General features: G+C 46.6%; 3 protein-coding genes across 3 annotated transcripts; all 3 read left to right on the top strand.

Moving 5' to 3' along the window:
* Nucleotides 1–16,962: 16,962 nt before the first annotated feature.
* On the top strand, nt 16,963–17,373 carry H3-4 (H3.4 histone, cluster member). The gene is given in 1 exon segment (XM_060006740.1): nt 16,963–17,373. A coding segment is annotated over 1 exon segment (411 nt).
* Nucleotides 17,374–34,154: 16,781 nt separating this feature from the next.
* Nucleotides 34,155–39,277, top strand: TRIM17 (tripartite motif containing 17). The gene is given in 8 exon segments (XM_069540561.1): nt 34,155–34,583; nt 35,453–35,458; nt 35,768–35,857; nt 36,368–36,595; nt 38,191–38,213; nt 38,305–38,375; nt 38,378–38,404; nt 38,733–39,277. Coding segments are annotated over 8 exon segments (1,419 nt in total).
* Nucleotides 39,278–40,336: 1,059 nt separating this feature from the next.
* TRIM11 (tripartite motif containing 11) lies at nt 40,337–47,762 on the top strand. The gene is made up of 6 exons (XM_060008185.2): nt 40,337–41,059; nt 43,562–43,657; nt 44,000–44,230; nt 45,153–45,175; nt 45,262–45,362; nt 45,933–47,762. The coding sequence occupies exons 1-6, from the start codon at nt 40,652–40,654 to the stop codon at nt 46,478–46,480; spliced, it is 1,407 nt and encodes a 468-aa protein (XP_059864168.1). The 5' UTR covers nt 40,337–40,651; the 3' UTR covers nt 46,481–47,762.
* Nucleotides 47,763–67,482: the final 19,720 nt, after the last annotated feature.

Here is a 67,482-nt window from a genome sequence, read left to right as displayed (position 1 = left end):
TGCTGGTCTGGTAGCCTCTCTCGCATATCTGAACACTTTGGTTCTTCTCACCATCTCTCCCCATGGCTAATTCAAGCTTCCTTACACAGTCCCAAGAAGACAAAAAGTGCTCAGGACCCCTGAGGCTTGGCCTGCACGCTGCGCTCAGGCCCCCAACTGGGATTCGGCGAATCACAAGGCCCACTGGACCCCATGTGTGGACCAGTAGCCCCCACTCTCAATGCTAGGAGTGGCAATTGGCCATGTTGCCATCCACCACGGGTTCTGTGGTTTGACCAGAGCCTTCCTCTTCCTCACAGTCTCATCCAGGTCATGGATGAGATGGGCTTCAGTGACGCCCAAACATCATCGATGGCAGATGTCTTCCCAGAGTGCCAGGCTTAATGCTCCTGCTGGGGATTTCCACCCACTCGTTACGGCTGGACTGCACGCTGAGCCTGACACCCGCCCCACACTACCACCTCCCCATCATTCCCCAGTTAGGTAGATGGTCCTGCCATTCTCCAGCGACTCAGGTAAACTAAATACACTAACAGATCTGCCCTTCATTTGTTCTTTTCCATGGTTGCTCACATGGAGACCAATAGCAAGTTGGTAAACATCAGGAAGACAGATCTGTTTATGTCAGCTGCTACCACCCTAGTCCTGGATCCCACCTGTAGTGGGCTGAAGGTTGTTTCCCCCCCTCCCCCCAAAAAAATAGATATGTCCACATCCTAAGGCCTGGAGCTGGCAACTGTGACCTTATTTGGAAAAAGTCTTTGCAGGTGTAATTAAATCAAGGCTCTTGAGATGAGAAGGTCATCCTGGATTAGGATGGGCCCTAAATTCAATGACAACTATTCTTACAAGAGACAGAAGAGGAAAAGACACAGAGATACAAGGAGATGGCCATATGACTACAGAGGAAGAGATTGGGGTGAAGTGGCCACAAGCCAAGGGGCACCTGGAGTGCCAGGAGCTGGAAGAAGCAGGAAGGATCCTCCCCTTTCTGCCTCTTCCAGAGGGAGCACAGCCCTGCCCACACCTTGACCTCTGGCCTGCAGAACTGGGAGGAAAAATATTTCTGTTGTTTTAGCACCCCTTCCCCACCTCAGCTTGTGGTAGTTTGTTACAGCAGCCACAGGAAACTTGTACACCATCATTTCTTACCTGAACTACTTCAGTTGCCTCTGTACTAATCTCCTGCTACCAACACTACAGCATAAGTGAGATTCTCAAAAATTCAGTTTCCCTCCTTGGGAATAACATCTACCAAAAGTCACTCAAGGGAATCCGCCACATCAACAGGTAGGGAAAAAAGAAGAAGGAGGAGAAAAATCATGTAATCATCTCCATCGATGCAGAAAAAGCATAGAAAAAGTATTGACAGATAACAATATAGTTAATGGTGAAAGACTAGATGCTTTCCCTCTAAGATCAGGAACAAGGAAAGGATGTCCGCCTAACCACTCATTCAGTGTAGTGTTGGAAGTTCTAGCTGGTGCAATAAGCCAGAAAGAAAAGAAAGAGAAAAAGAGAGAGAGGAGGGAGGAAGGAAGGAAGAAAGAGAAAGAGAAAGGAGAGAAAAGACCAGAAGAGAAAAGAAAAGGAAAGAAAAAGAAGAAATAGAGAAGGGGGGAGGGAGGGAGGAATGGAAGGAAGATGAGGCATACAGATTGGAACAGAAAAAATGAAACTATTTGCAGATGACATGATTGTCTACACAGAAAATCCCAAGAAATCTATGAAACAACCCCCAAAACTGATAGGGGAATTCAGTAAAGTCTCAGGATGCAAGATCAACACAAAGATCAATTTCATTTCTGTATATAAACACTGAGCATGTGCAAACCAAAATTAAAAAAACATTGCCAGGGGCTTCCCTGGTGGCGCAGTGGTTGAGAGTCCGCCTGCCGATGCGGGGGACGCTGGTTCGTGCCCCGGTCTGGGAAGATCCCACATGCCACGGAGCGGCTGGGCCCGTGAGCCATGGCTGCTGAGCCTGCGCGTCCGGAGCCTGTGCTCCGCAACGGGAGAGGCCACAACAGTGAGAGGCCCGCGTACCGCAAAAAAAAAAAACAAAACACATTGCCATGTAAAATCACTCCAAAAAAAAATGAAACACAGGTATAAATCTAACAAAACATGTACAGGACTTGCTGCTGAAAATTACAAAATGATGATGAAAGAAATGAAAGATGATCTAAATAAATGACATACAGTGTTCGTGAATTGGAAGACTCAACATAGCAAAGACGCCAATAATCCACAAATTGTTGGATGGGATGGAAACACCGAGACAAAGGTAAGTAAAGGTGAGGCATCTGGTCACTAAATATTTGTGATCATTAAGTATACAAGAGGCATTAAAGATTCACGATCACTAAGTATACAATAGCTACTAAGCATTCAGAACCCCTGAGGCACTCAGTTTTCACAGATCTTAAGCAGCCGCTGCTGGGACTCTCCACAGGAGAGCCTGTCCCTGTGTGGCTGCACCTGTATGCATTGGCCCAGGACCCCTGGTGTCTCCTGGACCCTGTTCCTCATAACCTCACCATCAGCAGGGAGGCTAGGTGGCAGGGAGAACAGGACACACACATGTCCACGTATGCCCAGGATCAGGTGGTGCGGCTCTCCTCCTCACTGACACCTATGTGTGTCAGCTCACCCCATGTCTTCCCCCTTACTTCTTGTTGCCTGTTTTAAATTAATTTAATAAACCACGTAGTTTGAGCTTTCTAATGTGGCCTGTAAGCCCTTCTGCACCATAACCTGTAGTGACCTTGGAGGGTACGTCCTCTAGTACCTCCACCTGAGAGTTGTAGGAGGCTACCCCCGGGCAGGTGAGACAGACAGGTTACCTTCCACGAAACAGCTCGGTTGCTTCCTCTCACTGCTGGGTATTGGGGGGTGACATTCAAGCTGAGCTCCTGGAGGGCAGGAAAACCGTGGCTGGCCTGATTCCCAAGGACACCTGCACACTTGGAATGGAGCAGCCTAGCCAGCGCCCATACAGGTGTGCTGGACACCAACTCTGGTGACGAATGAACGCTGTGTGTGATAACACTCACCACCCTCCTATTTGTAGAAATTACACTTTAAAACGTCACAGGTATGGCCTGAGAGGCCTTAATTAGAGGGGCGCAAAGCCCTTGAAGGCAGTCACTTCTAGCAGGCCCTGCAGCGGCTGCGCGGTGCCCTCCAAGTAACAGTCCCAATCTTTCAGGGCACAGCAGGAGCCGCTCTTCCATTTACCTCTGACCACGCCTCCTTCCCCGTGCCAGCTCCTCCTTCCCTCAGCTAGTCTCTGTCCCTCCAAACCCAGGCGTCCCACCATCCCCAGAGCAGCGGGTTCCCACTCTGAAGGCTTCCAAGTTTCCTCTCAAAGTCTTCACGGTCCTGGGCAACACGCCCCAAGCCAATGGTGCTCTATTTCTGCTCAGCGTGTAAACCTCTACGACACTATCTCCCCTCTACTGGGCATCACCTCCCCAACTAGATATAACTCCAGGAAGGCACTTTACTCCCAAGTTCTCAGAGCTATGCCAGGCACATAATAGGTGCTAAATGAATATATGATGAATGAAAGGAAAAAAGAAAGCCAAAGGAGTGCTTCTCCCTCTATCAGAGAAAGAATGAAATTGAGCTCCAAAAGCCACACAGCCAAAGAGCAGGGAGAAAGTGTGCCATCCCACCTCTGGGCGCCACCCGCTGCCGGGTGTCCTTTTCCACAACAGTCATTGAGCCGACTTCGGGTTTGGCTGGGAGGAAGTTACCAAGAAAAGAAAATTAGGAACCCAAGGATGAGGGTCACACTCCCGCAGGGACTTTGAAGCCGCGGCTTCTTCAGAGACCATCCCGGGAGAGAGCTGTTTTTGTTGAAACGTAAAAAGGGACGTGGACTTGATGTCTTTGGGGAGCTCGGGTCGCCATTCCCGGCCAGTTCCCGGAGGATGCGGCGCGTGAGCTGTGAGTCCTTGGGCGCAAAGTGGACGCGCCGGGCAGGGCGGCGTACAAGCCAGGTTTCTGCAGAGCCTCTCCAGCGGCGCCATTGCAACGGGGCTTGGTCTTTGGGTCCTAGGTGATGGGATGCTGGTGGCCCTGGGAGAGTAGAGCGCGAGAGGGAGATTCGGCCGACTCCGGGTGTGTGTGCGCGAGATGGGGGGCGGGGCCGGGGAGAGGATCGGTGGAGATAAAAAGGTGCGTGTGCGCACGAGTTCAGAGGTAAGGGTGCAGGGGTACAGGGATGCAAGAGTGCCGGGGATACTGGCGCGCAGAAGTGCAGAGGTACAGAGATACAGGAGTGCGGGATACTGGAGCATGGGGGTGCAGGGATGCGGCGGTACGGGGCGGAGGGCGGGGATTACCTGGGCGCGGGGATGCAGGAGTGCAGGTTACGGGGGGCGGGGATACAGGGGTGCAAGAGTATGAGGGAGGAGGGGTGGAGATACCGCGGTGCGTGAAGTGGAGGGTGCTGGGAACAGTCGCTGGCGGCTTCTGGTGCCCGCTGTGAGGAGGATGGTGGGTTTGGAGGCTATGGCTCCTGCGTGCTGTGGTCAGGACTCGCTACATAAAACAGCAAAGCCTTTGCTGCCCTTGTTTGCACTTGGGAACGTTTTCCGGTTGGTCAGTTCAAAGACCGCCTGCCTGACGGCATTGGTCACGCATCCAACCTCTTGTCCTCCGGCTGCGGCCACTGACCTGCGCCCCGAGACCCTCGCCTCTCCAATCCTTCCCCGGGCTCAGAATCTCGGACACTCTACGGATTTTGCACACTTTATGTCACCGATTTCTCGCAGGGTCTCTCATTCCCGAGACAGAAAGGCTACGGCCTATTCTCCCTTGTCTGGTGACGGTTTACTTGACGCCGCTGTTCCTGTGCGCGCTGGAGTGGAGCACCCCAAGTACCCCCTCAGCACCATCAGCAAAGCCTGCTCTCCTCTCGCGCTACCCCAAGGGCATTTGTCTCCGCCTCCCCGCTGTTCGGCCCCCAATCGGTCTCTGTTCTAGACCGTGTCTTAGATTTCTGTTCGCTCTTTCCTGCTTAAAGGGATACACACACGTCCACATCTAGACGTTACTAACAGACATATGCCTAAGACCAAATACCCGTATATGTCAACGGCTTTCTTCTTTAACCAAAATCCATAAAAACTCAACACATTATTGTTTACGTCTTTTAATTTTCGTATGCTTGTAACTGCATATATTAACTTTTCTTCTTTTATAAAGTAAACATAATCTAATTAACCACTATTATCGTTGTGTGATCCTCAAATTCTCAACTGTGGCCCAGGGGAGACTCTTTCAAATAAAACGGCTATTTTGTCTTTAAGGGTAGCCCCTGATATTGTTGAAAGCATCTTTGCTTTCTGACAGCAGCGAGTTATTTCAGATCCATCAAGGAATTCTGATTTGTTTTGTTTTGTGTGATATGGTGACATAAGAAATTACATATTTGGTCTTTGTCCCCTGTTCCTGGCACAGAGCTCCTAAAATACTTAGAATTTCCTGTGATGAAAACCATACAGGTGTCTTTGGTTACATTAATGTGGTGAATTTTGGAAACTCGTTGAAGATGGGGGCTGGTTGCCAGTAGAACAAAGCAAGTGATTAGAGGGTTGGAATTTTCAGTCCCCCCACCACACCCCCACCTCCAGGAGGGGAGAGGGCCTGGAGGTTGACTCAATTTCCAGTGGCCAAGGAGTTACTCAATCATGACTAGTACTGGAGCCTCCATAAAAACACAAGAGGATGAGTTCAGAGAGCTTCCAGGTTGGTAAATAGACGGAGGCTTGGGGACAGTGGTGTGCCCAGAGAAGGCATGGAAGCTCAGGGCTTCTTTCCACATGCCTTGCCCTGTGCATCTCTTCCATCTGGCTGTTCTCAGTTATATCCTTTACTAATAAACCAGTAATCTAGTAAGTAAGGTGTTTCTCTGAGTTCTGTGAGCTGCTCTTGCAAATTAATCGAACCCTCGAAGAGGGATCTTGGAACCTCTGATCTATAACCAGTCAGTCAGAAGCACAGGTGACATCCTGGACTTGCGACTGGCTTCTGAAGGGAGGGCAGTGATGAAACAAAATTATTTTGAGAGAGGACAAGAAAAATTTAACATAAAAATTTCTCTGCCCTTTGAGCCACTGTTCTCTCCCCTTTAGTGTGCGCTATGCATCTGCATTATACATTAACTAGATCCCCTTAACACAGGAATGCTTACTCGCCAAAACAAACAAACAAACAACAGCAACAAAAACAATTTCCTCCTGGTGCCAGCAAGGTAACTCTTTAGGAGGTAACCTTCCTTCCTTAATCCTGTAAGGGGTCACAATGACCCACCACTTGCCTTGTTGAACTGTGTAAACTGTCAGTGTATTACTTTGATGCATAACTCTTTAATGTATAACACTTTGTCTCAAAAACTTATATAATTGTGCTTTGACCTCTAATGGGTGGCACAGTCCTCAGAGCTTTCTGAGAGACTGTCTTCTGGGTTATAATCCTCAGGTTGGTTCAAATAAAATTCTCTATTTCTTTCTTACATTGACTGTTGTTTAATTAATTTTTTTTATCTGAGTCCTTAATCTGTGAGGTCTGACACTATCTCCAGGTAGATGATGTTAGAATTGAGTTAAATTTGTGGGACACTCAGTGTCCGCTGAGAACTGGAGAACTGCTTGGTGACCTTAGCAAACACAAATTGGATTTTGTTTTTTTTTTGACTTAAGACATGAATTCAACTATTTTGTTTTTGTTCTTTGCACTCAAGCCATAGATAATTTGTTTTGCTTTTCATGAAAATTAGTATTACGGTCGGAATTGAAGAGCTGGGCACACACGTGGTGTTGGCTGTAGGGGAAGGGGAGTAAATGCTGCTTCTATTTTGTCTGTGATATCTGTCTGTGTGTGGAGAGCTGGGACTCAGCCATCTTGTTTCTCTTGTTCACTGTTCTCTCTTTTAGTGGTTATGTAGGTGTCCATCCTGTGGAGATAGATTGATCTTCAGAGTCGTTGCGATCACTGGCAGTCCTCCATAATTTCCAGGCCTTTGATTGTCTCAGTGAGGACATTGTAGAAACAAAGGAGAAATATTTCTAAAAGCATGAGCTTGACGCTGCCTAGTGGTTCTGGCGACTGTTCCACACGTGAATAATAAACGATTCAAGGGAGAGAATATATTAGCATTATTTCATGGAAACCACTGCAACTTTGGCAGTTTTTCTGCCATCCATGCGGTTTTACCCAACATGAACTGACAGTGGGTTTTGGTGTCACCATTGATGATAAGAACATTCCTTTCTTCCACATAGCTCTTATTTATTTATGGCTGCATTGGGTCCTGGTTGCTGCAAGCAGGTTTTCTCAAGTTGCAGCGAGCGGGGGCTACTCTTTGTCGTGGTGCGCGGGTTTCTTATTGCGGTGGCTTCTCTTGTTGCGGAGCACCAGCTCTAGGTGTGCGGGCTTCAGTAGTTGTGGCTCGCGGGCTCTAGAGCGCAGGCTCAGTAGTTGTGGCACACGGGCTCAGTTGCTCCGCGGCATGTGGGATCTTCCCGGACCAGGGCTCGAACCCATGTGCCCTGCATTGGCAGGCGAATTCTTAACCACTGCGCCACCAGAGAAGTTCCTTCCACATAACTCTTATATGGTCTTTCTCTTTGGCATAGCCAGCTGGGTTACATGCATTTTTTTTTTTTTCCATCCAAATTACTCCATTTAGCAACACAAATTTAAGAAGGGACACCAATGTCCTTTTTCCTTCTTTTAGTTTCTGGTCATGATAGTAGGTGGGTTTGCCTTGCACTAAATCTGCTTGTGCTAGTTTGAGTTCAGCAAATGTTCCCCAATCATGTGCCCCACTCGTCACTCCCAGGGGTGAACTGCCCTGTCCCATGACCTTGGGTGCAGCCACATGTGGCTCAGAAACTGGCCACTCAATGAAATATTCTCTTTCTCATCCTAGAACCTGTAAATATTACCTTGTGTGGAAAAGATATGAGTAAATCAAGGATCTTGAGAGGAGGAGCTTATCCTGGATTATCCAAGTGGGCCCTAAATGTCTCTATAGGAGAGAAGCAGAGGGAGCACTGACACACACAAGGAGAAGATGACGATGGTGGCAGAAACTCGAGTGATTCAGCCACAAGCCAAGGGATTCCTAGAGCCACCAGGAGCTGAGAGAGGCAGGAAGACCCACACTTAGAGTTTCTGGAGGGAGCGAGGCCCTGCCGAAACCTTGATCTCAGACTTCTGGCCTCCAGAACTGGGAGAGTCAATTCCTGTGGTAAGCTCCCCATTTGTGGTAGTTTGTCAGGGTAGCCTCAGGAAGTTAGCACATCATGGGCCCTCATTGGGCAATGGCAGGTTAGAAGGGATGGTGCCCACTTCCAGAGCAAGGGCCTCTGGTGCAATGAGTTGCACTTCTATCCTACGCCCCGAGACCTGCACATCCCAGAGAGGAGCTGCTTCCTGAGCCCAGAAAGAGAACAAGTGAGTGGAAACTGCAAGCTGGAGCCAGCAGCCACGGTGCCCAGCAGCCCTGGAGCTTGCTGTTGAAAGTCACCGAGGCTGTCTTTATGCAGCACTATCACAGAAGAAATGGGGAGCAGGGAAAGTGGTCCCCGCCTCATATGGCAGGAAACTTCACAGAGGCTGGAAACCAGCGCTTCTCCTTGTGTAGTGATACCGTTGCCTGTTTTGGTATAGAGTGTTAATAGCACAAGTGGAGGTTGTTAGCTGCATTCAATAAGGTTTTACCAAAAATAAATACATAAAAAGATAAACTTAGAAAAGAGCTTGGCTCGTTTACAACTAGGGGTGAAAGAGAAAAGAGAGAATGCTGATTCCAGGTTTTATCAATCAGGATTCTCCAGAGAAACAGAACCAACGGCATGTATAAAGAGAGAGGTTCATTGTAAGGAATTGGCTCACATGATTGTGGGGCTGGCAAATCTGAAATCTGCAGGGTGGGCTGGAGACCAGGGAAGAGTTGGCGTGGCAGGTCCAGTCTCAAGGAAGTCTGAGGTCATTGGGGTGGGCTAATCCTGTATGATTGGTGTCCTTATAAAAAAGGGGAAATTAGGACACAGACCCCCACGAAGGGACAACCATGTGAGGACACAGGGAGAAGAAGGAGTCTACACGCCAAGAAGAGAGGCCTCGGGGCAAACCAGCCCTGCCCACACCTTGATCTCAGGCTTCTGGCCTCCAGAACTGTGGGAATATGAATTTCTATTGTTTAAACCATCCAGTCTGTGGTACTTTGTTTTGTTAGTACTAGTAAATTAATATACCAGGACTCTGGGTAGCCGTTGGGCTGCTGGTAACAGTTTCATAAAGTTGCTTTGGTATTGCCATTTTGAAAGCACTCGTGCTTGTAAGTTCTGTGCAGTATACGCTTGAGAAGTTTTGTGGGTGATAAACACCTAGAAGACAGGATCTGTCTTTCGTTGATGAGTGTGATTAATTATGTCCCTGAAATATTAAACCAAATTCTTTCAGCTGACTGGGACGGTCTAAGAACTCAGGGAAATATTTATGCATGAAATGATACAACATCTTGGATTTTTTTTCAAAATAATCTAAGCGAAAGGAGGGCAGATGTATAAATGAGTCAAGATTAGTCTTAGGCTGATAAATGCTGAAGTCCAGTTCATTTTACTATTTTTTCTACCTTGGCACATATTTGAAATTTCTCATTTTATTTTTTTAAAGAAAAGAACTCAGCTATTTAACACATTATTTTGGTTCTTCTTGAGTCTCAACCACAAAGACTTTGAGGTCACCCTACTTGGCCTGACCCTGATCATATGGTCATAACCAAAGTCATGGCTATCTCTGTGTTTAGCATTCGTCCTAGGAGGGTGTAATTTTATTATTGTCCTCATCTCTTTCCACTGAGAGTAGATGAGTTCTGCCTTGAACACATTTTGTATCCCTGTATAACCATAATGTTCACTCACTCCAACCTCCCACAGGTTTCCGGTGATGGCCATATTCATTCATACAAACAGGCAAAAATCCCCTGCCCTCAAAAAACTCAGAGAAATAGTAATACCTTCTGCTTCTTCATTAGTGTTCTCTGGCACACCCCAGTTTCAATGTGTGATGTTTTTCAAAAAGAAACATCCAGCTTTGTTATATCCCTTTTTGTCGAGCCATCTGTGAATGTCCCTGATGAGAATGTGAACCCTACCACCTGTGGAAGAATGAGCTTCATTTTTACTGCATATCCTCGGTGATTTGAATAATGGACAACTAAATAGGTCCTAAGGGAAAATTTGGCTAAAGAAGTCTGTGGTAGGCAGACTGCAACCTCCCGCTTCCCAAGATCTCCACGTCCTAGTCCCAAGGACCTGTCAGTAAGTTCTGTCACACAGCCAACAGGGCTTTGTAGCTGTCATTAAAGTTGCAAACCTTAAGATAAAAAGATTATCCTGGATTTTCCAGTTCAATTGCAGGAGCCCTTAAAAGCAGAGAACTATCTCTGGCTGGAGGAAAGAAAGATACAGCACAGAAGTCAGAAAGACTGGAAGCTGGAGGAGGACCTGCCCTGCTCTCGGTGGAAAGGATTACCTGGAGAGCATGAGAAGGAATGTGGGCAGGTTCTAGGGGAAAAGACAGTCCAGCACTCACAGTCAGCTGGGAAATGAACCTCATCCAGACAATCCTAGTGAGCCTGGGGGCACAATTATCCCCCAGAAAGGAACATGCAGACATCCTGAATTGAGGTAATGAGACTCAACAGAGGAGTGAGGTGTGCCTGGACTTCCAAACTGCAGAACCTCAGGATAATAAATGGGTTTTGTTTGAAGTCACTACATTGGAGGTAATTTGTTATGACAGCAACAGAAAACTAATACGAAGTCTGTTTTAAAGATAACTAGGAGAGTTTGGGTTAATAGAGAGGCTCTTGAAATCTACTTTGCTTTAGAAATAAGAGCCCACTTGCGGCTGGTGAACCTGGAGGATATCTGAGTACTTTGGGATACAGAGTCACTGGGCCTTGCTCTTTCCTTCTTCAGAACAGCAGTCACATCTCACTGGTAAGCCTTCCTAGGAGCAGAAATGTACTTCCAGTGGAGACAGCACAGGTCCTTGAAAAAGTGGATGGCATGGAAGGTCCTATTTATATGGTTTACATTCAGATGAGGACTTGGATAAATTGAACATCTGATTGGATTTGAGAGAACATTTAAATGAGCATGAACAGTTCCACTCTCTAATTGGATAAAACAGCTAGGCATGTCAGCCAATCAGAACACAGATACTTCAGCGGCCCTTCAAATAGCGCCCCTAGCGCCCCTGTCTGGAACTCTTGCCATCAGAATGAAGCTGGGTTACTCACAGGAAGGCAGGGACTTTTCAACATGGGGAAATCTATAAATATGACTCAGTGTTGATAGGTGAAAAAAGTTCATAATCATTACTGGTAAAAAAAAGAAATAACAGGGCTTCCCTGGTGGTACAAGTGGTTGAGAGTCCACCTGCCGATTCAGGGGACACGGGTTCGTGCCCCAGTCCGGGAAGATCCCACATGCCGCAGAGCGGCTAGGCCCGTGGGCCATGGCCGCTGAGCCTGCGCGTCTGGAGCCTGTGCTCCGCAACGGTAGAGGCCACAACAGTGAGAGGCCCCGCGTACCAAAAAAAAAAAAAAGTATAAGAATAGTCTATATATAAGATCATGTGATTTGCAAATAGAGGTGGTTTTATTTCTTCCTTTTCAATCTGGATGTTTTCTTATACTTAAAATCCTAGGGACTGTATTAAACTGTTCATTTCTAATCTAGGCTAATGCTGTATTCTATCATTTTTTTCTAAGTATCTCTCTTAAAAGAAAATTCTTTAATTGGATTGAGATACAGATTATAATAAAACTTTTATATGACATATATATATGTAATAAAACTTTTCATAACTAAATTGTTATTTTAAATGAGTTAGAGATTTTTAAGGCCTGAAGTATTGAAGAAATGCCAGGCCTCCAGGAAAATTACTGCTAAACTATTAAGAAATATAAAATTCTACTGATAAACAAATTCTCCCAAAATAAAGGATGAAATAAAACCTTTTTTTTTGCCTTCTGAAGAAAATATAATGTTGCTATTAAAATGAATAAAGATGACTTACCAAAGGGGAAAAAAAATTACAGACTGTAGTCACTTATAAATAAGGAAACAGAAATTATACTTTAAATATTAGCAAACTGATTCCAATGCATTAAAAAATGACAAATTGCAATTGGAAACTGCATAAATGGTGTTGGCTAGTGTGTTGGATGAGGTCATTTTACATCCCTTTGGAGATAAAGGGTGAATCCACCAGGATGGCCATAGGCGATATATAAGAAAGGAGACACATTAGAGTAGAAATCTATCAAGGAGTGTATTAGTTTTCTAGGGTTGTATAATGAATCCCACATACTGGGTGCTTAAGCAATAGAAACTTATTGTCCCACAGTTCTAGAGGCCAAAAATTCAAAATCAAAGTGACTGCAGGGTCAGTTTGTCCCAGAGCCATAAGAAAAGTATTTGTTTCAGGCCTCTCTCCTTCATAGACAGCCATCTTCTCCCTGTCTCTCCTCACATTGTCTTCCCTCTGTGCATGTCTAGCTGTCCAAGTTTCTCCTTTAAATAAGGACATCAGTTATATTAAATCAGGGCCCACCTTAATGACCTCATTTTACCTTACTCACATCTGTTAAAGACCCTGTCTCCAAGTACAGTCACATTCTGAGGTACTGACGGTTAGGTCTCTAACATATGAATTTGGGAGGACACAATTCAACCCATAATGGAGAAGGAATTAATAAGCAATGTAAAACTTGTTTTCTGAATCCACCTATGTTGATATGTTTCCTGCTGGAAACTGGAGTGAAAGCTGATGGGTGGCACAGCTCTTCTCCTGACAGTGGAGGGAGCTCTGAAGAGAGCCATTGGTTCTGACGCTTGCTTGGAGCTGGTGTACTTGGTGCCCTCAGACACAGTGTACATGGCCAGCTCACTGGGCAGGAGCAGGTGTATGCTGTCTGCACCTTTCTGGAAGTGATGGTCGAGCACCTATTACTAACGCACCAGGCAGGAACGTGCTCAGAAAAGAATTCGTCTCTCTTAAAAAAGACTTCCCCCTCTTCAGACACCAATCACAACCTCAGGATGTCACCTGTGCTTCTGACTGACTGGTTATAGATCAGAGGCTTCCGTGACCCCCTCCTCAGGTTCAATTAATTGCTAGAGCAGCTGACAGAGCTCACAGGAACATTTTACTTAACTAGATTAACAGTTTATTATGAAAGAGTAAAACTCAGGGACAGCCAGATGGCAAGGCATGAGGGAAGGGGTGCAAAGTTTCCACGCCCTCTCCTAGTGCACCGCTCTCCCCAAATCTCCACATGTTCCCCAACCCTGAAGCTCTTGGAACTGTCCTTTTGGGTTTTTACGGAGGCTTCAGTACTAGGCGTGACTGATTAAACCATTGTCCACTGGCAACTGATTCAACCTCCAGCCCCTCTCCCCTCCCTGGAGGTGGGGGGAGTGGGACCCTCTAATCACATGGTTGTTGCCCTGACAACCAGCCCCCATCCTTAGGGGCTTCCCAAAATCACTCATAAAGATAACAAAAGACACCTTTATTGCTCTTATCACAGGAAATTCTAGGTGTTTTAGGAGCTCTGTGTCAGAAACAGGAACAAAGACCAAATATATACTTTTTACAATAAATCATAAGATCACACACACTTTCATTGGCCTTACTTTCAGGGACCCCACCAATTTCTCTTTGTGAAAATAGGAGAAAACTCCCCTCCTGGTTCTGGCCAAGGGAGGAGAAAAGCAACCATTGTGAAATATACTCAGAATGTTCTCCACAACAGGGGAAGACAAGCAGAGCTTTATCCCACCAGGGAAGGGCATTTCTCTCACTCCAGCCCCTCTCACCCTCCTGTCTCACCTAAAGAAGGCAAAACAGCTAAGAAACACCTGTGAAGGTCATATCCCAGGGACACAAGATCACCAAGAGATTGAGATTTAATCACAGCATTATGGCACACTCCCCCTGCACACAGCCTACCACCACCCTAACAGGGCTCTAGTATAATAAGAGCACATCAGGTTTGAGAGAGCTGTAAGAGGCAGACTATATCTGAGACAGAGTTCTTAGAGAGGCTCAAAGACAACAGGACAGACAAAAATAAGGACCTCAGGAGAATTTAAAGCTTCTGGTGCCTTGAGTTAAAATCAACACTAAACACAGCCCAACTCTAGTCCAGACCAGCTCCAATCCAGAATAACATAAATCCTCACACTCAAAGCCAATTAGCCATAGTTCATATTACCCAGTACATCATGTCCAGCTTTCAACCAAAAATACTAGCCATTTCATAAGGCAAAAAAAGACATAGTCCAAATTCATAAAGAAGCATAGAACCAGACTCAGATATGACACAGGTGTTGGAATTATCTATCAGACCAGAATTTTAAAACCGTGATTAAGATGTTAAGGGCTCTAATGGATAAAGTGGACAGCATACAAGAACAGACAGACAATGTAGGTAGAGAGATGAAAATGCTAAGAAAGAATCAAAAGGAAATGTTAGAAATTGAAAACACTAACAAATGAAGACTGCCTTTGATGAGCTCATCAGTCAACTGTCTATGATCTAGGAAAGAATCAGTGAGCTTGAAGAAATGTCAATAGAAACCTCCCAAACTGACATCTAAAATGAAAAAAAAATAGTAACAATAAATAGAAAACAGAATATTCAAGGACTGTGGGATAATTACAAAAGGTGTGGCATACATGTAATTAGAATAGCAGAAGGAGAAGAGAGGAGGGATAGAAGAAATGTGTGAATAATGGCTGAGAATTTTCCAAAATTAATGATGGAGACTAAACCACACATCCAGGAGGTTCAAAGAACACCAAACAGGATAAATCGCAAAAAAACTATACCAAGGCACATCATATTCAACTACAGAAAATAAAATATGAAAATATCTTTAAAGAACCAGAGAGGGAGAAAACACTTTAACTACAGAGAAACAGGATAAGACTTCTCATCAGAAATTATGAAAGCAAAAATTGTGGCATGAAATATGTAAAATGATGATATAAAAAAGTCACCAACCTAGAATTCTGTATCCAGCAAAGTTATTCTTCAAAAGTGAAGGAGAAGTAGACTTTCTCAGACAAACAATAATGGATGGAATTTCACCAGTAGACCTGCTTTGCAAGAAATGGTAAAAGGAGTTCTTCAAAGAGAAGGAGTATGATGAAGGTCAGAAACACAGATCTACATAAAGAAAGGAAGAGTATTAGAGAAGGAATAAGTGAGGGAAAAATAAAATCCTTTATTTCTCTATTCTTAATAACTGATAACTGTTCAAATAGTAACAGCAATAATATATTGAATGATAATGACAGCAATGTTATAAGGGATGGAAGGGAGGAAATGGTAATACTCTATTATTCCTGTTTCTAAGTTACCTGCACTACCCATGAAATGAAATAGTGTCATTTGAAAGTGAACTGAGATTGGTTATAAATCTATATTTCAAACTCTAGGAAATCACTTAAAAAAGCTTAAAAAGAAGTATAATTGGTATGCTAAATTGAGGATAGGGTATGGAATCATATCACAGTACAGCCATGAAAGAGATCTCTAAATATCCTTAACGCCCATAACCACTCTCCAATGACAGCAGTTACAAGTCTTCCCCAATTAGAAGCTGTTATTTAATGCATTGATAAAAGTGTACATTTATAACTGACAAATTTATATATATTTTGATAATTTGTATATATTTTGATAACTTATTTCCATATAATTGATTCTTTGCAATTTATTTTATGCATTTAAAAACGTTCTGAAGCATTTTACTTTATGCATTAAAAATATTTTTAAATATTATGAGCTTTATCAAACTACCAGAGTGGTTCATAGAACCAAAAAAAGAAAAAAAAAAAGATTAAAATTCTTGCCATCTATTAAAACTAAACAAAAGTGAAAACTCCTAAAAAAAGAAAAAGTTACAAAGGCTCATTAGGAAGGGTATTTAAGATGTGACAGAATTCTTTCTTACCATTGAGGCAATGGGAGTTCACTACAATGGAGATAACCTCAAGCTGAACCTCATAAAATGGATATAGACACAATGGAGACGCCATTATAAGGAACTTGGCTGGGAGAGTTTTTAAATTGGAGAATGGGTGCTTCAGAGGAACTTTCATGCTTCATGCATTCTGTGGATGCTCCAAGGTAGGTGATGATGTGAGGGAGCAGGGTGGACCCCATCCGCCCATACTGAGTGTCATCTTCTCTTGGGGTCCTTGTTATCAGGCCAAATGTGGAGTGCAAGCTTCTAGAAGTTTCTTCCCTCCTTGGCCCATAGAGGAGGAGGAGAGTGCTGAGGAAAAACAAGGGAGCTGTGCACGGAGATGCAACACCCACGATGACGCCAACCGGAACCCAGACCCGACGCCCACCCCAACCCAGACCAGCTCAGCCTGCAAGCTGACTGGCGTGCTCCACGATGCCAACCTGACTGTGGGGTCAAGCCCATGCAAAGCAAAAACAAGGGGCAGGCGCCTAAGCAGAATGCCTCACGGACCAATCAGAGCTTAGCCTGTCATCACGCTGCCTGGCACCTGGCCAATGGGAAGGCGGCAGCCTATATAAAAGCAGGCAGGCTCGGGCTTCCCTGGTGGCGCAGTGGTTGAGAGTTCGCCTGCGGATCCGGGGAACACGGGATCGTTCCCCGGTCCGGGAGGATCCCACGTGCCGCGCAATGGCTGGGCCCGTGCGCCATGGCCGGTGAGCCTGCGCGTCCGGAGCCTGTGCTCCGCAACGGGAGAGGCCACAGCAGTGAGAGGCCCACGTACCGCAAAAAAAAAAAAAAAGAGGCAGTCAGGCTTGCCACTTACGCGTCAGGGAGCAACTGAGGAGGCTGTAACAGCCCCTTGGGTTCTCGGGATAGCAGAGAAATGGCACGAACAAAGCAGACGGCGCGGAAGCCCATTGGCGGCAAAGCACCTCGCAAACAACTGGCTACCAAAGTAGCTCGGAAGAGCGCGCCAGCCACGGGGGGCGTGAAGAAGTCGCACAGGTGCTGGCCGGGCACTATAGCACTGCGCGAGATTCGTCACTAGTGGAAGTCCCCAGAACTTCTGATTGGTAAGTTACCCTTCCAGCGCCTGGTCCGGGAAATTGCGCAGGACTTTAAGATGGACCTGCGTTTCCAGAGCTCGGCTGTAAGGGCACTGCAGGAAGTCTGTGAGGCATACCTGGTGGGTCTTTTTGAAGACACCAACCTATGTGCCATCCATGCCAACCGTGTCACTATTATGCCCAAGGATATTCAGCTGGCACGCCATATCCACGGAAAATGTGCCTAAACTGCGCAAGCAGCCGTTGATCTCACCCCAAAAGCTATTTTAAGAGCCACTACCTGCTCACAAAGGGCACTGTGCGCAAACCAAGTAGCGGGTGCCTTTTCTCTCCAATAAGCCAGAGGCCTAGCTAGCTGTGTGTCAGCGTAGTCCCTTATTGGGTTTTGTTTTTGCTTTTTGTTTTTGTTTTGTGGTACGCGGGCCTCTCACTGTTGCGGCCTCTCCCGTTGCGGAGCACAGGCTCCGGACGCGCAGGCTTAGCGGCCATGGCTCACGGACCTAGCCGCTCCGCGGCACGTGGGATCTTCCCAGACCGGGTCACGAACCCATGTTCCCTGCATCGGCTCTCAATCACTGCGCCACCAGGGAAGCCCCTTATTGGGGTTTATTGATATGAAATCACTGGTTAGTTCCTAGTGTTTGAAGACGAAGAGATTTTCCCTTGCAAGTTAACCTTCAGAACAATAGCTGATCATTTTGTGTGCACCTGGTAACAAGTTTTCCAACCCCATAGAACAGTCTAAACTTGCTGAGAAACCCTACAACCACAGAGGTTCACCATGCTCCCAATAGTTGAGCTGTTTGGAGACAATCTGAGCATGGGTTTGAGGAAAAGAGTGTAAAGATTGCTTTTTTCCTACATTGGTGCTGCTTGGAAGCTTTTATTGAGGCTTTATTAAGTTGATAAAAGTGAAGCACTGTCAGGTCACTAGTCATACAAAGGGGACAAAATCCATTCCCTACTGTCCCTGTTTGGTCTGCACTTTCAGGATGCTTACAGCTGAGTGAAGGAAGTCTGTATGTAGAAGCAGTTAACATGCAGTGTGCTTTAGTGATAGCTCAATGTTGTCAGTATGCAAGAGTGGGTTTCTGAAGTTTCTTTGAGCCCAGTTTGTTATCCAGTAGACTTAATATTCAAAATTTTCATCAATTAAAATAGTGCACACAAAACTTTTTATTTAAAAAATTTTTTTAAATAAATTATTTTATTTTTGGCTGTGTTGGGTCTTCGTTGCTGCACGCAGGCCTTCTGTAGTTGCAGCAAACAGGGGCTACTCTTCATTGCAGTGCATGGGCTTCTCATTTATTGTGGTGGCTTCTCTTGTTGTGGAGCACGGGCTCTAGGCACGCGGGCTCAGTAGTTGTAGTGCACGGGCTCTAGAGCGCAGGCTCAGTAGTTGTGGCACATAGGCTTAGTTGCTCCGCGGCACTGTGGAATCTTCCTGGACCAGGGCTTGCACCAGTGTCCCCTGCATTGGCAGGTGGATTCTTAACCACTGCGCCACCAGGGTAGCCCAGTGCACACGAAACTTTTGAAGATTGAAACTAGTATCTTTTAAGTTTTAGAGTATATGTAAGTTAATGGGTGACAAGTCTTTGAAGGGCCATCTAAAAGCCAAGAGTGTCCAGGGACAGCTATGTTCTGGTTCTGAAGTCAGTTCTAACCTTCAATACTAGACTCCTTTTAAATAAACCCAAGCCTGAACTCTGTGCCTTTTTTGTGCTTTATGAAGTCTTTATCTTGCAAGGAATAGACCCTTGAATTCATATGATACACCTAAAGAAAGCACCAAATCCTGACTGGATCTGCACATCACCTGGTGACCCGAAAGTAAAGATTTCCTGGAATGACATGTAGAATTGAAGCTTTTCCAGGATATCCAGACCAGGCCTGTTGGAAGTTGGTCGCCAAGCCTTTGGTGGTGACATACTGCAGATTATCTCCAATATCTATGATCTTGGTAACATATGGATTTCAGATTAAAAGTTCCTGAGAGATCTCCCTCCTACCCCTCCTTTTTACTCAAATGTGACCTTAATAGGTTTCCAATCTGTGCGCTTTCTTTCCAATGTGAAAGAAAGGACCCAGGAATGGTCCTTCCTGACATTGAGACAAAAAGTCACTGAAACTAAAAAACCTGACTCTTGATCAGCAGTGTTTTCAGAGAAAGATCTTGATCAAAAGGGAGTAAAGTAAAAAATTAATAAACCGAAACCTCAATTAAATAGAGTTAGGGTACCAGAACAGGGAGCTGTCATGCCCTGAGATGGTAGCAGAGACCAGCAGGAAAAAGAAAGACTCCTTTTCTTTCGCTGCAAGGACTCAGGCAATGGAAAGACATGGACTCGTTTTTCTTTCTTTTTTTTTTTTTACTATAACCCTTCCAACTTCCTTTTCTCTATAAAAGCATTCATTCTCTTTCCCTTACCTTGTGGGCGTCTTGCACAAGGCTCACCACAGTTGCAGACCCAGGATTGCAATTCTCTGCTGATCCAGAATAAACCCATCTTTGCTGAAGAAAACCAGTTTATGTGTTTCAGGTCAGCAAGTTAAAAGGAAGTCACTAGGGTGGTCTGGGCCCTAATCTCACGTGACTGGCACGCTTAAAAGAAGAGGAAATTATGACATACAGAGGGTCGTGTGATGACACAGGGAGAAGACAGTTGTAATATTGTGATTTACAATTAGAAATATATATTTGGTCTTCCTCCCCATTCCTAGTACAGAAATCCTAAAACCTTTGGAATTTCTTAAGTAATTAGAGTGATAATGGTGTCTTTTGTTACTCATAGCAAGCCCCTTTCGATCACAACAGAGTTTATGTTAATGAGGTGATTTTGGAAAGGATAAGGGCTGGTTCACAGGGGAACCAACCCTGTGATTAGAGGTTTGGAACCTTCATTCCCACCCTTGACCTCCAGGAAGGCAAGAGCAGCTGGAGGTTGAGTTCAACCACCAATAGCCAGTGACTCAGTCAACTGTGCCTATGTAATGAAGGCTCCATGATAATCCCTGTAGTACTACTGGAGATTTTCTAGGTTGGTGAACAAGAACTCATACACGTGCCGGAAGGGTGGTGCACCACAACTCCGTGGGAACAGAAGCTCCTGCATTCAGGACCTCACTCTATGTATCTCTTTATCTGGCTGTTGATTTGTATCCTCTAATATCTTTTATAATAAACCAGTAATCTAGTGAGTAAGCGGATTTCCTGAGTTCTGTGAGCAACTCTAACAAATTAATTGAACCCAAGGAGGGGTCATGGGAATTTCCATCGGTTGGTCAGAAGTACAGGTGACAACTTGGACTTTTGATTGGCATCTGAAGGCTGAGGAGTCTTGTAGGACTAAGCCCTTAACCTATGGGGTCTGATACTATCTCCAGGTGGATAGCATCAGAATTGAGTTGAATTGTAGGACACTAGCTGGTGTCGAGGATTGCTTGGTGGTGTGCGGAAACACCCCCTCCAACACACACACAGAAGTGTGTTTTTCCATAGCAACTACTGTCTACATGCCAAGGAGAGAGGAGGCCTCAGGAGAAACCAGGGCTGCTGACACTTGCATCTCAGACCTCCAGCCTCCAAGACAGGGAGACAATAAATGTCTGTTGTTTGAACTGCCCTGTCTGGGGTATTTGTTACATAGCCTGAGCTGGCTAATAAATTTTAATAATTACAATTAAAATTAGTGTTAGTATTAGTTATTTCCCTCCCTCCCACCCAGTGGTGGATTTTTGGCTTTGGGGACAAAAGAGATTTTTTTTCCCGCTCTTGCTCTAGTGGACAGAGCTGAAAAATCATGAGACTCTGGAGCTGTTGGTCACAGCTTTTATTGTCATGTGGAAAAAATCAGAATAAAACAGCAGGCACTGAAGTAGCAGAGATGGGAGATGAAAGACAGAGAAGGCTGGTGCTAGGGACTATGATCTCATTGTTCCCGGGGGGCCTGCTTGCTGAGAGCCCTGATATCCTTTGATAAATGTACCACACTTTTAACCCAGTTCAAATTGGGGTTTGTCCTTTGCAACCAAGAGTCCTAAGAAATATAACACTGTCCTTATTGTGACATACGGTGACTGGATTGGTTTACTCTCATGATTCACAATTACATAAGATAAAGTATTTAAAATGCATTCTGACTTGAGTACAGCGAGCCCTGGTGGCCAGTGCCTAGAGGGCCCCATGAAAGGAAGGGCAGTGGTGGTGCTAGGAGTCCGCTCTGACTACATGCACACCTGCACTTGTTGGAGAAATATAATTAAAAACAAATTTAAAGTGAGAAGAGAAAGAAAATAGTTTATTCTTCAGCAAGCACAAAACCAGAACGTGATGTACATCACCAGCAACCTAAGAGACTACAAAGACAGAAAGAAATCTCATTCTTTTCCAGAGCTGAGTACATGCAACCCATTCAATACTTTAGGCACAGTTTGCAATTTGGAGCCAGGTGATGGCTGAAGTTAAGCTCATTTCCTCTGGGGAAGTTGGGAGGTGTGATTATGAAGAGGATCAGAATATGCCACCCCAAAATATGCCACTTTGGCACGTGGATTATTTTGAGTTGATGGTAATTGAGAATCAATAGATGCAGAAAGACACCTTCTCAGAGCTTCCCTTATCTAACTAAAAGCAGAAACTTCTGAGAAGTTAGGACTGCCATAAAGCCCCTCCCTGGGGGAGTTTTATGGGCATGAAGAAGATGGAAAGTTGCACCAAGATGAGTGCACAGACAAACCTCATTAGACAACACTTACCTGCCATACATTTCCTACTCACCTTCTCACAATGTAACACCTTTTGGTAAAATGGTATATAAGCTTCTGACTCTAACCACTTCTTGGTTTTCACTTTTCTGTGAGTGCCCCCAAGCATATAAAAGTATTAACATCAGTAGAATTTGTATGCCTTTTCCCCTGTTAATCTGTCTTTTGTCATGTTTGCAGGTACTGAATCTAAGAGGGTAGAGGAAAAGTTTTTTCCTCCTCTACAATTACGTTTCAGAGATGGCTTCCAGGTACTTGGGGAAACATTCCTGAGATGTGAGACTGACAAGGTCAGCCACCGAAAAGATTTATGTACATTTGAAAAGGACAGAGGGAGAAATTAGGAAACAAAAGGGAGATGGGAATGGGGGGAAAGTGTCCCCTTAATTTCAACAGGCAGAATTAAGCCTCTTATTTTTAATTTGTATTTTCCCTTATACATCAGTTCTCTGCCTGTTGCCCTTATACCAGCGTGATGTGGGATATTCAAGAAGTATTTGTAAAAATGCTGCATCAGCCCCAGACGTTCATGCTCTATTTGGACGCCCCAGGTTATTGGGATGAGAAATATATCACCTTCATGATAAACTAATTGGAAACAATCTTAATAGCTTCAAAAGGGAAAACTGTGAAGTCATTAAGAAGAATCAGATAGTTCTTACATGTCTTGATAAACTGTCAGGTTTAACAAAAGGCAAGTTGTAGAACAGCATGCGTAATATGTCATCATTCAGATAAAAATAATAATTAGATGATTGAATATGTACCTCTTGAAGAATATACAAGGAATTCAATCTTAAAAGGGAAACTAGGAACTGAGAAAACCCCCAATTGAGGGAGACTCAAATTTCACTATAAACCTGTTGGAATTCTTAAGTTTTATACGATTTCTATGGTTTCCTTTCTGAAAATAAATAAAATATTTAAGTCACATCAGCAATGTAAATTCTGAAACATGTCTTATTTCTACTTTTACAAGGTAAGTATCATTCAAAATTACAGAACTCTTTACCTGAATAAAACCGATCCGGGTACATTTTTAAACAAAAGGCCAATGTCTGCTTTATCGGATGTTCCTTTTCCTGTTTTATGTCTAACAGACAACACCATGAAGTTACTTAAAATAAAAATCAGCTTCCCCCTTACTGTCACCAGTGGTTACTCAGCCAACAGGTCTTCCTGAGCTTTCACAGACCCCTTCTCCTCCATGGCACCTGCAGAAGACTTGTGCCTTGAGGTCACAGAATAACAGGCCTGATTTACACCATGAAGCCCTCCTTCAAACTAAGTTTGGGGCCAAAATCTGAGGTTCTCCTCCTCCTGAGTTACATGCCGCCCAGTATCAAGAACTGTTACTTCCTTTTTACTTCAGAGACTTTATAGAACCTTCTTCTAAATTTATTTTTATTGAGATATAATTGGCATATAACAGTGCAAAAGTGTAAGGTGTAGATTTGATACATTTATATATTGCAATATAATTACTGCCGTAGCACTAGTTAACACCTCTATCACATCACATAATTAGCAGTTCTTATTTGTGGAAGGAACAATGAAGACCTAATCTCTTGGGACTTCCCTGGCAGTCCAGTGGTTAAGACTCCACACTTCCAATGCAGGGGGCGTGAGTTCAATCCCTGGTGGGGGAACTAAGATCCCACATGCCGTGCGGCGTAGCCAAAAAATAAAAACAAAAATACAAAAAATCTTAAAAAAAAAAAAAAGACCTAATCTCTTAGCAACTTTAAATTTATAATACAGAATTGTTGACCATAATCACTAAACAGTGCATTAGATCTCTAGAACTTATTTATCTACTGGTTACAAGTTTATACCTTAAATAGCATCTCCCCCCACAGAACGTTATGGGCAACTCCCCTTCCCTCTCCACAGGAGCTGCACCCACAAGCTGGGAACTGCAATTCAGGCAGAACAGAGTTTTTCCAATGGGTCGCCCCCTGCCTGCCCCCCGCCTTATGAGGATATATGGGTTGCCTGTCTAATTGACCCCACCAGGACCTCTCTGATTGCCCACCTGCCTGGTCCTTGAGAAGGAATGCAGGTAGAAACTGGAACAAAGCAGAGGAAGGAGCCCTGGCTCACATTCATCACTTACCAGGTACAGAGAGTGCAAACTGAACAGAGGGGCACAGTGGCTCTGGCTGTGAAGAAGAGCCTCCAGAAGTGGGTAACACCAGATCCCTAAACAGGGAAATCCATTAGTTGTCTAATAAAAACAACTTTGGACCATCATGGACTGAAGGTTCGTGTATCATCTTGCTGTCTTTTCCTTTCTCCCGGGAGACCCTGCACAGCTCCTCTGCTGGGAGTTCGCTGTTGCAGTGAGCCCATAAACACAACAGGGGTGTCCTCCGTGTTCTCAGGCTGCCTGGCTGGGATGTCCACTGGGTTGCCACCACTTCCTAAGGTAGCTGAGGCCCCAACAGATGCTGCCAGCCATCGCTAAGGAGCCCTGTGTCTCGGGTCCCCGTGGCTCAAAATAATTAAGGGCTTTGCGAAGCCAGAGGGTGACCTACTGGCATTTTCTGGAATAACTGGCTTTGAGAGCTGGTGACCCCCATCCTGGCAGTTGGCAATGTTCCAGATGGTAGAGGCCATGAACTGGCCTCCTGAGAGAGGACGCATTACAGTGAAATCCCCAGGAGGCTGAAGGGGATTGGGACGTGCCACCCCAAAATATGCCCCTTTGGCATATTGATTTTGAGCTGGAGGCAATTGAGAAACAACAGATACAGGAGGAGCTCTCTGTCCTCCCTCTCTCTGCCTATAAGCAGGGCAGAAGTTTCCCATTTTTAAAGAAAATTTCCATGCGTAAAGGTGCCCCCTCTCTTATACCAAAAAAAGGAGAGGGACTCATCACCTGAGATGGGACTGAGATGAGTCTGCATAAACAACCTTTATCTGTCATTAGTGCCTCCCATACATTTCCTTAGTTACCTTCCCACAACCCCCCTCCCCCAGAATTCCAGACCCCCTTTCCTTGGTCTAGTCGCTTCTCCACAATTTAGTGTCCTTTGTTAAAATGGTATAATGGCCCCAGGGTCTAACCACCAATTTATGTTTTCAGTTCTTTCTAGGAAGCTCCCATACATAATTAAAAACATAAGAAAATTGGATGCTTTTTCTTCTCTCAATCTGCCTGATGTCAGTTTAATTCATAGACCTCAGGAAAACATAAGAGGATGGGGGGAAAGATTTTTCCCCCTCCCCTACAAGGCCCACGATGCACAGGCAGTGGACGTGAGAAATAACCTTTGCTGTGGTGTATCTTCAGAATATGGGGCAGTTTGTTATTATAACAAAATCCCGACAGATATGGCAGGCTCTGTGGTAACTACACAGAAAAACAATCATGTTAGTGAGATATCCGGAAACCAGGCCAAGTTAAGAATGGTGGCAGCAGTGCAGGTATTATGGTTGAAGCATGGACAACCTGCTAGGGGCCAGTGGGGAAGGTGTGGGGTGGATAACAAAGTGGATTCCTCCAGATACTTGAAGGACTGGCTACATGAGGCAGAAGAAGGAGAGGATTACTCTGTTATTTCAAAAGGCAAAACTGGAACCAGGCCTGGAAGTTGCAGGGCTGCAGACGCTTGACCTAAGCCCGTTCCCACCAGATTCCCGAAGGAGGACAGGCACACATCTTTTTCACTAGGAGGTGGGTACCTGTCTTGAGGATAATTGCATAAAGGATTCCACTTTTGCAAGGCGAGTAGACCAAAATCCCACAGCTCTGTGGAAATGACACCCCAAAGCGGTATTGAATGTACTTAAAATGTCCCCTATGTTATATTCCATAAAATACCAACTTTAAGGTTTACAGGAATGCTGATGGTTCTCCCGGTCATTTTGGACATCACGGCAAAGTATGCAAATGCCCGTCAGCTCCCACAAACCAGAGGGCAGCTTGCAGTGCCCCCAAAGTCTTAAAGCAAGTTCAAGCTTTATTAATGACAAAGACTCTCCTCCTTGACCAAACTCCAGCCAGGCTCCTCTGAGCCCTCCTCAACAAGGCCTGGACCTTGGGCGTCTGTGTTCATTCTGGCCGTGCCCTTAGCAAGGATCATGTTAAGTCAGTTTAGTAAGATGTGCCCCCAACCCGCGATGTCTGATCTAGTTCTTCATTCCCCACCTTTGGTGTATACATACATCCTTGTCCTGCCTTGAGCAAGAATCCTGTTAGGCCAGTGATGTAGACCACTTGATGGCCTCCCAAAATTTGTATATTGAAGTCTAACCCCCAAGGTGCTGGTATGAGGAGGTGGGGCCTTTGTGGGAGGTGCTTAGGCCAGGAGGGTAGAGCTCTCATGAATGGGATTACTGACCTTATAAAAGAGACCCCAGAGAGCTCCCTCATCCCTACAACCACGTGGGGACACAGTGAGAAGGCCAGTCCATGAACCACGAGGTAGGGTCTCACCAGACACCAAATCTGTCAGCGACTTGACCTTGGACTTCCAGCCTCCAGAACTGTGAGAAATAAATGTCTGTTGTTTACGAGTCACCCCATCTATGGTATCCTATTACCACACACTGAACAGACTAGGACAGGCAGTTAAGCAAGAATCCCCCTGGTGGATGGAATTTTCACATACTGATGTATGGAGAAGTCATTCTGGCTTATATATGATTTAACTTGAATTTTATGCTAACTAGAACAGCCCGTTTGCAGTCTGTCAAACATACATTGTACAACTGCTTCAGTCATTAAAAAAAAAAGTGCATTGATCAGAAGTAAAGAATGTCCATTTAAAAGATAAAGATTATTTAATCTTTAGTCTTCCTTAGGACGCCAGTACAAGCACTCCTTTGATGATAAGACTCCCTTCCCAGGCACCAAAGCCCTACTGACTCACTGCTGATCTGGTTTTATTTTTTAAACCTTGAATGAATGTACCCGCTATCTGTTTGATGTTCTTTGATCGGACAAGATATAAAACTATGCTGAAAAACAGGCTTCTCCAGAGCAGTTCCTCAGAGCTACCCGAGAGGCTATCTCCCAGGTTATAGTCTTCAGTTTGGCTGAAATAAAGCTCTTTTCTATTCTTATTATAGATTGTTTATTGATTATTTCTGTCAACACCCCCTTCTCACTGATGTTTCCTCTTAGTAATTTTCCATCCACTCACCGTCTACAAATCCCAGCTGTCTTTGCAGTATTCAGAGTTGAAGTCAGTTCTATACTGAGGTCTCTTTCCCCTCTTACAATAGTACTGGATGAAATCTGTCTTTACCACCTTTAACTAGGGTCCGGCTTTATCTTTGACAATAACCTTTGAAATGGATTCGAATATGTCATCCAAAATATGCCTGTTTTGTGCCAGTCTCAGCCTGACAATAGTAATGCTATTGGCTAGAAATGCCAGGGGGTGGGGCAGGGGGCACTCCCTGAGCCTGGTGAGGTTCCCACAGAGCCCCTTCCAAACTAGTGTTACAACTGGACCAATCCTTGTGGGTTTTATTATGATTTTGCAAGATGCTTTTCAGCAATAAGTATTAGGAAACTTTGAAGAAAAAAAGAATTTTTTACTTACAGTTCTTGGAGCATAGAAGGCATGTGGTGGGTGGTGGGAGAGAGAACACGAATGGCCTGGTGGCCTTGTTCTGCTTTCATTGGGGTCAAGGGTAGGGGCCTAGTGTTTTATTAGTTCACTCTTTATTGATGAAGTTAAAACATAAGAGCAAGAATTTAGTCACAGGAAGAAGAAAAAGAAAGAAAAGGAGAAAAACCAAAGAAATAAAACCCAAGCAGCCCAAATGGCCAGTTAACTAAATCAACCAGGATCGCTAAAATAAAGAAGCCTCTCGGGGGGCGGGGGCAGGAGTTCGGAGGTGCCTGCTCAAGTCCTGGCTCTTTATCTAGTCATGTGGCTGGCTGTATATTTATCTGAGATAGGCTTCAGAATGCCCCCTTTGAAGGGGACGCCTCAGCAATCAAAGTTTAAGTCAGGCACTTACATTGCATACTTTGCAAAACGAAAGGGTAACTGTCAGAGCTTACACCACAATGCTTCTTGGCCATAGGATTATTTTGAGCTGAAGTCAACTGAGATAAAACAGACACAGAATGAGCTCTCTGCTCTCCCTCTATCTGCCTAAATACCCCTTGCATAGGTGTCCCCCCACCCCTGTACCAGAAAAAGGAGAGCACCAAAGAGGATGATCCCACCTCAACACTGAGGTGAGTCTGCAGAAGCAAAACTTGCTAAATAACCCCTACCTGTCATTCCTTTCCCCATATATTTACCTTCCCATCACACCATGCCAAGAAGCTCAAGCTTCCTTCTTTTTTCTTGTTACTTCTCCATCATTTATCTCCTTTGTTAAAATTGATATTTTTGCCAACTAAAAATTGGCACTTGCCATTTGCCTCTACAAAGATTGTCACTTGCCAACGCAGTCGCTGACCTTCAACACACCCCGAGAGGAGTTCAGGGTGGAGATCAGGAATGAGGCACTTTGTGCTCTGGGGAAAACTGGCAGAACAGACCTTTGGACAGTTAGATATTTTCAGGAGAAGATTATGAGCCCAAATTCTTGCATCTTATAGCTAGAAAAGCACTAAAATCATTAACAGAGACATCTGCTCCTCATGACTAGCAGCAACCTTCCGCCAAAATACTTGCTTTATTGCGTGTATCCCCCTTCACCAAAATCACATATATACTGACTCCCCATATCCCCGCTTCTTTGGAGCAGTTCCTCAGATCTATCTGAGACACTGTCTCCCAGGCTATAGTCCTCATTTTGCCCCAAATAAAACTTAACTCACAACTCCCACATTGTGATTTTTTTTTCAATCTAAATATAAGCCCTTGAGTCTGGTTTTTTTTTTTTTTTAATGGTGGGTGGGGTCAGTTCTTGTCTGTGAAGCCCCCATGCACATTAATTTTAAAACAATTAACATCAAATAAAATGTGTATCCTTTTCTTATTATTCTGTCTTTTATCAGTTTAGTTCACATGTCCTTGAGATGGTAGAGGAAACAATTTTCCTTCCCTACATCTCAGAAGAATAAATGCTACAAACACATCAAAATCATCATTTGAAAGTTTATATTTCCTTTTATATTTAGTTTTGTATATTTCCAAAAAAAGACTGTTTGATTTTAAATTTTTGGTTTCTGTCCCTCTGGCTAAAAGTGGCAGATATGGATGGAAACAAAAACCCAAAATAAAATGATTCAAACTTTACAAAAGTAATTAAGTAGAAAAAAGAGCTAGAAATGAAATTGTAAGTCCATGTCATCAGGCATGAAGTGATGTGAGGCTCCGAAGGCCACAGGCTCAGGCACCCAAGTGTTGCAGGAAGAGGGACCCCTTCCAGGGCCCAAGAGTGGGCTCTTGTCTAACACTCAGAAATGAATTGTCCAAGGAGACACACGTGCTGACAAAGCAAGAGACTTTATTGGCAAGGGGCATCAGGGTAAGAGAACACAAGAGAACTGCTCTGCCACAAGGCTCGCAGGCTCAGGTTTTATGGTAATGGAGTTAGCTTTCCGGGTTGTCTCTGGCCAGTCATCTTGCTTGTGCCCATATTTGGTCTGACTCAGGGTCCTTCCTGGTGGTGCACACATCTCTCAGCCAAGATGGATTCCAACGTGATTTCTGGGAGGTTGGCAGGACATGTTATGGGCTGGTGTCGCCTCCCTTCTTCTGTCCCCTCCCGAATCCTTCTGGCTGGCAGTAGCTTATTAGTTCCGTGTTCCTTTTGGGGACCTTGTGTTGTGAGATAACTCATGCAAGCAGTTATTATGCTGCCTGGCCAGGGCAGGTGGTTTCAGTTAATGGTTCCCTAACACAAGTACTCCTTAGCCTTACCCACTGGTTTTTCATCCAACTTCTGCTCGGATCCATGGCCTTCCTCTACTGTCTCCAGGCACCACAGCCTGAGCTGATTCTCTGCAGCTAGCTCTCCTGCCAGGCCGAGCTCTCCACACAGGAAGGGTGAGGGGACCACCAAGGACAGCTTCGGGGTGGGCAGGAAACCACTGCCCCACGTGTGGTCTCAAGATATTCCTCTGGAAACCACTGGGCTGAGAAGATGGTCTCTCCCCCGGTCAGACAAGCCCTGATCTAACAGCAGCTTCACACCAGTTGGAGACTGAACATAAAAACATCGGTCAGATCATATATAAAAACAGAACTCTGACCCACAACGTGCAGCAGTCTTGTCTTAATCTGCTCTGACTGCTGTAACAAAATACCATGACAGGCTGTCTAATAAGCCACAGACCTTTATTTCTCACAGTTCTGGAAGATGGAATCCAAGATCAAGGTACCAACAGATTCGGTGTCTAGGGAGGGCCTGCTTCCTGGTTTACAGACAACCATCTTCTTGCTGTGTCCTTACCTGATAGAAGGGGCAAAGGAGCTCTCTGGGGTCTCTCTTATAAAGGCACTAATCCCATTGATGAGGGCTCCACCCTCCTGACCTAATCAACCTCCCAAAGGCCCCACCTCCCAGGGGCTAGGTTTCAACATATGAATTTTAGGGGCACACATTCAGTCTATAGTAAACCTGTCCAGGAAACCAAAATACGCTCTACATGAACCAGCCCAGGAAGCCAGTCTGCTGCCAGTCAGACTTGTGGGACATCAGACTGCTATCTCTAGCGACAGTCCAGGACACTCCACTGCTAGTCAGCTGCTCCAGTTCCCCAGACCCACAACCTCCATCAGGGCAAAGATGAAACCTTCTCTTTTTCCACAAGGAAGTTCTCGCACCCCACTGATTGTCTCTGAATTGCTGCCAAGGGACGGTGGCCATCTCCCTTGCTGCAGAGAGCTATGAATAAACACCCTCTGCTCGCTCTCATTTGGGTTGTTTCCATTGACTTCCACGTTGGAAAGAGAATAGGGGGTGTTGTGGGGAAGAAGCTGCCTCTGGGAGGATGCATGCTCTATGCTATGACCTGGACCATTTGGGTCCATGTGTCCTTCTGAGCAAGTGGCATGGTGTCACGGCCAGTAGTAGAAGCTCATAAGGGACCAGCAGCCTCCCCGCTGGGCCTCCAACAAGCTGCACAGATGATGCTGGGCCATAATCCACATTCTCCCTGCCTCAAATTCTCAACAGTGACCAAAGGCTCTCCAGCCCTGTTGCAGGTTTAACGGTCTTTCCAGTTCTTCAAAACTTTGCTTCTGCAGTACCTGCAACCACACCCACACCTGTACACGATATCCTCGGCAAAGACGTGAGTCTGAATCTGATCACCATTAGTTCTCTACTTTTGCTGCACATTAATGTTGGGGAAATATAATACACAACAAAATCTGCTCCCAACCCAGAAAACCTCTCCATAAAGGGAGAAGAGAAAAAAACATTTTTTTGTTATCGAATGAGCATTCAATCAGAACATGACGCTGATCACAAGCAATAGCTAAAGGGACTTCAGAGCTGGAAGGGAACCTCACCCTTTTCTATGGCTAAGTGGATACAACCTATTACTTTCATGTCTTCACAGTAATGTTGCTAATTTTCTCCTACAATTATGATCAAAGGTGATTTGAAGTCAGATGGCAAGTTAGGCCCATCTCCTCCCAGGCCTCTGGGAAATGATTACATTTCAGGCATGCTCCTGGGTCCTTGAATCATTCCTGATATGTGAGATGGGCCAAGAGGCTTATTTAGCCCGTAAAAAGATGTACACACATTTGAAAAGGACAGAGAAAGAAATGTTTTAAAAATTCTGTGATTCTATTTTCTAAATTGAAAGAAATCATCAGCCCAGAATCACATTACATGCAGAGGAGGTTCAGGAACTTCCAGGGAATTCGAATTAGCAACCAGTATTCCTTCATTCAACAAGCTGCCTGGCCCCCACCCCCATTCACTGCCCTGGCACACACAGGGCAGAACCTTGAACCACCAGACTCCATCCTAGAGACGTTAAAGAAACAAGAAACACACCTCAGCCAGCCACGCCTGAGCGGGGAGAGCGGAGCTGCGGGAGCTGCGGGAGACCTGGGGCCTCCTACGGACCAGCGACCACCTTCATCTTCCCCAAAGGGGTGCCTGAGCCCTGCTGCCTCTTCCGTCCTCACGTCCCTGCCAACACGGGATCCTCCCCCTGCCTCCCCACCGGTCTTCGCCCCCACCACGGACAAGGCTCCCATCCTCATCTACCTCTTCCCTCCCCTCTTGGCTACCAAACCCCCTGCCCTGCTCCCTCTCCCTCCCCATCCCCACCTCTGTGCCGGCTCCTAGCGCATCAGGAGGATCCTGCCTCCATCCCCAGGCTGCTGACAACCTCTCGCCAAGGTAAAACTCCCCGCCCCGCACCCTGATAACGGGCCCCGCCCCCGGCTCCTGCTGCCGCCACAAAGCCCCACAGCCCTGGCGCCCTTGCATTCCCGCCCGGATGGTCTCCATCACGCAAACGCAGGCTTTCCTGGGCCGCGTTTGCACGCGTGGCTGGGGGATCCAGGCGAGGTGCAGCGTGCACCCCTTTCCCCCGTGAGTACCAGCCCCTTGAGGGAGCAGGCAGGTGGTCACCCTGTGGGCGCTGAGGCTCAGGTTGGGACCCCGTGCACCCCCTGCCCTTAGTAGACTGGCCGTCCCAGCTTTGAAGGTGGTTGTAACTTGGGAGGAGCCAACTATTTTAGCCCTACATTTACAGAGGAACATTCTGGGGTCCAAGGAGGCCCGTCCACCGTCACTGACCCAGAGCCCTTGGATAACTTCCCCCAAAACCTGAGCCGGAGCTTGAGCCCCAGCCCACCAGACTGCCCTACTGTCACCCAGCTTCTGTTGGGTGGGCAGCAGTTGGGCCTAAGGGCAGCTGAAAGCAGAGAGACTGACCCCAAAGGCTCTTCACAGAGACAGCTCCAGGCAAAGTGAGCCAATGTCAGGGACTCATGAATCTGCGGAATCCAGCCGCCATCGTTTCAGATTGTACAAAAGGGATCTGGATGGTGCTTGTAATTCAGAAACGATGTTTTCAAATCCAGTCTCTAACTCAGCCCTAACAACTACCCAGTGCAGTGCACAGGGGAAGATTTGGATCTCCACTGGATAAGGTCATGGGTATTCCAGCCCCAGAGTGTGTGTGTATATGTGTGTTTGTGTGTTCAAGTGTGTACACGTGTGTAGGTGCCTCTGCATGTGCTTTTGTGTATGTGTGCCTGTGTGTGAACATGCGTGCATACATGTGTACGTGTGTTTGTGTGCATGTCTGCACGCAGTAGCCTTCCTTTGTCTTTTCTGCACAGCACCTTGTCAAGGAAAACCAGAGCTGGATGGTACTTAGAGGGGTAAAAACAGATTTTATTCAGGACTATTGAAATAGGAAGAAAGAGATCAGCATAGAACCTGGGGTTCTATGTAGAACCCCATGTGAAGCTCAGTTCTGAATACAGCATGGGCCAGTGGGGAGGTATAGCCAAGGAGTAGGTTGGGGGTAAGTTATGGGAAATTACTAAGAGGACACGTCTTAGTAGCAGGGGTGGGGGTGTGTGTCTGGTTAAACCCACCTAGTGGGATTCTTGCTAAACTCGAACAATGCAGAGACAAACATGGAAGCCCAAGGCCTGGCTGGAAAGTTCAGGGAGGCTGAGCTAGAGTTTGGTTAAAGAGAGAACCTTCGTCAACCCCGCTCCCTAATGGAAGAGAGAGTGTTGTTCCTCTAAAACTCCCTTTTTCCTTAGTTCTGCAGGTGTTCTGTTAAAGAGAAACATGATGCTTGTTAAAACCGTACGCAAGACGTTATTTAAGACTATTGCAATTGCAGAGGGAGATGGGGGGTCATCTCTGATTGTAGCCAAGACAGCTGGGGATCCGTAGCCAAGGAGCAGGGTGATGGGGTTCAGTGATGGAAAATCACTAAGAGGCGCCATGAGGAGGGGGCTTCTTGCTAAACTGGCCTAACAGGATTCTTGCCCAAGGAGGGTCAAGGACATGTGTTCATTAAAGGTGGGAATGAGGAACTAGATCAGATATTATGGTGGGAGTACTGTGAAATTCTCGCTGAAACTGGGTGGGGCCGGCTAAAGACAGGCCTACAGCTCAGCGGAAGCTGACTGGGGTTTGGTGAAGGAGAGGGTCTTTGTCAGCTTCCAGGGAGGCATTTGTGCCTCTTACTGAAGATAAGTCAGGGTACCCTAACAACCCCGTGTTCAGACTCCATCTGCAAAAGGATGCTGAGAGAGTACTGTGGAGAGCCCAGACAGAGCTCCAGACAGAGGATGTGGCAGGACACTCCGTTCCTTCCCCAGGAGCCATGGACGCTGTGGAACTTGCCAGAAAATTGCAGGAGGAGGCCACTTGCTCCATCTGTCTCGACTACCTCACAGACCCCGTGATGACCAGCTGCAGTCACAATTTCTGCCGAGAGTGCATCCGGCTGACCTGGGAGAAGGCCAAAGGCCAGAAAACGAGGAAAAAGTGTAAGGGCTCCTTTCCCTGCCCCGAGTGCCGCAAGCTATCCCCCCAGAGGAACCTGTGGCCCCACCGTCTGCTGACCAAGGTGGCCGAGATGGCGGGTCAGCACCCCAGCCTACAGAGCAGGCACCTGTGCCAGGTGCACCAGGAGCTGCTCAAACTCTTTTGTGAGGACGACCAGAGTCCCATCTGTGTCATCTGCAGGGAGTCCCAGGAACACCGGCCCCACAGGGTGGTCCCTATTGAGGAGGCTGTGCAGGAATACGAGGTGGGCCTGGGCTGGGGGCCAGGGCAGGGAGGTCCAAGTGTCCCCACACTCCCACGACAAAACAGGCTGGTGGCCAGGCCATCGTGGTGTCACCTCTGATTATGCCGGAGTCCAGACTGACAAAGTCCCCACATGGGCCTGTCCACATTCCCTGGTCTTTGTGCAGCCATCTGTGTGGGGAGGCCAGGCAACCCTCTGTTAGGTAAGAGGAGGGGAGCCTTTCTCCTCCACCTACTTGAGGCTCTTTGGCTGGGGGCCCATAAATTAGATTGAGCAAAGACAAATCAAAGAGAAAGGCAAACCGTTTACTAACACATGCGTGTGATGCGAGTCACTCGGGAGAAACTGTAGCAACAGTAAAAAAGGGTCAGTTAGAACTTGGGCTTATCTAGAATCTTAACAAAGAATAATACATTTGGAGAAAAGCAACAAGACAAAGGCAAAGGTTTCAGCCTCCCAAGGGTGGCAGACTATGGGGAAAGTGTCTCAGTCTGCTTGGGCTGCTGTAACAGAATACCACAGACTGGGTGGCTTATAAGCAGAAATTTATTGCTCACAGTTGGAGGCTGGAAGTCCAAGATCAGGGCACCAGCACAGTCAGGTGAGAGCCCCTTCCTGGTTCATACATGGCCAACTTCTCACTGTGTCCTCACATGGAAGAAGGGGCAAGGGAGCTCTCTGGGGTCACTTTTATAATGGCACTAATCTCATTCATGTGGGCTCCACCCTCATGACCTCATCACCTCCCAAAGGCCCCACCTCTACCATCACATCGTGGGTTAAGGCTTCAATATATGAATTTGGTGGAGAGGGACACAAACATTCAGAGCATAGCAGAAAGTAAATATATAGGGAGAAATCAAAGGAAGATAAGGGTTATTAGTGCAGGTCCATCTTAACACCAACCTTCCACCTTCTTCGTGGGCATAAAACATTCCCAGCAAGGTGCTTTTGCTCAGGTAATGGGAGCCCCTGGAAGGCATCTTTCTGCATCTGTTCTCAGTTGCCTCCTGCTCAAAATAGTCCTCATGCCAAAGGGGCAGATTTTGAGGTGGCGTATTTCCATCCCCTTCACCCCATCAGGATGGTCTTTGGGGTGGGTGTAGCTTCAGAAGGCACCATCTAGATGTGGGGCATGCAGGGGGCCCACTGACCCCAAATCCCATGGTTTGGGCGCCCCACAGTTGGAGGAGAACATGGGATAGCTGCGAGAGGAAATGATGAAGACCGGGAAGCTGCAAGCCAAGGAGGAACAGACCTTGGCCGAATGGCAGGTAGGTGCTGGGGACCACGATCAGCAGCTGAGCAGGGTGGGGAAGGCCCAGCCAGGCCCCAAAGCATCCACAGGGTCTCCTGAACCTGTGGAACCCCTTGAGGTAGGAATCACTGTCCCTTGTGGATGTGAACATGGGACCCCAGACAGGCAGTGATTTCCCAGGTCACAGAATTCCTGCCAAACCAGGACTGAGAACAGTGCCCTCAGCACAGACTGGCCATTTCAGAGATGCGGGGAGCAAGGGCACATGGGTGCTTGGAAGTTGCCATTTGGGGCTCAGAGTAAAATTATGCTACAGTGACAGTGCAGGGGGCCTCTGTGTGGCCCCTGGCCTGCCAGGTTTGCTGGTTTTCTGTGGGTCACTGGCATTCAGAGATGTGCCATTGTCCCCAGAGCAGCCCTTCCAAGCTGGTGGGTTTGGTTGGTGGGTGGGGTCTGAAAGCAGGCACTTGGGGTGGTGGGGCCCTGAGCGGTACCTCACGTAGGACCCCCACCACTACCACCACAGAAGAAGGTGAAGGAGCGGAGGGAGCGCATCGTGGTTGAGTTTGAGAAGATGGGCCTCCTCCTGATGGAGAAGCGGCGCCTCCTCCAGGCTCTGAAGGAGGAGGAGGAGGAGACAGTGGCAAAGCTGCAGAAGAGCATGGCCTCACTGGACCAGCAGAGTCACTCCTTGAAGATGCTGCTACTGCAGCTGGAGGACAGGAATGAGTGCACACCGCTCCAGATGCTGCAGGTGAGGTGGGCACACCTGTTCACCTGGCTGGGGGTGGGGGGTGGGGGCATGAGCTCTGGCTCAGGTGTGGTTAGGGTGGGCTGACCTGTGGCAACAGATTCAGGCCCATGGGAAAGGCTCTGTCTCAGTCAGCTCAGGCTGCATAACAAATACCACAGACTGGGTGGTTTAAACAACAGACATTTATTGTTCACATTCCTGGAGGCTGGAAGTCTGAGCTCAAGTGGGCAGAGCTGGTTTCTCCTGAGGCTTCTCTCCTTGGCTTATAGACAGCCATCTTCTCCCTGTGTCCTCACATGGTCGTCCCTCTGTGTCTGTGCCCTGATAGCTTCTTCTTATAAGGACATCATCAGATTGGATTACAGCCCACCTTAATGACCTGATATTATCTTAATCACATCTTTAAGACCCTATCTCCAAATACAGTCACATGCTGAGGTGCTGGGGGTTAGGGCTCCACGACAGATGAATTTCGGGAGGGGCCAATTCAGTCTATGACAGGCTCCAATCCTAGAGACCTGTGTTCATCCCCTTCATAGCCTAGGGATGTGGCCTGAGGGCAGCTGTTGTCCACAGTGATGCAGGGCACAGACACACTGGCCCAGACAGGTGCCCGTGACTTCTCAGGCAAGAGCAAGTCACATGATCACACCTGCCAGCTATGGAAATGGGGAGAAGGTGCAGCTGGCCTGCCAGGGATAGGCCTGCACACCGAGGCCCTGGAAGGGGCAATTATGTTGGCCAAAAAGTGGGTAACTGGCTCATCAAGTGTGCAGAGTGATGGAATCCATAGCAAAAAAATACATTTCACACTGTGAGCCATTATACACACATTCACAGGAATGTGTTTACACAAGCGAAGCAAATGCCACATGCAGGGTACCTGTATCTCCCAGTGTGCCTGGGTCAATCTAGTTTTATGCCTGTTTTCCTGGCATCCTGTGGGTTTTGTCCCCAATAAGTGTCCTGGTGTAGACAATACTATACACTCGCTCTACCTTTGGGGAAATACTTTGTCTTCTATCAAAGAGCAAGCTGTGGGCTTCCCTGGTGGCGCAGTGGTTGAGAGTCCGCCTGCCGATGCAGGGGACATGGGTTCGTGCCCCGGTCCAGGAAGATCCCACATGCCACGGAGCGGCTAGGCCCGTGAGCCATGGCCGCTGAGCCTGCGCGTCCGGAGCCTGTGCTCCGCAACAGGAGAGGCCACAACAGTGAGAGGCCCGCGTACCGCAAAAAAAAAAAGAGCAAGCTGTTTGCAACCCACTAAACTGACTCCTGACCCACTCAAGGCCCAAGGCCCACAGGGTGAAAACACCATTTGGTCTCCCATGCCTTCATGGTCCATCATGAGCAGGACAGCTTCCCTGTGTCCTCATTCATTGTGATGGGTAGCAGGAGGCTTGGGTAAGTCAGATACCTTACTGTGTACAGCCAAAAGACAGCGTTACACTCTGGGAACTGCAAACAGGGCCATGGGAAAACATCATAAAGCCCTTCTAGCCCATACTGGCCAAATGTCGACACAGGGTGCTCAGCTCCACAGATCCCTAATGAGACCTTGCCAATCTCTCTTCCTCCTTCTGTGTCTTTTGAAGGATGTGAAGGACCTCCTGGGCAGGTACGTAGCCACCTGCGGTGGAGGAGGTGATGGGTGCAAGGAGGACTGCAAGTGGGGCCAGAGGGGACAGTGAGACCTGTGTCCACTGGAGAAAGAACAGCCTGAGCGTGCAGTACCCAGAGACCACCCCCACCATGCTGAAGACCATCTGTAGGGTGCCGGGCAGATAGAGGTGCTCAAGAGCTTCCAAGGTAAGTAGTGGGGGCCCAGGTGCTCTTGGCAGTGCCCAACCCTGCTCCTAGCCACTCAAGGCAAGGGCCACCAATGGGGAGTGGGTCTCAACCACACGACCTAATGCTCAAATGGTTCCCCAGCCCCATCTCCTTGGCACCACCAATATCCACAGTTGGGGTACGGGATCATGCAGCAACCCCAGGTTCACAGCTGAACTCAGCCAAAGGGAGGCCTGGGTGGGGGTTAGGATGAATGCGGGATTATTTGGCCCCTGCTAGGGCCTCACCCTCCCCACCCTGACCGTGAAAGGTCCCTCTCTCCCCTCCACTCCGGGCCCGTCTCCAGAGGATGTGGTGCCCGACCCCTCCACGGCATACCCCTACCTCCTCTTATATGAGAGCCGCCAGAGGTGCTACCTGAGCACCCCGATGGACGGCACACCCCATGGCAAGGACAGGTTCCTAGCCTACCCCTGCGCAGTGGGCCAAGAGACCTTCTCCTCAGGGAGGCACTACTGGGAGGTGGGCATGAACCTCACTGGTGATGCACTGTGGGTCCTGGGCGTGTGCTGGGACAACGTGAGCCGGAGGGGCAGGGTCCCCAAGTACCCAGAAAATGGGTTCTGGGTGGTGCAGCTATGCAAGGGAAAGAGGTATGCACCTGCCACGTCTGCCCTGACACCCGTCACGCTGACTGAGCCCCCCAGCCACATGGGCATCTTCCTGGATTTCGAGGCCACAGACGTGTCATTCTACAATGTGAACAATGGGTCCCACCCACATACCTACTCCCAGCCTGCCTTCTCTGGCCCCCTGCAACCCTTCTTCTGCCTTGGGGCCCCCAAATCGGGCAAGATGGTCATCTCTACAGTGACCCTATGGGTGAAGTGACAGCGGCGCAAGAAGGGGGAGCCTGGGCAGCCCTGGTTTCTCCAGAAGGTGATGTGGTCCAGCTCAGCAAGGCCCACCTGCCCAGCTTATCTGGCACGAGGCATTTGAGAGCCATCGGCCGTGCAGGGTGGTTTCACAAAGCGGAAATATAATCATGATTAAAGCAGTTAAACATTAAGAGGCTATATTTACAGATGCTTCATAGAAAAGAAAACTTCCATAGTGGGTCAGTTTCTAAAAACATCTGTACCAGGCACAGTGTAGTGCAGTGTTCTTTAGCCATGTCCCTCACTCTCCACTTGAGATGCTGCCATTCATTGGCTCCTCCATGGTTCAGGTTTTTATATGTACAGCCGAGTCCTCAAATATCTACCTTCTTTGTCCTCCACAAATTCCATATTTGGGTCCTTCACAGGGGGAAAATGAAAAAGTGAAGAGATTTTTCAAGCTGAAATCCTAAAAGCCTCAGAGCTCCCCACCTCCATCCCTTCTACCCAGGGAAGTTGCAGGGGCAAAATTCAGAGTGAGGATCAGAGAGGGTCCTTTCTTTTCACTCCCTCTCCACCGCCCACCCCACCACCTCCCCCTGAGCCCCGCCGCTGCAGACGCATTAACAGCCAGATAACAGCTGCCAGAAACCTAGAATTCTGGTCAATGTACTCGTACCCCAACAAGGCCAAAGTCCCTGCGGGCCAAGCCCGTCACCCAGTAAGTTCTGACCGTTCCCAGCCCGGGGACGCGCGAAGACACCCAGGAGCGCACGGGGAACGATTTGGGGCCCACGACACAGCCTCAGCTTGCCCTTGTCCTCGCAGTCTCTGCGCTTCGCGGACAGCCCAGTGACCGTGCGGGGCACCCCGCTGGCCCCGGCCCCTGCACCCCACCTTTCCCCAGGCCCGACGGAGAGGCCAGACCGTGCAACACCGCAACAGCCCAGAGGCAGCAGCGCAGGCGGCGGCGGCGACGCAAGGTCAGCGGGTGAGCAACCTCCAATTCTGTCCGGCCCGCGGGCCGCGTGACAGGCCACGGCCAATCCGGAGCTAAAGTGGGTTGCTCCAAAGGAAAAAACAAAAAAACCCCAGCTGCTTCCTGCTTCCGTCCCCGCTTCGACTCCTCTTCCTCCCTGCGTACGGTATTCCTAGGCCCTACGTTCCCGGAGCTTCTGCAGTCCCGGAGCCGTATATTCCGCATCCCAGGAGTCGCGCAGCCTTGGACCCCGGAGCCCTTGCGCTCCGAAGCTCCCGAGTCCCCTGGTGCCCTGCATCTCGCGTCCCCGGAGACCCCGCGTCCTTGCGCGCTCCCCATAGTCCCGGCAGCGGCCGGCCACCGCCCGACCCGGCGGACCACACTGCCCTCCTCCGTTCCACCGGTGCCATGGCCGCCCCGGACCTGTCCACCAACCTCCAAGAGGAGGCCACCTGCGCCATCTGCCTCGACTACTTTACGGATCCGGTGATGACCGACTGCGGCCACAACTTCTGCCGCGAGTGCATCCGGCGCTGCTGGGGCCAGCCCGAGGGCCCGTACGCGTGCCCCGAGTGCCGCGAGCTGTCCCCGCAGAGGAACCTGCGACCCAACCGACCGCTCGCCAAGATGGCCGAGATGGCGCGGCGCCTGCACCCTCCGTCGCCCGTCCCACAGGGCGTGTGCGCCGTGCACCGCGAGCCACTGGCCGCCTTCTGCGGCGACGAGCTGCGCCTGCTGTGCGCGGCCTGCGAGCGCTCAGGGGAGCACTGGACGCACCGAGTGCGTCCGCTGCAGGACGCGGCTGACGATCTCAAGGTGTGGGCAGGTCCAGGCGGAGCACGGCCTAGCAGGGCGTCGCTGCGGGTTGCGGGGACGTGGCTTGGGCCTGGGGGGTTGGGGGCCCCATCCTGGCCCAGGTTGTGGGCTCGGGTCCCAACCTGGTCCGGGTCTCGGGGGTGTGTAGGGGGGTGTAGCCTGTCCCAAACGGCACCCTAGAGGGACTGGGGCACCGCCCACCAGCGAGGCGCTGGCCTGGGGACCTGGTCGTGGGGAGGGGGCGTGCTTTCTGAAGTCTAGGTCCCACAGAACCGGTGGGAGGGCTGCCTGGGGCGGGGACTGGGCAGGTTTGACTGACCTTTGGCAGGGATGGAGCCGGGAGAGGAGAAAGTGGGAAGGGAACCTCAGAGGTGGCTGGTCCCAGGTGGACGTGCACGGATGAGGACTGAGCCTTCAGAGGGTTGTGGGCAGGGCAGGCCAGGGCCGTGGGGCCGACGCCAGTCCTGAAGTTCTGGTGAGAAGAGACGGGAAGGCAGCCAGGAAGCCGCTGCAGAGCCCCAGGCAGGGATCAATGCAGGGACAGAGCCATTGCCCCAGGAGGCGGACGCCAGGGCCCACCAGGCTTTCCCAGTAGGATACTCTGCCAGCTGACAAGCCAGGGCTCAGCCCTGCTTTGAGCCCAGGCTGAGATGCCTTGTTTCTCTGTTCTGGAAATGCATTTCCTTAAAATCCAAAGGAACACCAGCACTCCTTTCTCTGCTAAGAGCCTCAGGGCAAACACTTAACCTGGCCCACCTGGCCGGCTGCCTACTACATTCCTGCGGGTGGGTTTGCTTCTGAAACCGAAGGTATTAGGTACACGGGTGGCATCTTTCAAACTTTTTGACTGTGGTTTGCATTTTGCTTTATGGCCAGTAGTGTCTCTCTGCTGAGGTGCGTCAAGTACATGCTTTAGTCAACGTTAGAATCAGTACTCTGTCACTATCATAGAGCAAGCCTCTGGGACAACAATAAACCTAGACCTGATCCGCATCACTGGGCTTGTCCTGACACAATTCTTGTGGTTTTCTTCTCACTTTGAGGTATAGCGTGCATACAGGAACACCCCCTCCTTACATCAGTCTAGCAGATTTGCACTTCTGTCACTGAGGACCCCAATCAGGGTGTGGAAAGTGACCAAAAGAGCAGAGAATGACCAGCAGCTCTCTAGAGGCCTGTCCCAGCTGACCTGATAAAGTCTCATGTGGTGGCACTTAATCCTGTCTATCATAGGGGAGGAAAAGTGTTTTCTTCTACAGTGTCATGTTCTATGACAGGCTTGCAAATTAAAGTGACAAAAGAGATCAACAGGTGAAGGGACATATACTTTTAATAGTCTTTTAAATTGTACATGGCACAAGGGTTTCACAGAAAAGTGAGAAACTCACAGGCTTATAGTCCATTTTAACAAAGGATGATAAATTGTGGAAAAGCAACTAGACAAGCAACTAGAAGGGGGATTTGGGCTTCTAGGGCCAATAAATTGTGGGAAAGGAGCAAGGAAGTATATTGAGGGGAAGTAATGGAACATCAGCGTTATTTGACTAAGGTTTGTTTAGGTAGACTCATCTCAGTGTCAACAACTTGTCTCTGGGTGGTGACTGTTCCCCTTCCTGGTACTGGGTAGGAATCGTTCTCATGGAAAACTTATGCCCTGCGTTTCGGCAAAAGGGAGGAGAGCAGAGAGCTCTTCCTGCATCTGCTGTTTCTCAGTCACCTCCGCTCTAAATAATCTTGATGCCATAGTGGCGTGGGTTGGGATGGCGTGACCCTTCACTGTATTGGTGCTTACTTTGTCTTCATGCTGGAGAAGATGCCCCAGCAAACTGCTCTTACCTGCTATCCGTGGGCTGTGGCTGGTATTTGCACAGCCTGGGAGTGCTGGCTCTATAAAGCGCCACCTCCCAGGGCCCTGGAGCGTCTAGAACATGGATGGAGGGAACAGTGGAATCCCCACCAGCGCTGCTGTCACTCTTGTGATGGTCCTTCAGATCCTCCTGCATCTCGGGCCTCCTGGCTTTCCCAGGTGCCAAGTGTGTCGTAAACAGGGTTGAAGTGTGGGTTGAAGTAAATGTTAGGCATAGGCCTGAAATCAGGACCAAGGAGCCGGATACAAATGTGCCCATCCTGTGGCTCGTTGCAGTTAGCTGAAACCCAGCAAGCCCAGTTCAGGCAGAGAGACACGAAGGGGTTTGGAAGAAAGAAGGTGGTGATGCAGTGAGAAGCTGGGTTGTGGGAAGGTTGCCCTGGGATTCGGGAGGGGTGGGAACAACAGAAGAAAGGACATTCAGGCAAGGGGAAGTAGCTGGTTAGGGCAGTGGTGGGAGGGATCTCCTGGCAAATTTGAGTTTGCTCCACCTGTCATGTCCCAGGCCCAGTTTTCCACAACTAGTCCCTGCCAGTAGTTCAGGCTTAGCTGGGGTTGGGCAGGTGGGAGCAGGTATAAGGCCCAGCCTGGAGGCCTGGCCTGGCCGGGGTCACTCTGGGCTCACCTCCCTGTAGGGCAAGTTGGAGAAGTCCCTGGAGCATCTGCGGAAGCAAATGGAGGATGCACTGCTGTTCCAGGCCCAGGCGGAGGAGACCTGCTCCTTGTGGCAGGCAGGTGGCCAGGCACCCAATGTGGGTGGGCGCAGGGGGCATGAGGGCCGCCACCGCAGGACGCCACTGTTCACATTCAGCCTCATGCTTCTGGGCAGCACCCCTGCCCCAGACCCCATGTATAACCCACCTCAGGGTGGGTTTGGGGGTTGGGAGTGGGGGTCAGGGAGGACCAGGCATGTGGGGCCCTGGGTATATTGGTTTGGGGATCAGGGAGGGATGGGTATGAGGGCCCAAGTGGTGGGTTTGGGGTCAGGAAGGGATGGACGTGGGGGACCCCGGATTGGGGGTTAAGGTGGCTCCAGGTCCTAGGCCCTCAGCTGTCCTCCCCGACCCCCACAGAAGATGGTGGAGACCCAGCGGCAGAATGTGCTGACAGAGTTTGAGAGGCTGCGCCGTCTGCTTGTGGAGGAGGAGCAGCGGCTGCTGCAGAGGCTGGAGGAGGAAGAGCTGGAGGTGCTGCCCCCCTTGCAGGAGAGCGCGGCCCGGCTCGGACAGCAGAGCGCCCAGCTGGCCGAGCTCATCACTGAGCTGGAGGGGCGCTGCCAGCTACCAGCACTGGGGCTGTTGCAGGTGAGCTGGCACCCATTCCTGGGGGTGGGCATGTGGGGGGTGTCAAGGGAAGGCCAGGCATGGGAATGGAGAGCAGGAAAGTGGAGGAAGCTTTGTGCAAAGCAGGCTGACTGACTGGTGCTTGACTGGACCTCTCAGGTCCTCACCAGCTGGTCTCCTTCCTATGAAACACAGGGAGTGGACACCACTGCTGAACTGAACGAACTGCTGTTAGCGCTTGTCTGGGAGCCCTAATGGGGACAGGCCAGTGGGTCACCACCCAGCTCTCTGAAGGTTTGGGCCCACTGTGCTGAGAGGAAAAGCCAACAGGTCTCCCATAGGGATTCCTGCATGGGCCCAGTGCTACCCCTGAGAATCTGCTCAGCTCCTGGCCCCTGCAATTTGTGCCCGCAGGTGGGAGCCAAGGATCCTGCATGTGCAGCCCAGGGGGCTTCCTGTGGGAGGTGACCCTCCTTGGAGCCTCAGAGCTGAGTGGGCTTTCAGGGACCAGTAAGAGGCTCCCAGTTGCCATCCTGGGGCTAAAATTTAGTCCTTTGGCCTTTGCTGAGCCATCAGGTGATCTTAAGCCTGGGAAGCAGGAAGAATCCCGGACAAGTGTGTGGCGGGGATTGAGGGAAGTCAGCAGAAGTGGGCTATGGTCAGTAAAGCGGTGGGAGGGCTAGGCAGGCAGCTAGGAGGTGAGGGAGCAGCCCTCAAGGATGAGTGAATGTTGCTGGAGAAGCTGCAGGAAGCAGAGGTTCTGGAAGGAGGACGGGTTGGCCCAGGAGGATGGGTTGAGATAAGAACCACAGGTTTATGTGAAATGCAGTTTGGCGTCTCAGCTGAGATGTCCCGGTGTGGGAGTGGTGTCAGCTGGCCTGGCTGCATTTCATGCCCTTCACCTGGGGGATGGGTGCTGACGCAGTGTGTGTCTCTCCCACAGGATATCAGGGACACCCTGCGCAGGTAGGAGCTTCGGACTCTCCCCAGGGAGGGTGGGCAGGGTTCAAGGTGGGCCCACCGCAGGGGTGACACCTCCACTGCCCCTCCAGAGTCCAGGACGTGAAGCTGCAGCCTCCCGAGGTGGTGCCCATGGAGATGAGGACGGTGTGCAGGGTCCCAGGGCTGGTGGAGGCCTTGCGGAGGTTCCGAGGTGAGTGTTGTGCAGAGGCCGGGGGGATCCCACGCGCTGTCTCCAGACCAGAGGAGGTGCCAGTCCTGAGCTTTTGCTGGTGGGCTGGGGTCTGTGGTAGGAACAACATGCAGGCTCCCAGTTCATGGATGAGAAACTAGGAGGGATCAGGGCTATCGGGCAGAAGATAGCAGCTAAGGGAAGGCCAGGTCCAAGCTTTTCACTGTTGCATTTAGGGAAAATAGAGGTGGGAACACCTTCCTAGGGTCATTCAGGTGCCAGAGGCCCCATGTGGACCCCAGGTTTGTGGAGTCTGGGATGAAAGCTGCCCTAGAACACACACACACTTCTCTCTGGGGACTAAAAGAATGGACACGGAAAGCACTCAGGGTTTCCTTCTGTGCTCTAAGGGGCATGAATCACAAGGAAGCACGGACTGCTTTCTAGAACGTTCCAAGATACAACTGGAAGTGGTTAGGGCATCTTTTCAAGTGAGAAGGGGCGTGGTCAGTTTGTGGGCAGTCAGAAACTGCAAGGTTGTATGGGTCTGGGGCAGACAGCTTCGAGGGTTGACCACTGTTCTGTCTGCAGGGGACATGACCCTGGATCCTGACACCGCCAACCCTGAGCTGGTACTATCAGAGGACAGGAGGAGCGTGCGGCGGGGGGACCTGCGGCAGGCCCTGCCCGACAGCCCTGAGCGGTTCGACCCCGGGCCTTGTGTGCTGGGCCGGGAGCCCTTGACCTCGGGCCGCCACTACTGGGAGGTGGAGGTCGGGGAGCGGGCCAGCTGGGCCCTGGGCGTCTGCAGAGAGAACGCCAACCGCAAGGAGAAGGGCGAGCTGTTCGCTGGTAACGGGTTCTGGATCCTGGTGTTCCTCGGGAGCTACTACAACTCCTCCGAGCGGGCTTTTGCCCCTCTCCGAGACCCACCCCGGCGCGTGGGCATCTTTCTGGACTACGAGGCTGGACATCTGTCCTTCTACAGTGCCAACGATGGGTCGCTCTTGTATACCTTTCCTGAGACGCCCTTCTCGGGGACCCTGCGGGCCCTCTTCTCACCTCTGTCCAGCAGCCCAACCCCTATGACCATCTGCAGGCCGAAAGGTGGGCCTGGGGACATGCTGGCTCCCCAGTGAGCAGGCCTCTCATAGCCCCTTGTCCTGCCTTCTGAGTCTGCGAGACACTTGAAAAACCTGAGAAGAGGGTGCTTGTCCTCTGAGCTGTGGAAAACACTCATAATGCCACTCGGATACGTGTAGCAAACTGAACTCTGTCACTGCCACTCCCAGGAAGCCATGTGAGTGTGTGCGGGCTGGGCTGTCCTGCCTCGGGGGACTCTGCAAGGTCATCAGATGCTGAGACCCCATTCACCAGCGCATCACACACAGTCCTTTGCAGAGCCCTGAGCCTAGGGCCCTGGTAGCTCTGGTTCCAGGAGCCTCACCAACCTGCCCCACCCAGCCTCAGTCTGGGGTGAGACACCAGGGCCTGCAGAACTCTCAGGCTGCAGTCTGAGCACCCCCTCAAACCCTGGGGCCACACCTCGAGAAAGCTGCTGTCTTGTGAGACTGCTGGCCAAGGGGTGGCTCCAAGCCCACCAGCCTGTCTTGGGGTCTGGTCTAAACTGGTGGCGGGGGCGGGTGTCTGGATGTAGTTGCCTCAGATTAACTGGGGTGCAGTAGAGTCCTCAGGTGACAGGTGATGTGGGAAAGGCCACAGGGAGGGAACTGGGAGCAAGTCACTGAATACAGTGGTTGATTAACTAGGACACACAGATGCCCTCAAATCCCCCTGAACGTGGCCCACTCAGGGCCTCTGGAAAAAGCTTCTTCCCTGGTTCCCAGTGCAGAGGTTCAGTTCTGGGAGGTCTGAGGGCCTGGAGGTGAGTGTGAGGCTCAGAAATGACCCCTCACTGTTTCCATCTGAGCGGCACTGAGAAGAGCAAGCTGGCGTTGCCCTCTCAAATGCCTCTTCAGTGGCCCGTGGCATGGTCCCTGAACTCAGAACCCAGAGTCTCCTGCCTGGGGGAGCGGGGGAGGCCACAGAGAGCCCTGGCTTACAAAGTCCAGGGTTCGCTTTTGCTTTAAGTTTTGACGCTTCTTCACCTTTCTGAAGAAGGTGTGATGCGGCGTCTCTGCACCCCTAGATTTTTATTAATTGTAAGGACCATTCTCACAGTAAATAAATTAACAGTTGTCTGTAGTCCCCTTATCTTTAAGGTTGGGGGGTGGGGAAATCCTCCAGAGGGCCCACCCTCTGGGAGGGGTTACAGAAACAAGATGCTCACTGGTAAAGTCGGGGATGCAGCTGCTGCCCACACAAGCACAGCAACTCCCAGGTATGGTTTTGATGTTCTTTGGCTCAACACGTGTGTTCATTTCATGCAGGGACTGTGGGCATTTTTCCCCTTTTTTTCAGATAACCTGATAAACATTTTCCATGTTCCTCTGTGTTCAATAGCCAGTACTATTTCATTTACTGGATTATTTACTCATTCTCCCATTCTTGGGCTTTTTTGTTATTGTTACTATGTATACACCACTTTTGAATATCTTGAACAACAGTTCCTTCAAATTATGTACACAGGGGGAGGTATTTTCTCAGTTGAGTCAGGAGTCTGGCCATGTTTTTGGCTGGGGAATTATTCCCATATGATTTCCCAAGGAACGGGGCCTGCTGCTTCACTTCCTGTTGAGAATCTGAGCATAGTGTTTGGTTGCGGCCTGCAGCAAGATTTGGACTTTAAGGTTTGGGACTTCCACAATGGCCACTGGAAACCTAGCCTGTGGGGCAGCCTCGTGAGTTTAATAAGTGAGCACACAACTGCCCCGAGGACACCAAGACGCCTCTGGCTGTGGCTTTAGAACAAAGCTGGACACAAGGGTAAGGGAGGAAAAATCATTTGCCCTCAACCCTTCTGAGTTCTTGGCCGAGACCCTGTAATAGAGCTAAACAAGAGAAAAACAAAGACGTTTATTGACACGTATACCTCAGGCATGCATAGGAGAAACCCCAGGAAAATGAGTAACTGAGAGCAGCAGCTTAGATCTCTGGCTTAGACAGCATCTTCAACAAAGAACAATGTTTATGCAGAAATGACAGGGAAAGCAGTTTTAGGCTTCCAAGGTCCTAAAACGAGCAGGTAAACTAATGGTACCTAATGCTAGTTAGTAAAGTTTGTTATATGTAGATCCTGCCCCCCGCCCCCCCAGCCCCGTACCATCTCCAAACTGATGAGATTAGAACTGTCTCCAAATCTTTCTTGTGGAGAGGGGACAGGAATACCTCTGTAGATGTGTGTCCTGCTTTTAGATAGATGGGGAAAGGCAGGGAGCTTGTATTTGCTTCTCAACACCTCCAGCTCAAAATAATTGTTACCAAACCAAACTTGGGTCTGCTCGACCATGTGCAGCAAATCCAATCCACTAACACCGGGTTGTGATGAAGGAAAATGCAGCATTTATTGTAAAGGCGCCAATACAAGGAGGATGGGTGGCTCTAAAACCCCGAACTCCCCCTGAAGGGTTTCAGCAAGGCATTTTTAAAGGCCGGGTGAGGGGGGGGGGAATCTCAGGGTATGTGATCAGCTCCTGCACAATTCTCTGATTGGCTGATGGTGAGGTAACAGGGTGGTTAACAGTATCAACCTAAGGCTCCAGTAGGTCTGGGGGATCGTGATCATCAAGTAGTTAATTTCTTCCATTTGGTGGTGGTTTTAGCATTTGTAAAAACTCAGGAAACGTGCATCAGATATCAGAGGATATGGGGGAAGGGTCTGTCCCAAGAAAGCCTCGTAGGGTCCTGCTTGGTTACATAACCTTTATGCCAAATGAGGTGTTTTGGGGTGACATGCTGCTACCGTCCACCAGTCGAGAGAGAAAAAAAAGAGCTTCAGTGATACCTGTTGGCAAACAGACTGATTTTCAACTTTACAAAGGTTACTCCTGCTGACTTCTGCATCCCCAGGGTACCACCCAGTGTTCTAGGTCCAGAGAGACCACAATGAACATGCAAGCTCCTGCAGGTGCCCTGATACGTTTGTGAGTGACGGGTAACAATCTATGACATATCTCTCCTACAGCGGGTGAGCCCCTACACTGGTAGTAGATGATCTCCTACACTGGCATTAGGTGAACTCCTACACTGGCCACTAGGGGAGCTCTTGCGTTGGCAGTCAGTGCTGGCGGTTGGTGACCCCTGTGCTAGCAACAGATGACTTACACTAGCAGTTGATCTCCTGCACTACCAGCAGCTGAGCTCATATGCTATTATTCGTTGGTGAACTCCTACTTGGGTAGTTGATAAGCATTCCGGAGGAAAATAAAGCTGGATTGATGTAGATTAAGCCAGGGCAGTGCAGAATGTGGTCAGCCATTCCTGGGGCTTCCAAAACAACCATAAGTATTGCCTACCAAGTTTTTAAATGCCCAGAACCTCTCCCCCTAGGTGACTCAGCCAGCAGACCAACGGGGAGACAGGAAAGAAGCTGTGAAGATAAAAATCATTCTGGGTTGATCAGTGCTTAGAAAGCAATTACTCAGGATGGCACGACAGAGACCTCAGGAGGAGGAGGGAGTGGCCACTACAATACTTAAGGCATTAGTAACTGTGATCAATAGAATGTTTGAAAAATAAAAACAGCAGTCCTGGGTCTATGTCTGTGGTCAGTCTCTGTCAGTCTCTTTTGCTTCCCCATCTGTACCTCTCCTGGGCATGTAATGTATCCACAAGATTGGGTTAAAAGACAAAGGGTCCTTTTTCACTTGTTTCCTCCACATTAACTCATCACATCTAATAGCAAGTCTGTGTGGTAACATCCCACTTCACACCTGAGACAACAGGAGAGGAGGGCTAAGTCTTCTGGAACAGAACTGAGATTTTAAAAAACTTTACTGCCTAATTTTCATACCCCCAACCTCACTGGTTTGCAAATGTAGAATTCAGTGATTTTCATTAACTTCCTGGTCGAGGAATGTGCACTGTGCGCCCTGTCACTCTTGGCACACGCTGGAATCATTCCCAGAGTGGAGCCTGGCCGGCGGCCTGCAGGGCGAGACTTCGCGCCCTGCACCCCTGTTTTCAGCCGCGCCTGCCCTACAGCAGCAGTGACCCCAGTATCCGAAAGTCCTGAGAACTACATCCCAGCTGGTGGTTCTGAGGGCACCTCAGGTAGTATCCGCACCACCTGCACCCGGGCGCCTGGAGCTGCGAGGGTCTAGGACTACCCAGTCCTATCTGCGGTGCGTGCGACTGCTGGCTGCTTCCTGACGCCCCGCACCCCATGCACACCCCTGGAACCCCTTGAGTCCCCAAGCTCCTGCGCTCCCTCATGGAGGCCGTGCCCTCCTCGACCCCTGCCCCCTCAGTGTGCCCTTCCTGCCCGCAACCCCACCCCCACCCCCGGTACTGTTCGCGCCTAGCACTCCTCCATGTCCATCCCATGTCCCTCCACGCTCCCCCATTGCGCCCCACACATCCTTCACGTCCCCTGCGCCTTCTGCCTCTCCATGCCCTGCAGGATCTTCCTTCGTTCTCACATCCCCGCTGCGGCCCTGTCCCCCACGTCCCGCATGCCGCACCTCCATACACCTCTGAGTACCGAGGTCTGTGTGCTCCTCCCCACGCTCCCCTTGCGGTTCCCCGCATCCTCCCACCTCCCCTGTCTCGCACCCCACGCCTCCTGAGGGAGGTGGCACAGAGCCACCTGTGAGCCCGCCTGACCCTCTGCGCCTGACCCTCTGCCCCGTCCCTGACCAGGACGCCTGCACTGAACCCTGCACAGCCCAGACCTTTCTCTTCCTATCACTCATGTTTTGTAACAACCTTATTGTGGTGTAATTTTCATACCATAAAATTAAGCTGCTTCAAATGTGCAATTTCTACTAAATCCATCACCACAATCGATTATTAGAGCATTTCCATTACCTCAGAAATACCCCTCCTGTCTATTTCTATTCTATGTACTACATAACTGATTTTCAGATGTCAAACCAACCTTATATTCCTGGGATAAATCCCATCTGATTCTTTTTAATATGCTGCCGGATTCTATTTGCTAATGTTTCGTTCAGGATTTTTACATCCATACTTAGGAGGGATATTGGTCTGTAGTTTTCTTGTGGTGTCTGTTTCCTCGATTGTTTTCTGAAAGAGTTTGTGAAGGATTGCTGTTGTTTCCTTGTTCAATGTTTTGTGGAATTCTCCAGGGAAGCCATCTGATTCTAGGCTTCTCTTTCTGGGAACATTTTTAATTACTATTTTGATTTCTTTATTTGTTAGGGCCTGTTCAGATTTTCCATACCTTGAGCGATGTTTGTCTTTCTAGGAATTTGCCCATTTCATCTAAGTTGTCTAATTTTCTGACATAAAGTTGTTCAAGGTATTCCCTTATTATCCTTTTAATTATTTAAAAATTGGTCATAATGTTTCCTCTTTCATTTTGGCAGTTTGTGCTTTTTTTTTCCTTGGTCAGTAAAACTAACATTTTGTCAAAATTATTTTTATCTTTTCAAAGAACAACTTGATTTCATTCGATATTCTCTATTTTTTCTATTTTTTTTAAATTTCAATGATTTCCACCATCATCTTTATTATTTCCTTCTTTTCACTTCTTTGGGCTCAGGTTGCTCTTCTTTTTCTAAAGTTGAAGCTTAAATTATTGATTTCAGATCATTCTGTTCTAACATAGGCATTTGCAGCTATAAATTTCCCTTTACACACTGCTGTAGCTGCGTTCCATTACTTTTGTTATTCTGTTTTCATTTTCATCCAGCTCAAAACTCTTTCCAATTATATTTGTGATTTCTTCTTTGACACATGGATTATTTGTAATTGTGTTGTTTAATTTCCAAATATTTGTGAGTTTCTCAAATTTCCTTCTATTGTTGACTTCTGATTAAACTCTGTTGTGGTCAGAACACATACTTAGTATGATGTTAGTTGTTTCATAGCCCTGTCCTGGAGAATGTTCCAGGTCCACTTGAGAAGAATGTGCTTTCTGCATCTGTTCAGTGGAGTGTTCTATTGTATCAATAATTGTACCCGTGGGATTTTTTTTTTTTTTTTTTTGGCTGTGTTGTGTCTTCATTGCTGTGCGTGGGCTTTCTCTAGTTGCGGTGAGCGGGGGCTACTCTTTGTTGCAGTGCGTGGGCTTCGCATTTCGGTGGCTTCTCTTGTTGCGGAGCATGGGCTCTAGGTGCGTGGGCTTCAGTAGTTGCAGCACGCAGGCTCAGTAGTTGCAGCGCACGAGCTTAGTTGCTCCGTGGCATGTGGAATCTTCCCGGACCAGGGCTCGAACACATGTCCCCTGCATTGGCAGGCAGATTCTTAACCACTGCACCACCAGGGAAGTCCCCCCATGGGATTTTAATTTATGGAGGTGACTGAGTAACAACACCCTTGAAAGAAGAATTTACTACATTTATATTTCTCAAGAGAATGGGGCATGACATGCCACACAGGGCCATGCCATGCCACACACGGCCACATGGGGAAAGACCAGCCTTAGTCAGGAGGCAGAAAAGAGTGAGAGGAGAGAGTGAGTGGAGAGCTTTTATTTGGGTTTCTATGGGAACGATGAAGCAGAACAGAATAAACAGTTTAGGATTGACTCGTTTGAATAATTCTGGTGGGCTTTGGGGCATAGAAGCTGTCCCTCATTGTCTGGTACCTGGCCCTGGGTTGATTTGGGCAAGGAAATATTGGCTTAGTATGTGAGCATTAGATATAGGAGGTGTTTGGTGATGTGGGCTCTGGATTGGTTAGTTTGCATATGAAGGGTGTGCTCCCAATTGAGCCCTATCTATCTCTAAAACTTGACTAGCCCTTGAAGGGGCAGCTTTACCCCAGTCAGTCAGGATACTAATGCCAGAGCATTAAAAATACAGAAAATAAGAAATATAGTCTGTACAATTGGCACTGTGATGAATGGATGCCATGAGCTAATGGAAAATATATATGTTGGTCTCCACCCCCAGTTCCTACACAGAGCTCCTAAAAACCCTTGTAAGTTCCTAAGTGATAAGAGCACTATGAGCATCTTTTGTTCTAATGTTTGGTCTTTGACCCTGGCTCCTGACACCACGTTCCTAAATTCCTTGGAATGTCCTGAGTGATAGCAGCATTTTTATTTTTTTCTAGTGAAGTGACTCTTGGTGGGCTCCATGATGGCTCCTGGATGGGGGCTGGTCACCAGAAAGGCCAAACCATGATTAGAAGCAGAGAATTTTCAGCTCCACTCCCAATTTCAGAGAGGAGAGAGGGGCTGGAAATGGATTTAATAATTGATCATGCCTACGTGATGAAGTCTCCATAAAAATCCCCATAGAATGGAGTTTGGGGAGCTTCTGGGTTAGTAAACACATGGAGGTGATGGGAGAGTGTTGGACCAAGAGAGGGCATGCTACCTCTGTGCCTCTTCCCACATACCTTGCCCTACACATTTCTTCCATCTGGATGTTCATCTATATCCTTTATTATATCCTTTTATAATAAACTGGTAAACAGCAAGTAAATAGTTTCCCTGAGTTCTGTGAGCTATTCTAGCAAATAATGGAATCCATGGGGGAGGAAGTCATGGGAACCTCCAATTTGTAGTTGATAAATGGAATATTTCCTGCCATATCGATGAACAAAGGATGTCACAGTCACCAATAATTGCAGCCCTCCAACGTGAGCTGGTGAGGCCTGAGGAAACTCTGGGCTGAAAAGAATACCTGCCATCTAGCAGCCATCAGACTGCAGCCACTCCCTGCTGTGAGCGCTGTGGAAACTCAGGACGTGAAAATACTGGCCCCAGATAGCTGAGGTGCGTATCAAAGGAATGACTTCAGTGAGCCCAGACTTGCATCTTCCCATACACAGAAGCACTAAATTCCTTAACTTGAGATATCTGGTTCTCTTTATTTAACAACTTTGAGGTTCCCAACTGTCTGCTCTTTGTTTCAAAACTCCTCTATATCCTAGCTCCTCCCCTCGCCTCCTTGGAGCAGTTTCTCAGAGTTATCTGAAACGCTGTCTCCCGGGCTGCAGTCCTCATTTTGCCCCAAATAAAACTTAACTTGCCACTCTCACGTTGTGCATATATTCTTTTAAATCAACATAGTCAAATTGGAGAGAAGCCTGGGCACCCACCACTTTTGATTGGCATTTGAGGTGGGACTGAGCTCCTGTGGAATCCGATACTATCTCCAGGTAGATAGTAGCAGAACTGAGTTAAGTTGTAGGACACGCAGCTGATGTCACAATTGCTTGATGGGGGAAAACACACATCTAGTGTGAAGAGTGCTGTGAGTGTGGTAGTAGTGTTAAAGGAGAAGCACAGGAGGGAGAGTGAGTTTTTTCCCACTCAGAGGCCAAATAGACAAATCCGGAACTTAAGGACACTAATAAAAACTATGGATGTCAGCTTTCTAAAGTTGGTTGATGGTGTCTTATAAGTCTTTTATATTATTGCTGATTTTTTCTAATTATTCTATCATTGAGAGGGAGCTATTGAAATCTCAAGCTATTTTTGTTGAAGTGTCTATTTCTTCCTTTAATTTTGACAATTTTTACTTCATGGGTTTTGAGGCTCTGATTTCAGGTGCATATATGTTTATAATTGTTATATCTTTCTGATGAATTAATTGACCTTTAATCATAAAATGTCCCTCTTTGTTTATAATAATTTTTATTTTATTGTTTATTTTCTATTATATTAGTACAGTGACTTTAAAAGATATATCATTTCTTGTCCTTTTAACTTCAACCTATGTGTGTCTTTTAATCTAGTGTGTCTCTTGCAAACACCATTTATTTATTTATTTTTGCTTTTTTCCCCCAGTGATGATCTCTGCCTTTTGATTGGAGTATTTGATGTACTCTAGTATTATTTTATATGGTTTGCTGTAGGTCTATCACTTTGCTATTTATTTTCTATCACATGTCTTTTGTGTTATTGTGTAGCTCTTTACCACTTTTTTTATATTAAATAAATATTTTCCAGTGGTCCACTTTAATCCTTTTATTAATTAATTTATTTTTGGCTGTGTTGTGTCTTTGTTGCTGCACCTGGGCTTTCTCTAGTTGCAGAGAGCAGGGGCTACTCTTCATTGTGGTGTGCAGGCTTCTCATTACAGTGGCTTCTCTTTTTGTGGAGCTCAGGCTCTAGGTGCATGGGCTTCAGTAGTTGTGTCATGTGGACTTCAGTAGTTGTGGAACGCTGGCTTCAGTAGCTGTGGCTCACAGGCTCTAGAGCATAGGCTCAGTAGTTGTGGTGCATGGGCTTAGTTGCTCCGTGGCATGTGGGATCTTCCCGGACCACGGATCAAACCTGTGTCCCCGGCATTGGCAGGCGGATTCTTAACCACTGTGCCACCAGGGAATCCCCTAATCCTTTTTTTTTAAATTAGGGAGTTCTTAGTGGTTACTTTTGGGATTGCAATATGCATCTTAATTTATCACAATTTACTTCAGATCATACTTACTTAATTCCAGTAAAAAATGGAAACATTTATTTATTATAGCTCCATTTACTCATTTAGTCTCCCCTCCCGTGTGTGTGTGTGTGTGTGTGTGTGTGTGTGTGTGTACATATTACCACTTTTTTTTTTGTCCATTCATCTGTCAAAAAAACTTAAGTTTTTTCCATGTCTTGGCTGTTGTAAATAATGCAATGAACACGGGGGGTGCAGAGATTGTTTTCTTTGGATACATGCCAAAGTTGAACTACCAGATCATATGGTAGTTCTATTTTTAATTCTTTGAGGAAACTTCATGCTGTTTCCATAGTGGCTATATCAATTTACATTCCCCCCCAACAGTGCATAAGGATTCCTTTTTCTACACATCCTCATCAGCATTTGTTATCTCATCTTTTTGATAATAGGCATTTTAACAAATATGAAGTTATATCTCATTGTAACTTTGATTTGCATTTTACTAATGATTAGTGATGTTGAGCACCTTTTCAAGTACCTGTTCACCATTTGAATATCTTGTTTGGAAAAATATCAATTCAGGTCTTTGCCCATTTCTAAATTGGATTATTTATTTGCTATTGAGTTTTATAAGAGTTCTTTATATGTTTTGGATATTAATCCTTTATCAGATATATGGTTTTGCAAATATGTTTTCTCATTCCATAAGTTGTGTTTTCACATCGTTGATTGTTTCTTTTGCTGTGCAGAAGTTTTTTAGCTTGATGTAGTATCACTTGTTTTTTATTTGTTTCTTGTGCTTTAGGTGTCATGTTCATTAAAAAAATCATTACCAAGACTTCTGCCAAGAAGCTTTTCTCTTATTTTTTCTTTTAGAACTTTTATGATTTCAGGTCTTACATTTAACTCTAATCAATTTTGAGTTAATTTTTGTGAGTGGTATAACATAGGGGTCTAGTTTCATTCTTTTATATGTGCATATCCACTTTTCCCAGCACCATTTATTGAAGAGACTGTCTTTTCTCCACTGAGTTTTCTTGACTCCCTTGTCAAATATTAGTTAACCATATTTGCATGGATTTATTTCTGAAGTCTTGATTATGTTCCATTGCTGTTTTTAATTCAGTACCATACTGTTTTATTACTATAACTTTGTAATATAGTTAGAAGCCAGGACATGTGATGTGTCCTGCTTTGTTTTTTCTTTCTCAGAATTTCTTTGGCTCTTTGGAGTCTTTTGTGGTTCTATATAAATTTTAGGATTTTTTTTTTCCTTTTCTGTAAAAACAAATGCCATTGAAATTTTGATAGAGATGGCTTTGGGTAGTATGGACATTTTAACAATATTAATTTTTTCAGTCCATGAACACAGGATACTGCTCCATGTCTTTCAGTATAGAGATCTTTCAACTTCTTGGTTAAATTTTTCCTAAGTACTTTATTGTTTTTGATGCTATTGCAAATAGGATCATTTTCTTTATGTCTTTCTCAGATAATTTGTTCTTAGTGAGTTTTGTAGTACAAGACTTGTAGTTTTAGTGTACAAGACTTTCACCTCTTTGGATAAGTTTATTCCTAAGTATTTTGTTCTTTTTAATGCTCTTTTAATGGGATTGTTTTCTTAATTTTCTTTACAGATTCTCCATTGTTAGTGTATAGAAATGCAACTGGTTTTCATGTGTTGATTTTGTTTTCTGCAACTTTGTTGAATTCATTTATTAGTTTTAAGTGTGTGTGTGTGTGTGTGCGTGTGTGTGTGTGTGTGTGTGTGCGCATGCAATCTTCAGGGATTTCTTCATATAAGATTATATTGTCTGTGGAATGAGATAATTGTCCTTTTTTGTTTCCAGTTTGGATACCTTTTATTTATTTTTTTGCTGAATTGCTCTGACTAGGACTTACAGTACTATACTGAACACAGGTGGTGAAATTTAGCACTTTTGCCTTGTTTCTGATCTTAGGAGGAAACCTTTCAGTCCTTGTTGATTTGTAGCTATGGGCTTCCTATATGGCCTTTATTATGTTGAAGTACTTTCTTTCTCCTCCTAGTTTATTGAGAGGTTTTTTTCTTAAGAGTTTGAATTTTGTCAAAGGACTTTTCTGCATTCCTTGAGATGATTCTATGGGTTTTTTCCTCATTCTGTTATGTTGTGTATTACATTAGTTGATTTTGTATGTTGAGCTAACCTTGCATCTCAGGAATAAATCCAATTTGGTCATGATGTGTAATCCTTTTAATGTGCTGTTAAACTCTCTTTGTTAGTATTTTGTTGCAAACTTTTACATGGATATTCACTAGGAATTTTAGTCTGTGTTTTTTTTTTTCTTGTAGTCTTTGTTTCCTTTGGTATCAGGGTAATGCTGGCTCATAAAATCAGTCTGGGAGTGTTCTCTCCTCTTCAATTTCTTGAAGTTTGAGGAGGATTGGTGTTAATTCCTCTTTTTTTAAAAAAAAATTTGTTTTTGGCTGCATTGGGTCTTCAGTGCTGCACGCAGGCTTTCTCTAGTTGTAGCAAGTGGGACTACTGTTCATTGTGGTGCATGGGCTTCTCATTGTGGTGACTTTTCTTGTTGCAAAGCACAGGTGTGCAGGCTTCAGTAGTTGCAGCATGAGGGCTCTATGGCATGCAGGCTTCAGTAATTGTGGCATGTGGGTTCAGTAGTTATGGCTCACAGGCTCTAGAGTGCAGGCTCAGTAGTTGTGGTGCACTGGCTTAGTTGCTCCATGGCATGTAAAATCTTCCTGGACCGGGGATTGAACTCATGTTCCCTGCATTGGCAGGTGGATTCTTAACCACTGCACCACCAGGGAAGTCCCATGACCTAATGCTTCTTTAAATGTTGATAGAACTTACCAATGAAGCTATCTGTCCTGGGATTTTCTTTGTTCGGAAGTTTTTGATTAATGATTAAATCTCCTTACTAATTATAGGTCTGTTCAGATATTTTTATTTCTTCATGATTTAGTCTTCATAGATTCTGTGTTTCTAGGAATTTATTCATTTATTCTACATTATCCAGTTTTTTTGCATACAGTTGTTCATAGTATTCTCTCATAATACTTTTTATTTCTGTAGAATCAGTTGTAATGTCTCCTCTTTCATTTCTGATTTTAATTATCTGAGTATTCTCCCTTTTATCATGGTTAGTTAAGTAATCAATTTCATTGTTCTTTGCAAAGAACAAACTCTTTTGTTGTTTTTCTGTATTGCTTTTCTGTTTTTATTTCATTTATCACTGTTCTAATTTCATTGTTTCCTTCCTTCTGCTATATCCAGGTTTAGTTTGTCTTACTTTTCTCATTCCTTGAAGTGTAATGTTAAGTGGTAGATATGAGATATCTTTTCTTTTTTTAATGTAAAACTTACAGATATAAATTTCTTTTTTAACACTGCTTTTGCTGTATCTTATAAGTTTTGGTACTTTGTGTCTTCATTTTCATTTATATCCAGGTACTTACTAATTTTCCTTGGTATTTCTTCTTTGCTCCATTGGCTGTTTAAGAGTGTGTTGTTTAATTTCCACCTATATGAGGTTTTATTCAGTTTTTCTCTTGCCTGTTGAGTTTTAGTTTCATTCCACTGTGATCAGAAATGATAGTTTGTATGATTTTCAGTCTTTTAAAATTGCTAAGACTTGTTTTGTGACCTAACATATGGTCTATTCTTGAGACTATTCCATGTGCACTTCAGAAAAATGTGTATTCTTCCATTGTTAGATCAGTGTTCTGTACGTCTGTTAAGTTCAGTTAGTCTGTAATGTTGTTCAAGATTTCTGTCTCCTTATTGATTGTCTGGTTGTTCTATCCATGGTTGAAAGTGGGATATTGAATATTCCTACTATTATTGTGGAGCTGTCTATTTCTCACTTGAATTTCCTCATGTTTGCTTCATATATTTGGGACCTCTGACCATATATATATATTTGTTGTGTCTTCCTGATGAATGGAAGATATCTTTCATTATCTTTCTATAATGTCCTCCTTTGTCTCTTATGATGAATTTTTACTTAAAGGCCATTTTGTCTGATTTAAGTAGCTACCCCTGCTCTCTTTCGGTTAACCTTTGTGTAGAATACCTTTTTCCACCCTTTTACTTTCAGCCTATGTATGTCATTAGATCGAAAGAGAGTCTCTTGCAGATAGCTTACAGATGAATCTTGTCTTTTTACCCATTCAACCAATCTATGTTTTTTTTTTTTTTTTTTACACGGGCCTCTCACTGTTGTGGCCTCTCCTGTTGTGGAGCACAGGCTCCAGCCGCACAGGCTCAGTGGCCATGGCTCACGGGCCCAGCCGCTCCACGGCATGTGGGATCTTCCCAGACCGGGGCACGATCCCGTGCCCCCTGCATCGGCAGGTGGACTCTCAACCACTGTGCCACCAGGGAAGCCCTATAAAACTCTTAGAGGAAAACATAGGCAGACCACTCTTTGACATAAATCACAGTAATATCTTTTTTTGATTCACCTCCTAGAGTAATGAAATTAAAAATAAACAAATGGACCTAATTAAACTTAAAAGCTTTTGCACAGCAAAGGAAACCATAAACAAAACAAAAAGAAAACCCACAGAATGGAGAAAATATTTGCAAGCGAAATGACCAACAAAGGATTAATCTCCAAAATTTACAAACAGCTCATGCAGCTCTATGTCAAGAAAACCACCCAATCAAAACATAGGCAGATCTAACTAGACATTTCTCCAAAGAAGATATACAGATGGCCAAAAAGCAGATGAAAAAATGCTCAGCATCACTAATTATTAAAGAAATGCAAATCAAAACTACAATGAGGTACCATCTCATGCTGGTCAGAATGGACATCAACAAAAAGTCTACAAACAGTAAATTCTGGAGTGGGTGTTGAGGAAAGGGAACTCTTCCACACTGTTGGTGGGAATGTAAATTAGTACAACCACTATAGAGAATAGTATGGAGGTTCCTTAAAAAACTAAAAATAGAACTACCATATGATCCAGCAGTCCCACTCCTGGGCATATACCTGGGGAAAACCATAATTTGAAAGGATACATGCACCCCAATGTTCACTGCAGCACTATTTAAAATAGCCAAGACATGGAAGCAACCTAAATGTCCATCAACAGAAAAATGGTTAAAGAAGATGTGGTACATATATAAATACAATGGAATATTACTTAGCCATAAAAAGAATGAAATAATGCCATTCACAGTAACATGGACCAACCTATAGGTTATCATACTAAGTGAAGTAAGTCAGAGAAAGACAAGCATCATATGATATCACTCATATGTGGAATCTAATTTAAAAAAGAAAGGAAACAAATGAATGATTTACAAAATAGAAACAGACTTACAGATATTAAAAACAAACATATGGTTACCAAAGGGGAAACATGATGTGGGGGAGGGATAAATCAGAAGCTTGTTTGAATACACACACACTACTATATATATTGAATAAGATAGATAACCAACAGGGACCAACTCCATAGCACAGGGAAATCTACTCAATATTCTGTGATAACCTGTATGAGAAAAGAATCTGAAAAAGAATGAATATATGTACTTGTATAACTGAACCACTTTGCTGTACACCTGAAACTAACCTAACATTGTAAACAACTTATACTCCAATAAAATTTTAAAAAAAGGAAATTACAGCATATGTCGAGAAAAACACTTATGAAAGAATGTTTTTAGAAGGCTAAAATGGCACACAGACCAGGTGTCTATAATCAGGAAAATAAATGAGTGTCTTGTCACTTGTTTTTACCACAGAATATTTGTCAGCAACAACAAAAACAAAATACTTATACACATAATAATAACATAGATTGATCTGAAAAACACTGTTGACTGAAAGAAGTCAGATACAAAGGAAAACATAATGTATGGTTTCATGTATATGAATTTCAAGAAATGGCAAAACTAAACTTGGTGGCAGAAATCAAAACAGTGTTTGTCCATGGGGTGTAAGGATTCAAGGGGCATGAGGGAAAATTTGGGGTGATGGAAATGTTCTTTATTTTGAGTGGGGTAATGGGTGTATGTGTGTATACATGTGAGTGGGGTTTATCCCAGGAATACAAGATTGTTTTAACATCCCCAAACCCAATTGATATAACACACAATATAAGTAGAATAAAAGAAAAAAGAAAATAAATGCATCAAGATACCAAGAAAAATATTTCTCATAATCCAACATCATCCATGATAAAATCTCTTTGTGACCACCTAAAGTGGTGGGATAGGGAGGGTGGGAGGGAGATGCAAGAGGGAGGGAATATAGGGATATATGTGTACATATAGCTGATTCACTTTCTTATACAGCAGAAACTAACACAATATTGTAAAGCAATTATACTTGAATAAAGATGTTAAAAAAAAAAAAGGAAAGAAGGAGAGAGAAAGGCCAGAAGAGAGGAAAAAAGAAATAAATAGGAGAATATTCAGAGAAAAGAACCCACTGAAATATGTAGACTGACTTGCAATAGTAATTGAGTTCATAACATCTCAAAAGATTTATACTGTTTTCATACCTTGCTCAACTGTTTTTCTGCATGCGTCTATTTCTATGCCTTGTTCTAAGTCATGATTAAAAAAAACACCAACTTTGAATAGCTAAAACTGAACTCTACAGAAATGTATGTGCTGTAAGAGACAGTCTTTTCAAAGTACTCAAGGTAGAGCCAGCACAATCTTTTGTTTTCTGATTGATTGATGCCAGGTAGGAAGATTTTTCAATCAAGGTTGGCATTCAGGAGATATAGTCCCTTCTTATCTAATCAGAATTAAGTGTTCTAGGAGTCCTAATTTGAATACAGGTTATATAAATAGGCTGCTCATGTCACACTTGCAATTTCCTTTTTTCCTAAATCAGGCTTGTTTTCTCTTCCTTTCAATTTATGCTATTTCCCGAAGGTTGACCAGAAAATTTGCCTAAAATTCTCTAAGAAGGAGATGCAAAGCAAAGAAATAACTGCAGGAAACAGTGTTACATTTGGGATGTTTTCAGCCATTGTTAGTTGAACTATATATATATATATATTTTTTTTTTTTTACAAAAGCACAATCTCCTCTCCTTCTGGGACTTCTATGACACAAAGCAACCTCTATCGCTGGATCAGCACAAGGGGAATAGCAGTCCTGTCCTGTGACTTCTCAGAGGAACTGAGTGAGGCTAATTTTAGCCACAAAACAAAATATGTGCAGTGTAATGTTATCTTTGGGGAGACACAGTGCAGTAACCACGGCAAAGTAAGGCATCTTTTTGTCTCCTGAGTGAATGGGCATTTTTTTTCCTCCAGTCTATAATTTTAATGATTGTATGGCCCCTTGAAGTTTCTGGCTGTATCCAAGAATCTCAGTTCCAACATCCTGCCTTGCTCCAGCCCAATGCCTTCTCTACTTTCCCTGAAACCGTAAAACAGCACATCTTTCCTCCCTGATCAGCTGACCCTTTGCCTTCCTCTTAAGGCTGAATTGGTGTCAGATATAAAAGTGTATAAATCAACAAGGACTGTAAAATAAAAACAGACACAAGTCATCTCTGCTGATAAGCCTTGGGTCTTCATTGCTGCGCGTGGGCTTTCTCTAGTTGCGGTGAGAGGGTGCTACTCTTCGTTGTGGTGCGCGGGCTTCTCATTGCAGCATCTTCTCTTGTTGCAGAGCATGGGCTTTAGGGTGCGCAGGATTCAGTAGTTGTGGCGTGCGGGCTCAGTAGTTGGGCCCACAGGCTTAGGTGCTCCGTGGCATTTGAGATCTTCCCAGACCAGAGATTGAACCCATGTCCCCTGCATTGGCAGGTGGTTTCTTAACCACTGTGCCACCAGGGAAGTCCCCCACCCCATGTTTTAATGACTCCTGTTTTATAACAGTGATGTTTCAGATCTCCTTTACTATACCATGCAATGCCTGGAATATACAATTGCTAAACCACCCTTGCCTCATGACCACATCCAATTTTTGGTTAACTCTTGCTTCTCTTAATCTTACCCCAGACACACCATTAATCCAGAACTGTCCTTTGCTTCCCTGGACCATCCTCAGAATCCGTCAATGGGAACGTACAACTTACAAATGATGATTCCCTTCCCCCTCTTGTCTGGATGCCTTCCCTCACTGCATGGAATCACTAAATCTGACTTTGGCCCTGGTGGTCTTTCCTGATCGGGTTTTCACTGATTGCCCTTAGAATGCTGGTTTTAGGTTTTTGTCTCTTCTTGTTCACTCCATGCTGTATATGAAGCTATACCTGGGAAACATTTTATCAAGATGTGATTGAGGTCTTCTACTCCACTATAATATGAAGATTTGAGGTCCCTATGTAGTTTTCATTTTTTAAATAAACTACTTGATATGTTTTCTTGGGGGGCTTTAAAATGGTTTTATACATACATATAACCAGTGAAAGTGTCAACATAATGAATATATCTATCATCCCCCAATTTTCCTTGCCTCCCTTTGTCATTTCTCTCCTGTGCCTTCTGCTGGTCTTCAGGAAAACACTGACCTGCTTTCTGCCACTATAGATTAGAAAATACAATCTCTATGTAACAACAGGAAGCAGATAGTGGTTACCTACTGACTGATATGGAAATCAAGATCCACACACAGACTGACCAGCAGTGTAGAGAAACTGATAGCAACAACTTTTAATTTTTGCTTTTAATTTTTATTTTTTTTCTATTTCTCCTACTGTTTCTCTACACTGTTCATGCCTTTCTAATAATCTAAAATCTCTCTAAGATTGGTTTCCGTAAAAAAAATAATGCAGGCCTAAATTTCAGTCCTTCCTAAAAATTTAGGAAGTTAAACTAAGTGTTGTGATATTTTAAAATTTCCTAACATTTGTTGAAAGTTGTGAAAATAATACATATCACAGTGCTAGAGGTTGTGGGAAAAAAAACCCATCAGGTTTAGCAATAGGTGGAGAGAACACAGTTGCTGATGAAGGAAGCCAGGCTCCAACCAAGAAGGCAGGCGAAATCTGAATGGCTGAAGGAGAATCAGATGGGAATTGAGAATACAACTTTTTATACAGTACATAAGTAGCAGCAAAGAGAATGGAGGTCTAATTGAGGAGCCTTAATTTTTTTTTTTTTTTTACAGTACGCGGGCCTATTACTGTTGTGGCCTCTCCCGTTGCGGAGCACAGGCTCCGGAGGCACAGGCTCCGGACGCACAGGCTCAGCAGCCATGGCTCACGGGCCTAGCCGCTCCGCGGCATGTGGGATCTTCCCGGACCGGGGCACGAACCCGCGTCCCCTGCATCAGCAGGCAGACTCTCAACCACTGCGCCACCAGAGGAGCCCTAATTTTTATGTGAGATAAAAAGTGATGAGGGCTTGTGAGTGACATGCTAATGTTACTCTATTTGGATGGAAGGCAGCAGCTTGCCTCTTTTTTTCTAGCATCCTGTAACTTGTGTGGTTTTGCTGCATGGGGGTCATGTAGCAGTAAATGATCAAGGGTGGTGAGTTTGGTTGGATCATGCAACCAAAAATTATAGGAAGTAAATTTTATGACTGCCTTGTTGGAGGAAACTTCAAATCCAACTTAGATAACTTAGTTTAGGATGTGAGAAGAATCCTGAATCGACAAAAAAGACGGGGGAGTAGGAACTTCCAGTCTGGACAAGTCAGAGTAGACACGTCTTCCTTCTTCCTTGCTCCTCTCTACCAAGCACAACTACAAACCCTGGAAATAACATAAGAATTACTCAAAGCAGAACTCTGAAAGGCAGTGAAAAGGAAAAGTAGCAGGGTGCCTTAGCTCTCCCACTTAACTGAAGAACGAGACCCATCAGGTGTTTCCCACAATCTACGAACACAAGGCAGCCGAATAGGCTCATTCCTCCCCAGATTGACCAGAGGCCCTATGACAGGACAAGGTGGCTCCCAGGCCCAGCAGGATCCGAGGGGGATGTATCTAGTGCTCCTAGAACAACGAGGAGCCAGTGAAACCTCCTTCCTCTCAACCAGGACTGACACCTCTGTCCCCAGCAGAACTAGCTGAGACACTAGGCAGTACCTGCAAGAAGGACCCTTACAACCAGCAGCGGTTCAAGGAAAATACACACACGTCACAAGGTATTCTTCCTGCCTTCCAGAGGACACTGTCCAGGGCTTGTGGTTGCCTGTGGCCCCCATGCGACACGTTCACAGACATTAACAAGGAGACTTCCAAGGCACCAGACCTCGGGAGACCGGGAAACACTTGGACCTAGGAAAGTTCTCAACATGGAACCTGCTCCAGCACCTCATGCACCTGTGGGGCAGCCCTTCCTGCTGCCGCCACTGTGATTCTCCTGTTCCTCTCCTCACTGCTGCAGTGGCACTCTATCTTTGGGAACTAGCAGAACCCCAAAACTAAAGCGCAAACAAGCCCAGCCCTACAGAAGGGAAAGTGTCAGGTTGGGGCAGGAGTGGCCTATTTATAGTTGCTATATTCAGATGAGGACTCCTGAAAGCCTTGTTCTGATTGGACAAGAAGGAAATATCCACTCTGATTGGATAGTCCTCCTACAGGGCATCAACCAATCATAAACCAAAAGGTTGAGGTGGCTCTACCAAGAGTGCTTTAAAAAGATGTTCCCTACAGCAGGTGCATCTTTATAGAGTTCATTTTTATGGGTTTTTCTGTTCTTTTTTAAAAATTATGACCAAAGCCAATTCATAAAAATACAAACATGCAGAAAAAATAGCAAAATATTGAAAGTTTTAACCTTATGAGATGTATTTTGTGTCTTTTTTCTTGTATTTCATTAATTTCTTTTCTCTCTTTCTCTCCCTCCCTTCCTTCCCCTACCTTCCCTGCCCCCTTGCCCTCTTTCTTTCATTAATACACTGTATCTAGCCTCAGTTTCTTCCTGACCTGAAGTTTAGACAAATCACAGGGATGCCTGGAGGAACCAATCAGAGCAATCTGCCTGAAGATGTCCAAAGGCTCAGCTAACAAGGGTTCCCCCTTTCCCCTGGACACTGCAATTGGTCCAAAGAACATGTGCGATTCCAAACTGAACAAAGAAGACTTTCACTGCTTCAGAACTGTAGATTGAGAAGAAAAGTGATTGTGGATTGCTTGGGTGGTTTATGAAGAGTTAAGAATGTGTATCTAGAGCTACCAGTGAACGCGATCCCTGTCTCTCAAAGCAAATTAAAAAAATAATGGGGGTGAATAGAAACAAGAAAATTTGCCATACTGTAAACCGGGGGTTCAGGAGAAAGAGAAACTGAAGAAGGCATGTGGATCCCGGGTTTAAGCTCTCAGGTGCCTTCCATATCAGCAGCTCTGTTTCCTTTTCCGTGTGCTATATCAGCAAGTCTGAATCGGGCACCAGGAAGACGGCTAGACAGGTGGTTGATCTCAGGAAGGCAGACCACAGGTGCCAGGTCCCCAATTATAGGGAGTCTGTGTCTTCACGGGAGGATTCTTTATGTGAGAAAAAAATGGACGAAATTTGAAGACACAATGAAAAGGAACTAATTAAATAATTTGCAGTATATAGTGTGTTAAAAGACAAACTGAGAGGGCTTCCCTGGTGGTACAGTGGTTGAGAGTCCACCTGCCGATGCAGGGGACACGGGTTTGTGTCCCGGTCCAGGAAGATCCCACATGCCGCGGAGCGGCTGGGCCCGTGAGCCATGGCCGCTGAGCCTGCGCGTCCGGAGCCTGTGCTCCGCAACGGGAGAGGCCGCAACAATGAGAGGCCCGCGTACTGCACAAAAAAACAAAAAC

This window comes from Delphinus delphis, chromosome 3 (assembly GCF_949987515.2).
Source record: "Delphinus delphis chromosome 3, mDelDel1.2, whole genome shotgun sequence".
Classification (NCBI taxonomy): Eukaryota; Metazoa; Chordata; class Mammalia; order Artiodactyla; family Delphinidae; genus Delphinus; species Delphinus delphis.
The sequence above is the reverse complement of the archived record's forward strand: the minus strand, read 5'-3'. Positions and strand labels throughout refer to the sequence as shown.

What these genes read in the sequence shown, in the direction of transcription:
- TRIM11 (XM_060008185.2), top strand. Translation starts at nt 40,652, where the DNA reads ATGGCCGCCCCGGACCTGTCCACCAACCTCCAAGAGGAGGCCACCTGC. An exon ending in CAGCACTGGGGCTGTTGCAG is followed by an intron (nt 44,231 to 45,152) that starts GTGAGCTGGCAC and finishes TCTCTCCCACAG; the next exon opens with GATATCAGGGACACCCTGCG. An exon ending in GGCCTTGCGGAGGTTCCGAG is followed by an intron (nt 45,363 to 45,932) that starts GTGAGTGTTGTG and finishes TTCTGTCTGCAG; the next exon opens with GGGACATGACCCTGGATCCT.